Source organism: Bos indicus x Bos taurus, chromosome 10 (genome assembly GCF_003369695.1).
Source record: "Bos indicus x Bos taurus breed Angus x Brahman F1 hybrid chromosome 10, Bos_hybrid_MaternalHap_v2.0, whole genome shotgun sequence".
Lineage (NCBI taxonomy): Eukaryota > Metazoa > Chordata > Mammalia > Artiodactyla > Bovidae > Bos > Bos indicus x Bos taurus.
In genome coordinates, this window is record NC_040085.1 from 21,720,637 (window position 1) to 21,792,725 (window position 72,089).

At 37.7% G+C, this 72,089-nt stretch overlaps 3 protein-coding genes across 3 annotated transcripts; 1 reads left to right on the top strand and 2 right to left on the bottom strand.

The window, feature by feature from the left end:
- Positions 1 to 10,244: 10,244 nt before the first annotated feature.
- Positions 10,245 to 11,177, bottom strand: LOC113899463 (olfactory receptor 4F3/4F16/4F29-like). Its single transcript, XM_027552816.1, has one exon. The coding sequence runs from the start codon at positions 11,175 to 11,177 to the stop codon at positions 10,245 to 10,247; it is 933 nt and encodes a 310-aa protein (XP_027408617.1).
- A 20,061-nt stretch (positions 11,178 to 31,238) lies between these two features.
- Positions 31,239 to 32,174, bottom strand: LOC113899465 (olfactory receptor 4F21-like). Its single transcript, XM_027552817.1, has one exon. The coding sequence runs from the start codon at positions 32,172 to 32,174 to the stop codon at positions 31,239 to 31,241; it is 936 nt and encodes a 311-aa protein (XP_027408618.1).
- A 38,394-nt stretch (positions 32,175 to 70,568) lies between these two features.
- Positions 70,569 to 71,507, top strand: LOC113899467 (olfactory receptor 4F6-like). Its single transcript, XM_027552818.1, has one exon. The coding sequence runs from the start codon at positions 70,569 to 70,571 to the stop codon at positions 71,505 to 71,507; it is 939 nt and encodes a 312-aa protein (XP_027408619.1).
- Positions 71,508 to 72,089: the final 582 nt, after the last annotated feature.

A 72,089-nucleotide genomic window follows, 5' to 3' on the forward strand; every position in this document is an offset into this window, starting at 1 on the left:
AGCTCCAATACTTTGATCACCTGATTCGAAGAGGTGACTCACTAAAAAAGACCTTAATGCTGAAAGATTGAAGTCAGAAGAAGAGGGTAGCAGACAATGGGATGGTTAGATAGCATCACCAACTCAATGGACATGGATTTGAGCAAATTCCAGGAGATAGTAAAGGACAGGGAAGCTTGGTGTGCTGCAGTACATAGGGTGGCAAGAGTCAAACACAACTTAGCAACTGAAAAACAACAACAAAACATTAAAAGTAGGCAAGTTTGGTATTCATTGAGTTAACAGTGAAGCATGCAGTTTGTCTACAGCACAAATGTTGCTTTGGAGAAGAGGAGAAAAATGGTAAAGGTTAGTTTCTGCCCGACACTGAGAACTAATCTATTTAAGAATTATTAAATAAGTATAGAGAGACAATGAAGGATTGGGAGCAAGGAACTGATGATTAGGTCAGTCATTAGGGAAAATACTCCAACCATAACTGGAATAGGTCAATCAAAAGTTAAAAAAAAATGAAGGTAGGGAATCCCTTAAGAAAATGATGAAATAAACAGATCAGGGAGGCCATGGAGAAGCATCAGGACTACACAGTTTTATCTATAAGAATATAAATATAGAAGACAGAAATACTGGGAAGTAAAAACCCAAAGGAATTGGTGACTGATTAAAGTTGATGTGAACATGAGAGAAGTCAAAGATGACACCAAGATGTATGCATGAATAGAATAGTCATGGATTCATTTTTAAAAAGAGGATAGCTGGACATGGAATTTGTGATGATGGAGAAAAGAGATTATCACATTTACATTAAGCAAGTGATAGTGTCACATGGCACACTGACAGTGTGAAAGGAAGCAAAGGAGCCAATGAGTTAGGCAGAACAGTCATGGAGGTAGGAGGACAATTTGCTGTGAGCCAGAGAAGCCAAAACACAACAGTGAATCAAGAATGAAGGATGAAAACAGAACAAAAGGAGGGAGTTGAGAAATGCTATCAGTGAGATATCCAGGTTGAAATATCAGACAGGATACATGGAAAGAAGCATAGATTCAAGACATAACTGCATAGTAATCCATGTAAATGTAATAAATGAATGTATAAGAGTGAGTAAGTTTTCTGAGGGAAAGACTATAGAGGGAAAAAAATAAAAAGGAAATAAAGCAAAGATCCCACCATGTAGAACATGACACTGACAGAGTGAAGGAAGCAAAGGAGCCAATGAGCTAGGCAGAACAGTTATGGAGATAGGAGGACAATTGGCTGTGAACCAGAGAAGCCAAAACACAACAGTGAATCAAGAACAACAAATGAAAACAGAACAAAAGGAGGCAGTAGAGAAATTCTATGACAGTGAAGAAAGGGGGATGATAAAAGGAGAAGTAATATAAGAAAACTGAGATATCATCTGACTTAAGTTTCTACTTTGCAACTGGGTGATTTCAGCCTAGTATTTCATAGGTACACATTATAAACATCAAACAGGTTCATTAAGATATGAATAATATAATAGATGTGATAGAGTTGTTTAAGATAGAGTTAATGAAAGGTCCCCATTAGGGGCTGGATAACAAAGATTGCAGAGAACTTACGAACTACTCTGTTGTAACACACACCAGCAATGCTCAGCAGCTTGAAATCAACCAAAAAAAAAAAAAAAAACCACTTTAACTATTAGGGTGAAAAGGGCTGAGAAATGAAATGGCAAGTGAAGAAGGAGGTTACAAAGGTATAAAAGGTTTCTGGTCATTGGACAGTACAACCAGACAGTCAAGACTGACCATAAGCCACAGGCCAGAAAAAAAAGCACATGAGACCAAAAAAATAAATATTTTAAAATGAGGACAATCACTTGGGAAACTTGTAGTCATACAATACATTGAGTCTTCCGTGGTATTCTTCTACAACTTTATTATCATTCTTTGAAGTATGCATACACGTGAGTCTCCTTCATGAGCCTAATTCCTGATCCATTCTCCTTCTCTCGTGCCAGCCAAAAACTGCCACAGAGAAGGTTACATCACCGCAAGCTGAGGAAAACTCAGTTTTTGCATTCCTGGAACAAGAACCTTGGCTCAGTAATTTTCTCACTATGGACTTTATTTTTGTCCTTCCCACCTACCTGTTTTGTCAAGGGAACTAAGAGAACAGCATCATTAAGAATTCACATAGATATAGTTCTCCTAAAATCAACCAGATCCTATGCAGTATCATTACAGACACATAAACATAGTTATATAAACAGTCAGAGCAACAGCTAATTACAACCCCAGGGGTTAGTGACCAAGTGGTGCTGCAGAGATCTGGGAATTATCACCTATGGTCATTTTGGTTTCCCACTGTAGCCAAGCAGAGAAGCTGTTAATGACGAGAAATGAGACACTCAGGTTTCTTATGACAAACAATTACTGACCATCTTTTAAAGCTATTTTAAATATTTACTTTATGATGATTAAAGTTGATTTCCAGGGTAACATTTTAAATTGTCTTTTAAAATGTTGATTATCACAATAATATTCAACTTAAACACAGAATATATTAAGAAGTATTAAGACTATTACACAGCAATAAAGCCACACAATATTCCATGAAAAAGAAAGAGAAGAGAATATATAAGGAAATGAGATTTAAATTGACTTCAAAAATAATACTTTAATACATATTCTATTGAAGCCCCAGAACCATATTGTGAAGTAGATATAATTGTTACCACATAATCTCAGAAAAATTATTGACATTATATAGATATTATAAGGTTGAGCTATATATGAATTTAGGACTTTCTCAATTTTTTCTTCTCTTTCTTTCTTAAATTATAGAAAAGTCAATATTACCCAACACATTCATGAAGCACAGGATCGTGAATCCAAATTTCAGGCATGCATAACAGATAAAACTGTAGGTCAACCTCAACTATGTAAATAAACTCAGAGTTTCAGTCTAAGATTCCAGTCTTGAGATGCTTCTCCCTCTCTTTCTTTAAATAATGAGATGAAATATAAATGTGAACTCCATTCTTATAAAAACCAGGAAATCTACCTACAATTCCAAGGCATGACATGTAAAGTAAAACTACGTGCCATAAAAATTGAAATAGGACAAGAATGAACACCAAAAGAAAATGCATGCCTCTAAAGATCTTGAATCAGTCAGGAAGTTCAGTAGTTTCAAAAAGAGGTAGCTATGTTGAGAATAAAACCAGTGATCCTCACTTTAAACAGCAATATCAGAATGTGTGAACCCTCACATTAGAAAGTGATGGGGTAATGGAACTTAAAGAGAAAGATACAGATACAGCACCTTTGAAATAGTTAGGCCATGGTATAGCATGGCAAGAAGTGGGGGAAAGCATCCAGACAGCTGACACTTGCCATTATATAATGAGAAGAAACAGACAAATAATAAGATACATGATAAATTTTAACAAATATGACTCCACTCTGAGTCAGTAGTTAGAGCAGCAGCCCAGGCTTGAGTCATACTAATGAATGAGAGGTATTTTGAAAACCACATTCCAAAACTCAACTGCCTTCTATCATATATCACAATCACCCCCACCTCCTCCTCCTTCATGATATCCTTTCAAATATCTAGTGTATTAATAGATAATGATAAAATTATATTTCATAGCATAATGATTCTATTATAAAACAATGATGACCTGTGTGAATATACTTCAATAAGAAAGAAAAGGGAAAATGACATAAGATAAACAGCAAACACATAATAGGTTATGCCATGAAGTAGTGAAAATTATAAGCAAATTTTCAGTGAAAATGTAAAGATATCTTCTTTCTGAAATGACATTTAGAAAATATGAGTCAAATTAAATAAACGACAGAAAATATGAAGTGACAAAAAATAAACTGGAAATTTCAAGAAGTAAATAACAAAATGAAAGAGACAGAAATGAGGATCACTAACAGAAGAAAAAAGTGGAAGCTTAAATATTCTAAAAAGAATGGAGTTTAAAAGAATTAAAGAAAAATATAGATTAAAATAATATCCAACAAATTAAAAATTAGTTTTTCTTAAAGAGAGTTCATAATGTTTAGTATAGAAATTATTCAAAATAAAGAAAAAGGAAACTTCTCCAAAACAAAAGAAGCATTGAATTTACAGACTAAAGAGCTTATCAGAAACCAGGGGTAAAAAAATATAGCATGGGTCACATTAAGGCAAATCCAACTGGTTATCAAACCTCGTGTGCACAAAATAAAGAAACTTAAAAAAAAAAAAAAAGTTTAGGAAACAAAGTTCTCATGAGGCCTTACTGAAGAAAACAGAGAATGAACTTCACTATTCAAAACCTGAACAGATATAACATGGTAATAGTAAATTATGAAGTTTAATATTAAACAGTCCTGGGAATCCTGAGGACTATGGTTAAAGAATAGAATACATGTGTTAAAAACTATAACACTATAAAGAGTAATTAGTTACATGTCAGTTATATATCAATAAAACTGGAAAATATATTTTAAAAAAGAATAATTACATTAGTAAAAAAATTAAAAACAAAAATATTTCTACTGAAATATTATGATTTCTTTATCTTTCACAGTAGGAGGGATTCAAAATTACTTTAAGGGTGATTAATTATTATTTTAAAGTATAGAGGTAATGATTAAAAGAACTAAGAATTAAGTTATCAAATAAAATTGAGTGATGAAGGGGGAAAAGATAGGGGGTGGGTAAAATAAAAAAGGCATGTATACTAATTTCTACTATAGTGAGGAGCCATTTCCTTCTCCATTTCCTTCTTTCCAACCCAGTGATTGAACCTGGGTCTCCGGCATTGCAGGTAGATTCTTTACAATCTGAGCCACAAAAGCCCACAGTGAGGAGTCAATGGGTACTAAATTTGAGGTAACACAAAATTACAGCATTACCTATGTTATATACAATGAGTAATTAAAACTAAGTGTATGGTGTTAGAAAGTGTTCTAGTTTCATTCTTTTACAAGTGGTTGACTGGTTTTCCCACATCACTTGTTAAAGAGATTGTCTTTTCTCCATTGTATATTCTTGCCTCCTTTGTCAAAGATAAGGTGTCCATAGGTGCATGGGCTTATCTCTGGGCTTTCTATTTTGTTCCAGTGGTCTATATTTCTGTCTTTGTGCCAGTACCATACTGTCTTGATGACTGTGGTTTTGTAGTAGAGCCTGAAGTCAGGCAGGTTGATTTCTCCAGTTCCATTCTTCTTTCTCAAGATTGCTTTGGCTATTCGAGGTTTTTTGTATTTCCATACAAATTGTGAAATTATTTGTTCTAGCTCTGTGAAAAATACTGTTGGTAGCTTGAGAGGGATTGCATTGAATCTATAGATTACTTTGGGTAGTATACTCATTTTCACTATATTGATTCTTCTGATCCATGAACATGGTATATTTCTCCATCTATTTTTGTCCTCTTTGATTTCTTTCACCAGTGTTTTATAGTTTTCCATATATAGGTCTTTTGTTTCTTAGGTAGATATATTCCTAAGTATTTTATTCTTTTCATTGCAATTGTGAATGGAATTGTTTCCTTAATTTCTCTATTTTCTCATTAATAGTATATAGGAATGCAAAGTATTTCTGTGTGTTTATTTTATATCCTGCAACTTTACTACATTCATTGATTAGTTTTAGTAATTTTCTGGTGGAGTCTTTAGGGTTTTCTATGTAGAGGATCATGTCATCTGCAAACAGTGAGTTTTACTTCTTCTTTTCAAATTTGGATTCCTTTTATTTCTTTTTCTGCTCTGATTGCTGTGGCCAAAACTTCCAAAACTATGTTGAATAGAAGTGGTGAGAATGGGCACCCTTGTCTTGTTCCTGACTTTAGAGGAAATGCTTTCAATTTTTCACCATTGAGGATAATGTTTGCTGTGGGTTTGTCATATATAGCTTTTATTATGGTGAGAAATGTTCCTTCTATTCCTGCTTTCTGGAGAGTTTATATCATAAATGGATGTTGAATTTTGTCAAAGGCTTTCTCTGTATCTATTGAGATAATAATATGGCTTTTATTTTTCAGTTTGTTAATGTGGTGTATTACATTGATTGATTTGCAGATATTGAAGAATCCTTGCATCCCTGGGATAAAGCCCACTTGGTCATGATGTATGATCTTTTTAATGTGTTGTTGGATTCTGATTGCTAGAATTTTGTTAAGGATTTTTGCATCTATGTTCATCTGTGATATTGGCCTGTAGTTTTTGTGTGTGTGTGTGTGTGTGTGTGTGTATGTGTCATCTTTGTCAGGTTTTCATATTAGGGTGATGGTAGCCTCACAGAATGAGTTTGGAAGTTTAAAATAAACTCAAAATGGATTAAAGATCTAAATTTAAGAGCAGAAACTATAAAATTCCTAGAGGAGAACATAGGCAAAACACTCTCCGACATAAATCACAGCAGGATCCTCTATGACCCACCTCCCAGAATACTGGAAATAAAAGCAAAAATAAACAAATGGGATCTAATTAAAATTAAAAGCTTCTGCACATCAAAGGAAACTATAAGCTAGGTGAAAAGACAGCCTTCAGAATGGGAGAAAATAATAGCAAATGAAGCAACTGACAAACAACTAATCTCAAAAATATACAAGCAACTCCTACAGCTCAATTTCAGAAAAATAAGTGACCCAATCAAAAAATGGGCCAAAGAACTAAACAGACATTTCTCCAAAGAAGACATACAGATGGCTAACAAACACATGAAAAGATGCTCAACATCACCCTCAGAGAAATGCAAATCAAAACCACAATGAGGTACCATTTCACGCCAGTCAGAATGGCTGCGATCCAAAAGTCTACAAGCAATAAATGCTGGAGAGGGTGTGGAGAAAAGGGAACCCTCTTACACTGTTGGTGGGAATGCAAACTAGTACAGCCACTATGGAGAACCGTATGGAGATTCCTTTAAAAACTGGAAACAGAACTGCCTTATGTTCCAGCAATCCCATTACTGGGCATACACACTGAGGAAACCAGAATGGAAAGAGACATGTTCATCACAGCACTGTTTATAATAGCCTGGACATGGAAGCAACCTAGCTGTCCATTAGCAGATGAATAGATAAGAAAGCTGTAGTACATATACACAATGGAGTATTACTCAGCCATTAAAAAGAATACATTTGAATCAGTTCTAATGAGGTGGGTGAAACTGGAGCCTATTATATAGGGTGAAGTAAGCCAGAAAGAAAAACACCAGTACAGTATTCAGTTCAGTTCAGTTCAGTCGCTCAGTCGTGTCCGACTCTGCGACCCCATGAATCGCAGCACCCTAGGCCTCCCTGTCCATCACCAACACCCAGAGTTCACTCAGACTCACATCCATCGAGTCAGTGATGTCATCCAGCCATCTCATCCTCTGTCGTCCCCTTCTACTCCTGCCCCCAATCCCTCCCAGCATCAGAGTCTTTTCCAATGATTCAACTCTTCGCATGAGGTGGCCAAAGTACTGGAGTTTCAGCTTCAGCATCATTCCTTCCAAAGAAATCCCAGGGCTGAAATCCTTTAGAATGGACTGGTTGGATCCCCTTGCAGTCCAAGGGACTCTCAAGAGTCTTCTCCAACACCATAGTTCAAAAGCATAAGTTCTTCTGCGCTCAGCCTTCTTCACAGTCCAACTTTCACATCCATACAGGACCACTGGAAAAACCATAGCCTTGACTAGACAGACCTTTGTTGGCAAAGTAATGTCTCTGCTTTTGAATATGCTATCTAGGTTGGTCATAACTTTCCTTCCAAGGAGTAAGTATCTTTTAATTTCATGGCTGCAGTCACCATCTGCAGTGATTTTGGAGCCCAAAAAAATAAAGTCTGCCACTGTTTCCACTGTTTCCCCATCTATTTCCCATAAAGTGATGGGACCAGATGCCATGATCTTCGTTTTCTGAATGTTGAGCTTTAAGCCAACTTTTTCACTCTCCACTTTCACTTTCATCAGGAGGCTTTTTAGTTCCTCTTCACTTTCTGCCATAAGGGTGGTATACTAACACATATATATGGAATTTAGAAAGATGGTAATGATAACCCTGTATGTGAGACAGCAAAAGAGACAGAGATGTATAGAACAGTCTTTTGGACTCTGTGGGAGAGGGATAGAGTGGGTTGGTTTGGGAGAATGGCATTGAAACATGTATATTATCATATGTGAAACGAATCAGCAGTCCAAGTTGGATGCATGATACAGGATGCTTGGGGATGGTGCACTGGGATGACCAAGAGGGATGGTATGGGGAGGGTGGTGGGAGGGGGGTTCAGGATAGGGAACACGTGTATACCTGTGGCAGATTCATGTTGATGTATGCCAAAACCAATACAATATTGTAAACTAATTAACCTCCAATTAAAATAAATAAATTAAAAAAAAACTATAAACCTTCAAAGTTATTAAAAGAAAACACACACAAAAAGAAATAAAACATCATATAGAGAGAAATTTTAATACATAAAAGTATTACATAAAAGGATGCATAAAATTAATTCATTAAGTTATCTTAATATTTATTGACTACCCCATTGCCAGGAGTGTGCCCAGTGCAATTGATTGATAGTTCTCCCATCTTGAGGTTTTATATACTAGAGGCAGAGGCAGATATTAGTTAAACAACCACAGAAACAAATGCAAAATTGCAAACATGAAAGTTACACTGTCATATTGTAATAGAGGATTTGATGTAAGCAACAAAGTCAGTAAAGATTTCCTGAAGACGCAACTGGAGCTAAAATCTAAATGATAAATAGATGTTGACTAAGAATGGAAGACAAAAGATTCCCTGAAGGGGAAACAATCTGTGCTTCCCCTTGAGGCCAGAGTGGGCACTGGGAGTGAAACCTGGAACTACACTGAGAGAAAATGAGAGGAGATTTATACAGGATGAGGCTGAAATAAGTAGTGGGATACTCTTTCTAGGAGAATGAGAAGGCAAGGAAAACTTAAAATCTTCCTCCAAGGAAGGCAATATGAACAGACTAGATATTTATGACTATCACTTGGATCCCTGTGTACAGAGTAGGTTTGAAGGAATCTGGACTGGATGTTGGGGCTTCCCATGTGGTTCTAGTGGTGAAGAAAGTGTCTGCCAATGCAGGAGACTTAAGGAACGTGGGTTTGATCCCTAGGTCAGGAAGATCCCCTGGAGGAGGGCATGGCAATCCATTCCAGTATTCTTGCCTGAAGAATCCCATGGACAGAGGAGCCTGGCAATCTATACAGTCCATGGGGTCACAAAGAGTTGGGCACAACTGAGTGACTTAGCACACAGCACACAAATGGAAAAAATAGGCTATACTGGACGTATGACACTTTGGCAAGCACTGGAAACTAATGTTGGATTTTTACAGTGCACTACAAAATGTTCTATAAATTTGCATTGAAAATATTTGATTCATATCTCTATCTCCTCCAGGCCATACATCTTGAGGTGCTTCAACGTATTCTTAGAAACAATCCCAGATACAGAATAAATACAATGCCATATATAAAGAGAAATGAATGGTTTTAGGAGACAGATAAAAGAATGAATAATTGGTTCATGAATATACCTATATGTGAACAGTAGGAAACCAGTAGTGTCATTTGTTTAGGCTTTCAAAAATCTTCCCAACAGGGTTTATGTCACCAATAAAAAATATTGGTAATTAAGAGAAAGAGTAGTGAGAAAAGAGGCAGAAAGGCAGAAGACAATGAGGCCAGAGAGACTGGTATTTCCTTAGCCTGGAATCAGATACTTTGTAACTTGTTGAGGGAGAATCTTAACAGAAAATTTTCCTGCTGAAGAAGATATCTATATCATCAAAATTACAAAGAGATAACTGATATAATAAACCTGAAGGACTTGGATGACATGTGAGTATTATCCAACTCACCAAAGGAATGAGAAAAAGACCCATTCTTGGTAAATGTGGAGATTATCAATGGAATAATTAGCATCTTGGTTACTTCAAGATGTAGATTATGAGTAAATATATGGACAAATTGAAACAATTATCAGTTTAAAATTTTGAAAGAAAAGAGAAGTAAAGAAACTAGCTAGAAAGAAATGATTATAATTAGAACATATGTGTGTAATCCCATATAAATAAACATAAATTTTGAATTAAGGTTTTATTTGTCTGAATGTTTATTCTCTTTAGGGAAGAGAAGCAGTCTTATAGAGTGTGGTAACACTCAGAGCTAATGAACTAGAAAGAGCTAATTTCATAATACCAGATACAGGCAACATAATGATCAGGATAAAATCCTTTTAATATCATTTATGAAATCTTAAAACTCACAAATGGTCTGAAAGCTCTCTTCATTGCTACCTTCATCTCTTTGTTCCTGAATGTGTAGATGACTGGATTTAAAAAAGGAGTGAGAACAGCATCAGAAAGAGCAAGAAACTTGTCCATTTGGGAACTGGGGTGTGGCCAAGTATAGATAAACATGATTGGACCAAAGAACAAAATAACCACAGTGATGTGAGCTGACAAAGTGGACAGGGCCTTGGGTGAACCACCTGAGGAGCGTTTCCAAACAGTTAACAGGATGAACATATAGGAGATGAGGAGTATAAAGAAGGAACTAACACAGATAAACCCACTGTTGACAGTGACCATGAACTGAAGTCTGTAAGTATCTGTACAGGCCAGTCTGAGGAGCCGAGGAAGATCACAGTAAAGGCTGTCCAATACATTCGGACCACAGAAGGGCAAATTAACAATAAATGCTAGCTGGAACAGTGAGTGGCTGACACCAAGGGCCCAGGCAGCAGCCAGAAACAAAATGCACATCCTCGGGCTCATGATGCTCAGATAGTGGAGAGGCTTACATATGGCAACATATCTGTCAAAGGCCATGGCTATGAGCAGCACCATCTCCACCCCACCAATGACATGGATGAAGAAGATCTGAGCAATGCAGCCTCCAAAAAAAATGACTTTACGCTTTCTGAAAAGGTCATAGATCATCTTGGGAGAAGTGACAGAGCAGGCTCCCAAGTCAATGAAGGAGAGGCTGGCCAGTAGGAAGTACATGGGGGAATGTAAGTGAGGATCAGTAGTCACAGAAAACACAATGAGGATGTTTCCAGCCATGCTTCCTACATAGAGCACAGAGGAGAACACCAGGAGGAGCAGCTGGATCCCCCAAGAATGAGTGAGTCCCAGAAACACAAACTCAGACACCGAGTGATTCCCTCCATCCATCGATCCAGCCAACAGGGCTGCCACTGAAATACTGATAAATATGAAAATGAAGAGGAAAGTGTGATTATGGAGATGATAATTTCTGATTTCAGTATTCTCATAATGAATGAAAAGTATATAACTATCCAATTCCTCAAATACACATGCAAAAAGACAACAATCAACATAGTATCATCACAATGTTTGAGCTGCAAAGTACTTCAAACCTATCATCACAAATACTCTCACTTCAACATTCTGTTCTTAAATTAAGAGTAGGCAAATACAAAAGATTCCAACGTGTCCATGGAATTCATCAGCTGTTTATATCACTTCTGGGGACTTCCCTAGTGGTCCTCTGGTCAGATGTACACCTTGTCATGCAGGGAACAGGGGTTTGACCCCTGCTTGGGGAACTAAGATCCCACATACCTCGGAGCAACTGAGCCAGTGCTCTGCAGTCACAGCTATAGAGTCTGTGCATCTCAACAAAAGATCCCACATAATGCATCAAAGATCCCACGTGCTGGAACTAAGATCTGACATAGCCAATAAGTAAAGATTTTAAATTTCACCTTTGATATTGACTATTCCTCATCTCCAAAATACTCCATCATGTTTTTATATATATTCTCACAATCCACTTTTCTCACAATTCACTGACAAAAAGTAGTGATGAGAGGAAAACATGATTCACTGGTCGATTGTCACCTGGATTGAAAGTTACATGAGACATGAACTGATAGTCTCCTGTCTTTTATCCCTATCTCAGGATAAGCTGTAGATTGAGACAAAATAAAGAGAATGTGGTATGTAAAACTGGAGGTCCCACAAGTATAGTAAAACAGGGGAAGTATGTGGACTTCAATAAGAAATAAAACAACCACTGTTTCCATGACATTTTATCATGGCCATGGCTATTCTGGGTGCCTCTAGTTTCCACATAATTTTTCATGACTACAAAATCCCTAAACTGGACTCAAAACTCAGTAAGACTTTCATAATGCAGCCTACAGCAGCTAGGTGGGAAAAGCTTTCTCTAGACCTAATAAATGTATATTTGGGGAATTTCTGCAATTTCTGCTAAGGTATATATCTAAAGCAGCCACAGATGATGTAAAATATCTCTGAAAGCATTTTTCTGTTCATACATGTGAAGGTATTGAAGTCAGCACTTGGAATAGTTGAGATATTAAGTAGTAATTCATCGGTGTCTCAGCTTTCCCTTAATGTCATCTCTTATGTTCACTGATACCCCCTTATGCTTTAAAGTATTATCACCTGCATGATAACCTATTCCGATAGCTGATATTATCCTGCTTAATTTTACTTTGAAATCTAGTCAGGTATTTTATCTTCAAGGCAATTTGTATTTTATATTTTTTATTTATAATTATAAAATATGAGGAATATCAAACACTAATAAGTCCCATTATAGGAGGGCAGATGAGATTCCTTCTTGACCTTAAATCATAATATACAAAGTTAGTTAGTTCTTTAATACATATAGTATTTATATGTGAGGTGGAGGGTAAGCAGACAATGGTGTTGTGTTTCTCTGTGTGCAGACACCTGTCTCAACCACTCCTTCTAGAATAGAGCAGTCCCTGAAAATATCTGCTAGAGGTTAATTTATCTAGGACTTAATGAAATGCAGTAGAACAGGTATACTGATATCTTTCATTTTTTAGGTACAACTTCAGACCTTCTCACTCAAAGGGCCATCTGACTGGTGCCCTCTTTCATCACAGACTACACAACTGACTCTGTCATTATATTCTGACTCCAATTCTGGGTCAGCATCATTGGGATGAATGTCTTTCTATTCTCATCTACATATATTGACTACACTATCATCTCCGAATCCAATGGTCCACAGTCTCAACGTGCACACTTTCTGTTACCAGAAACCTGAGGCTTGGAGTAGGGTGCAGGGAGCAACCAATTTCTGCTGCTCATCAAGTTGGAGAGAGTCACCAGGGGATAAGATTTATGGGATAGACATGCAGAGGAAGGTAGTGGAGGCACAGGATGGGGGGAAGACAAGAAACTCAGTAATTACTGAAAAAGGACCAAGGTTTTGGTGACGAAAAGCACATATTCTCAGTATTATGAGATGAAAAGCTATTGTGGAATTATATATGGGCCATTTTGTCCAAGATGGTTATCATTCACATGAAAAACACAAGGCCACATCCAGGTTTACATAACTGGAAGAACTGGAAACCAAAAGCTAGGTCTGTTGATTCTTATTCTAGAAAGATTGACTCTAGAGAAAATGATCAAGTTAACAAAAAAAATAAATAAATAATAATTTTTCTTGGTGAAAATAAAAACTAACCAGAGGTATTCATACACTACCCATTATTAACATTACTGAAACAGAAACTCCCCAGGTCAGTAGGTACCCAATATGCTACTGGAGATCAGTGGAGAAATAACTCAAGAAAGAATGAAGAGATGGAGCCAAAGCAAAAAGAATACCCAGCTGTGGATGTGACTGGTGGTAGAAGCAAGGTCTGATGCTGTAAAGAGCAATATTGCATAGGAACCTGGAATGTCAGGTCCATGAATCAAGGCAAATTGGAAGTGGTCAAACAAAAGATGGCAAGATTGAATGTTGACATTCTAGGAATCAGCGAACTGAAATGGACTGGAATGGGTGAATTTAACTCAGATGACCATTATATCTACTACTGCAGGCAGGAATCCCTCAGAAGAAATGGAGTGGCCCTCATGGTCAACAAAAGAGTCCGAAATGCAGTACTTGGATGCAATCTCCAAAACGACAGAATGATCTCTGTTCGTTTCCAAGGCAAACCATTCAATATCACAGTAATCCAAGTCTATGCCCCAACCAGTAACGCTGAAGAAGCTGAAGTTGAACGGTTCTATGAAGACCTACAAGACCTTTTAGAACTAACACCAAAAAAAAAAGATGTCCTTTTCATTATAGGGGACTGGAATGTAAAAGTAGGAAGGCAAGAAACACCTGGAGTAACAGGCAAATTTGGCCCTGGAATACGGAATGAAGCAGGGCAAAGACTAATAGAGTTTTGCCAAGAAAATGCACTGGTCATAACAAACACCCACTTCCAACAACACAAGAGAAGATTCTATACATGGACATCACCAGATGGTCGACACCGAAATCAGATTGATTATATTCTTTGCAGCCAAAGATGGAGAAGCTCTGTACAGTCTGCAGAAACAAGACACGGAGCTGACTGTGGCTCAGACCATGAACACCTTACTGCCAAATTCAGACTGAAATTTGAGAAAGTGGAGAAAACCACTAGACCATTCAGGTATGACCTAAATCAAATCCCTTAGGACTATACAATGGAAGTGAGAAATAGACTTAAGGGACCTGATCGGATAGACAGAATGCCTGATGAACTATGGATGGAGGTTCGGGACATTGTACAGGAGACAGGGAGCAAGACCATCCCCATGGAAAAGAAATGCAAAAAAGCAATATGCCTGTCTGAAGAGGCCTTACAAATAGCTGTGAAAAGAAGGGAAGCAAAAAGCAAAAGAGAAAAGGAAAGACATACCCATTTAAATGCAGAGTTCCAAAAATAGCAGGGAGAGATAAGAAAGCCTTCCTCAGCGATCAATGCAAATAGAGGAAAACAACAGAATGGGAAAGACTAGAGATCTCTTCAAGAAAATCAGAGATACCAAGGGAACATTTCATGCAGAGATGGGCTAAATAAAGTACAGATATGGTAGGGACATAACAGAAGCAGAAGATATTAAGAAGACATGGCAAGAATACACAGAAGAACTGTACAAAAAAAGATCTTCACGACCCAGATAATCACGATGGTGTGATCACTCACTGAGAGCCAAACATCCTGGAATATGAAATCAAGTGGGGCTTAGGAAGCATCACTACAATCAAAGCTAGTGGAGGTGATGGAATCCCAGTGGAGCTATTTCAAATCCCGAAAGATGATGCTGTGAAAGTGCTGCACTCAATATGCCAGCAAATTTGGAAAACTCAGCAGTGGCCACAGGACTGGAAAAGGTCAGTTTTCATTCCAATCCCAAAGAAAGGCAATGCCAAAGAATGCTCAAACTACCACACAATTGCACTCATCTCACATGCTAGTAAAGTGATGTTTAAAATTCTCCAAGCCATGCTTCAGCAATACCTGAACCATGAACTTCCAGATGTTCAAGCTGGATTTATAAAAGACAGAGGAACCAGAGATCAAATTGTCAACATCTGCTGGTTCATCAAAAAAGCAAGAGAGTTCCAGAAAACCATCTATTTCTGCTTTATTGACTATGCCAAAGCCTTTGACGGTGTGGATCACAATAAACTGTGGGATATTCTGAAAGATATGGGAATACTAGACCACCTGATCTGCCTCTTGAGAAACCTGTATGCAGGCCAGGAAGCAACAGTTAGAATTGGAAGTGGAACAACAGACTGGTTCCAAATAGAAAAAGGAGTTCATCAAGGCTGTATATTGTCATCCTGCTTATTTAACTTATATGCAGAGTACATCATGAGAAATGTTAGGCTGGAAGAAGCACAAGCTGGAATCAAGATTGCAGGGAGAATTATCAATAACCTCAGATATGCAGATGACACCACCCTTATGGCAGAAAGTGAAGAACTAAAAAGCCTCTCAATGAAAGTGAAAGAGGGGAGTGAAAAAGTTGGCTTAAAGCTCAACATTCAGAAAACGAAGATCATGGCATCTGGTCCCATCACTTCATGGGAAATAGATGGGGAAACAGTGGCTGACTTTGTTTTTCTGGGCTCCAAAATCACTACAGATGGTGACTGCAGCCATGAAATTAAAAGACACTTACTCCTCGGAAGGAAAGTTATGACCAACCTAAACAGCATATTATAAAGCAGAGACATTACTTTGTCAACAAAAGACCATCTAGTCAAGGCTATAGTTTTTCCAGTTGTCATGTATGGATGTGAGAGTTGGACTATAAAGAAAGCTGAGTGCCAAAGAATTGATGCTTTTGAACTGTGGTGTTGGAGAAGACTCTTGGACTGCAAGGAGATCCAACCAGTCCATCCTAAAGGATATCAGTCCTGAGTGTTCATTGGAAGTTCTAATGTTGGAGCTGGAACTCCAATACTTTGGCCACGTGATGGGAAGAGCTCTCTCATTGGAAAAGACCCTGATGCTGGGAAAGATTGAAGGCAGGAGAAGAAGGGGACGACAGAGGATAAGATGGCTGGATGGCATCACCGACTCGATGGACGTGAGTTTGAGTGAACTCCAGGAGTTGGTGATGGATAGGGAGGCCTGGCGTGCTGCAATTCATGGGGTAGCAAAGAGTCAGACACGACTGAGTGACTGAACTGAACTGAATGCAGAATACAATATGTCAATTGAATAGTGAGATCTTGATGATTTGGGGTGGGGGCGGGGAAGTGGCGGAAGTGTGTTCTAGAGATTCAAGTATAGAAGATAACTTTTGTCAGCAATACCAGGTGGCTAAGCTGCTCCAAGGGCATAGATACTTATCTGGGTCTAGAAGAATTACTGAAAGCAAGAAGGAAGATATATACAAATTTTGGTAAATATCTTGAATTACATAATATGAAAATGCTCTTTAATATTAACTACCATTATTCACAGGCTACCCAGGTTGCTCAGTGGGTAGAGTCTGCCTGCAATGCATGAGAAACAAGACACAAATTCAGTTCCTGGCTCAAGAATATCCCCTGGAAGAGGGCATGGCAACCCACTCCAGTATTCTTGTCTGGAGAATCCCATGGACAGAGGTGCATGGCATGCTACAGTCCACAGGGTTGCAAAGAGTTGGACAAGACTGAGGTGATTCAGCATACAAACAAGCACCATTATTCACATGTATACAGTTCATGGTATATACCCAGACACATAGAAAATCAAAAGATAGTTCTCGATTGAGAGGTTATGGGTGATTCAGTAGTAAGTATCTGCCTGCCAATGCAGGAGATGCAGGAGACCTGGGTTCTATCCTTGGGTTAGGAAGAGCCTCTGGAAGAGGAAATGACAACCCACTTTAGTATTCTTGCACAGGAAATCCCATGAACAGAGAAGTCTGGCAGGCAAAAGTGCATAGGGTCACAAAGAGTCAGACACGACTGAGCAACTGAGCACACAGGCATTAATAACCCAAGGCTGTATTAAAGTCGTTCCATCTTTATTATTCTTGATTCTCCCCATCATCTTTTTCAATAGTTTAAATACACTTAAGGGAAAGTTTCTTACTTAAAAACTTAGAGTAGATAAGACCATTAGACTTCCAGTGAGAAGACTCCTATAGCTTTACAACACATTTCTCGTTGGGGATTAGCTAGCATTCGTCTCCAAACCAATAGCCAGCACTCAACCTGTTTTCCAAAAGTTTATGGGTGCATAGAAAAATAAAATAGAGAGAAAGAATGAATTTAAAATAAATTCTTAAAGATTAGATAGAGGAGAATTTAAAATAAAATTTTAAACTAAAATAAAATAAAGTTTATTATTAAAATAAATAAAATAAATTTAAAATAAAATTTTAAAATAAAATTTAAAATAAAATCTTAAAGATTTGATAGAGGAGAAATTAGAAAAGATATGCACAATGACAAAAAAAAAAAAGAAGAAGCAAGAGGAGAACAGAGAGAACACATAAGGGTTCAGAGAGTGTGAAATACCATGCCTCTATTTCTGAGAACCCAAGTCAGTTAAGGAGAACATCACCCTCTCACCTTTAATTCATTGATTCAGGGCTACTCCTGACTTTGCAACATTGGGTTGCATTTAAGGAAGGCAGATGGTTCTATTACCTGCCCAGTCAGGCTCACAGAGTTTCTGTGAAAACCACACTTGAAAATGAATGGCAGGTTGCCTTCACTCTGCACAATGATATATACCTTTAATTCACAGTAAAAAAATTCAACTCTTATTATGACTTGAGGAGTCTATCATATACTAAGCAGAAAAAGGTGTACAGGACAATAGACAACAAGCACATAAAATTCTCCCCCATGTATGTTTTCTTTATATTCTACCATCCCAGGAGGGCTCTCTGTCTGGGCAGCATCTGCTATTAGGGTCACAGTATTGTTATTTTCAAAGGTGTGGTTCTTCTATGTGGTGGATTTATCACATGGCTATATGTTCATATTAAAAAGTCCAGAAATCATTTTCAAACATTCATCTCTTAATTTCCTCAGTCCAAAAATGCAAAACTTCACAGATTTCTTTTCATGCATTATAGTGGAATGGTTAATAGCTTGGACTTTGGCATTAGTCTTTTATATTTTAGTTGAAGCTCAGCTGCAAATTTGCTGTGTGAGCATGGAAAAGTTACTTTATCTGAGATTCAGTTTTCTCACTATTTCTCATTGAGATAATAATACCTCCCTTGTAGGTTGTTGTGAGAAATATATGATATGTATGTAAACATATCTACCTCATAACCTAGCACATATGCGTGCGTGGTCAGTTGCTTCTGTCAATTCTGACTCTGAAATCCTATGGACTGCAGCACTCCAGACTCCTCTGTCCATGGGATTCTCCAGGTAAGAATACTGGAATGGGTTGCCATGCCCTCCTCCAAGGGATCTTCCCCACCCAGGGATTGAACCCAAGTCTTTTATGTCTCCTGCATTGACAGGGGGTTCTTTACCACTAGTGCCACCTGGGAAGCCCTAAGTGGTTATTAAGTATAAATAATTATTCCTGATATTCTGAATCCTTCATTATTCTAAATTATTAATATTTAAACTAGACCTTATTTATGCCTACACTTGCACCCAATCAATTAAGAACATTTCCCAAATACTTTTACTTCTCAAGGAATGTATTAACCGGAGAGCCTAAGGTTGCAGGAAGAAGCTTAGTGCTCTCATCAGGTTGTGACCTTTTCACTACTGCCATCCCAATAATCCAAAGCCATAAATTTCAATTTCTCACATTAAAAAAGTTAACTTTTCCCTAACAGTGGATGTTTCTCTTGTCTTTATGGTTAAAAGTGGGGCAAGTAGGAAGAAAGGGCAAGAGCAGGTTCTTCAAGGGATTTCTGAAGGCTGGGTCCATCCAGGAGCAAATATGTATTGATCTGCTGAGACAAGGAAGCCAAAGTATGCAATATCAGCTGCTAAGGAAAATATAATTTTCTCCAAACTGTCTTTTTCATTTGGCATATTAAATTCTTTAGTTATGACTTTCACTTTGACTGTACAAGTGAAAAAAAAGAAGCAGTTTAGGCATATAATAAAGTCAAATGGTTATTCAAGACTGAAGTCTTAATAATGTTCTTTTCCCATTCTTATCTCCTCACTTATTCATTTTGTTAATTTAAAATGAATTTGCTTCTATATACTAGGTCTCGTAAAAGACCAATGTTGTACAAAGTCAATCTTTATCAAACACATATATAAATATACATCAGGCATTGTGTGATGTAGGTCACAGAAGTGGAATAGATCTCTAAAATATGAGAAGAGTGGGAAAAGGTAATTCCAAAGATTAAAAAAGACAGCATAGCAAATATAACACTGTATATACTTTTAAGACATGGTAAATAGTACAATATATGAACATGGGATCTAAAATGTCATTTCAATCAAATGGTAAAATATTAAAAATACATAACTTTGGTATTCACTAGGTTAATGGTGAAGCATGCAGATTGTCTATTTCATAGACATTGTTTCAGAAAAGAGAAGAAAGACTGGTACAGATTAGTTTCTGCCTGACATTGAGAACTAATCTCAGTTATTCAAGACATTAAATAATTACAGGAAGTCAATGACAGAGAGTGTGCAAGGAATTGATGATGAGGCTAGTTATTAAGGCAGATACTCTACCCACTACTGTGATAGGGCAACTGGAGGAAAGAAGCAATGGAAGCAGGGAATCCTCTTAAGAGAATGATGAAATAAAGCAGATCTGGGAGGCCATGCTGCTGACGAGGACTAGATAGTTGATCTGCAACAGTATTGATACAGAAGAGAGAAATATTGAGAAATAAAAACCCAGAGAAACTGGTGATGAATTAAAGTTGATGTGAACATGAAAGACAGAAGTCAAAAGTGACACCAAGATGTGTGGATGAATAGGACAATTGTGGATTCATTTTTTAAAAGAGGGTAGTTGGACATGGAATTTACAAAGGTGGAGAAAATAGATTATCATGTTTATATTAAGCAATTAGAGTTTAAGTTATTAGTGAGATACCAGGTGGAAATATGGGACAGGATATATGGAAAGAAGTATAGATTCAAGACATAATTGTATCATAACTCACGTAAGAGTGATAAATTAATATATAAGAGTGAATTAGTTCTCTGAGAGCAAGAGTACAGAGGGAAAAGACAAGATAAATGAAATAAAGCAAAGATCCCACCATGTAGAACGTTACACTGATAGTGTGAAAGGAAGCAAAGGAGCCAAAGACTTGGGCAGAACAATCCGGGAGACAGGAGGACAATGGGCTGTGAGCCATAGAAGCCAAAAAGTGAATCAAGAAGAGTGAATCAAGAACCAAGCATGAAAACTGAGAACTAATGGAGGGAATAGAGAAATGATGGGACAGTGAAGAGAGTGGGATGATAGAGTAAAGGGAAGAAATAAAATAAATTGAGATACCAGTTGACATATGTTTTCTACTTTGGAAACAGGTGGTTTAGGGCCAGTGTATCATAGGCACACATTATAAATATCAAATGGGTTCATTAAGGAATTAATCATATAATAAATGTGATGAGTTGTCAAAGAATGAATGAATGAATAAAAGGACGCCATTGGGGCTAGAACGAAGAAGGCAATGGCACCCCACTCCAGTACTCTTGCCTGGAAAATCCCATGGACGGAAGAGCCTGGTAGGCTGCAGTCCATGGGGTCACTCAGAGTCGGACACGACTGAGCGACTTCACTTTCACTTTTCACTTTCATGCATTGGAGAAGGAAATGGCAACCCACTCCCGTGTTCTTGCCTGGAGAATCCCAGGGACGGGGAAGACTGGTGGGCTGCCTCTATGGGGTCGCACAGAGTGAGACACGACTGAAGTGACTTAGCAGCAGCAGCAGGGGCTAGAAGACAAAGTTTTCAGAGACTCTACATGCCACTCTATTGTAACACATACCAGCAATGCTCAGCAGCTTGAAATCAACCAAAAAGAACTTTAACTATTAGGATGAAAAGACAGAGAAATAAAATGGCAGGCGAAACAGGAGGTTACAAAGGGCTGAAACATTTCTAGTCACTGTATAGTACAACTATATAGTCAGACTGACAATAAATCACAGGCCAGAAAGAAAAACACATGATACCAAAAAAATTAAAATTTTAACGTAAGGACCAACACTTGAGATACTTAGAAAAGAAGATGAGCGTTCCCTGATATTCTTCTACAGATTTATGCTCATTCTTTGAAGGCTTGTTGTGCACTTCCCCTAACTCATACCTTCAACTGTCCATATACATGACTCCTCTTCATGGGCCTGATCCCTACTCTATCCTCCTTCTCTAATGCGGGCAGAAAACTTCCACAGAAGGTTAACATCACAGCGAGCTACAGAAAAACTCAGTTTTTACATTCCTGGAATACAGAAAACTTGGCTAGTAGTAATTTATTCACTACTGATTTTATTTTTGCCCCACCTACCTGTTTTGTCAAGGGAACTAAGAAAACACCATCATTAAAGATACAGACAGATATAGTTCTCCCAAAATCAACCAGGTCCTATGCAGGATCATTACAGACACACACAAATAGTATAAAACAGTCAAAGCAGCAGCTAATTACAACCCCAGAGGGTAGTGACCAAGTGATGCTGTGGAGATCTGGGACTGCTGAAGTGAAGTCAGTTGGCCTGGGGGATTATCACCTGTGGTCGTTTTGGTTTTCCTACTGTAGCCAGGCAAAGAAGCTGTAAATGAGGAAAAATGAGACATTCAGGTTTCTTATGACAAAGGTACCACTGAACATGTTTTAGAGCTATTTTAATCTTTATGATGATTAAAGGTAAATGCCACAGCAGCATTTTTATTTTATTTTATTTTTTAACTTTACAAATTGTATTGGTTTTGCCATATATCAAAATGAATCCACCACAGGTATACATGTGTTCCCCATCCTGAACCCTCCTCCCTCCTCCCTCCCCATACCATCCCTCTGGGTCGTCCCATTGCACCAGCCCCAAGCATCCAGTATCATGCATCGAACCTGGACTGGTGACTCGTTTCATATATGATATTATACATATTTCAATGCCATTCTCCCAAATCATCCCACCCTCTCCCTCTCCCACAGAGTCCAAAAGACTGTTCTATACATCAGTGTCTCTTTTGCTGTCTCGTATACAGGGTTACTGTTACCATCTTTCTAAATTCCATATATATGCGTTAGTATAATCATCTCATCGTTTCTATGTTGATATTACAATAATATTCAACTTAAACACAAAATATATAATAAGAATAATAGTGAAAGTGTTAGTCACTCAGTCCTGTCTGACACTTTGTGACCCCATGGACTGTGCCTACGAGGCTCCTCTGTCAATGGAATTTTCCAGGCAAGAATACTGGAGTAGGTTGCCATTCCCTTCTCCAGGGGATCTTCTCAACCCAGGGATTGAACCTGGTTCTCCTGCACTGCAGGCAGATTCTTTACCATCTGAGCCAGAAGAGAAGCCCAGTACATGGAGATAAAACCATACAATATTCCATGAAAAAAGGTAGAGAGAATATATAAGGAATTGAGGTTAAATTGACTTCAGAAATAACACTTTCATGCACAGTCTATTAAATCTCCACAACCACACTGTGAAGTAGATGTAGTTACATATTCTTAGACAGATTATCTAAATTACATAGATATCAAAGGGTTGGCCTATATATGAATTTAGAACTTTATCCAATTTTTATTCTCTTTCTTCCTTGAGTTACAGATTTTGTTTGGTAAAGTATCTGTTCAAGCCTTTTGTTACTTTAAATTGCATCTTTTTTTTATTACTGAGAGTTCCCTATAGATTCAAAATACAAGTCATTTTTCAGATATGTGATATGCCAATATACTCATCCCACTTATATGGGTTGTCATTTCATTAACAGAGCAGACATTTTCAATTTTGCTGAAGAACAATTTACTAACTTTTTGTATTTTATGTTTTTGGTTTCATATCTTAGAAATCTTTACTAGCTTCAGGTGACTAAATTTTCTCTAATACTTTCTTCTAGAGGTTTTATTGTTTTAGATTTTGCATTTAGGTCTATGACCATTTTTGAGTTAAAAAGGTGTCAGATATAGGTTGAGCTTTAATTTTCATTATGAATGTTTGTTTGTGTGTGCTCAGTGTTTGACTCTTTCTAACTACATAGCCAGCCAGGCTTCTCTATCCATGGAATTTTCCAGGCAGGAATACTGGAGCAGGTTGCCATTTCCTACTCCAGGGAATCTTCCCAACCCTGGGATCCAACCCACATCTCTTGCATCTCCTGCACTGGCAGGCAGATTCTTCACCACTGTGCCAACTGGGTAGCCCTTATAAATATTTATTTCAGCACGATTTGTTGAAACAACTCCCTGTTCTCCATTGAATTGTGTTTTAACATATTTGTAGGTTTATTTCTTGATTCTTCTTTCTGTTATTTGATCTATGTATACATTTTAAAATTCAATTTTACTTTTTAAAAATTTATTTTGGCTATTATAGTTCCTTCGCATTTCCATAAAGATTTAAAAATCTGTTTGTTGATATCTTTAAAAATCTGATTTTTTTTTTAATGTAACTATATTGTATGGGTTTTGCCATACATCAACATGCATCCGCCATGGGTGTACATGCGTTCCCCATCCTGAACCCCCCTCCCACCTCCCTCCCAATACCATCCCTCTGGGTCATCCCAGTACACCAGCCCCACGCTTCCAGTATCCTGAATCGAACCTGGACTGGCGATTCATTTCTTATATGATATTATACATTTTTTTAATGCCATTCTACCAAATCATCCCCCCCTCCCTCTCCCATAGAATCCAAAAGACTGTTCTATACTTCTGTGTCTTTTTTGCTGTCTCGCATACAGGGTTATCATTACCATCTTTCTAAATTCCATATATATGCATTAGTATACTGTATTGGTGTTTTTCTTCCTGGAAAACTTCACTCTGTATAATCGCTCCAATTTCACCCACTTCATTAGAACTAATTCAAATATATTCTTTTTAATGGCTGAGTAATACTCCATTGTGTATATGTACCACAGCTTTCTTATCCATTCATCTGCTAATGGACATCTAGGTTGCTTCCATGTCCTGGCTATTAAAAACAGTGCTGCGATGAACACTGGGGCACACGTGTACCCCAGTTTTGGTTTCCTCGGTGTGTATGCCCAGCAGTGGGATTGCTGGGTCATATGGCAGTTCTCTTTCCAGTTGTTTAAGGAATCTCCACACTGTTCTCCATAGTGGCTGTACTAGTTTGAATTCTCACCAACAGTGTAAGAGGGTTCCCTTTTCTCCACACCCTCCCCAGCATTTATTGCTTGTAGACTTTTGGATCACAGCCATTGTGCCTGGTGTGAAATGGTACCTCATTGTGGTTTTGATTTGCATTTCTCTGATAATGAGTGATGTTGAGCATCTTTTCATGTGTTTGTTAGCCATCTGTATGTCTTCTTTGGAGAAATGTCTATTTAGTTCTCTGGCCCATTTTTTGATTGGGTCACTTATTTTTCTGGAATTGAGCTGCAGGAGTTGCTTATATATTTTTGGTTTAATTATTTGTCGGTTGCTTCATTTGCTATTATTTTCTCCCATTCTGAAGGCTGTCTTTTCACCTTGCTTATAGTTTCTTTTGTTGTGTAGAAGCTTTTAATTTGAATTAGATCCCGTTTGTTTATTTTTGCTTTTATTTCCAATATTCTGGGAGGTGGGTCATAGAGGATCCTGCTGTGATTTATGTCAGAGAGTGTTGTGCCTATGTTCTCCTCTAGGAGTTTTATAGTTTCTGGTTTTACATTTAGATCTTTAATCCATTTTGAGTTTATTTTTGTGTATGGTGTTAGAAAGTATTGTAGTTTCATTCTTTTATAAGTGGTTGACCAGTTTTCCCAGCACCACTCAATAAAGAGATTGTCTTTTCTCTATTGTATATTCTTGCCTCCTTTGTCAAAGATAAGATATCCATAGGTGCATGGGTTTATTTCTGGGCTTTCTATTTTGTTCCATTGATCTATATTTCTGTTTTTGTGCCAGTACCATACTGTCTTGATGACTGTGGCTTTGTAGTAGAGCCTGAAGTCAGGCAGGTTGATTCCTCCTATTCTATTCTTCTTTCTCAAGATTGCTTTGGCTATTTGAGGATTTTTGTATTTCCATACAAATTGTGAAATTATTTGTTCTAGTTCTGTGAAGAATACCGTTGGTAGCTTGATAAGGATTGCATTGAATCTATAGATTGCTTTGGGTAGTATACTCATTTTCACTATATTGATTCTTCCAATCCATGAACATGGTATATTTCTCCATCTATTAGTGTCCTCTTTGATTTCTTTCACCAGTGTTTTATAGTTTTTTATACATAGATCTTTAGTTTCTTTAGGTAGATATATTCCTAAGTATGTTATTCTTTTCATTGCAATGGTGAATGGAATTGTTTCCTTAATTTCTCTTTATATTTTCTCATTATTAGTGTATAGGAATGCAAGGGATTTCTGTATGTTGATTTTATATCCTGCAACTTTACTATATGCATTGATTAGCTCTAGCAATTTTCTGGTGGAGTCTTTAGGGTTTTTTATGTAGAGGATCATGTCATCTGCAAACAGTGAGAGTTTTACTTCTTCTTTTCCAATTTGGATTCCCTTTATTTCTTTTTCTGCTCTGATTGCTGTGGCCAATGCTTCCAAAATTATGTTGAATAGTAGTGGTGAGAGTGGGCACCCTTGTCTTGTTCCTGACTTTAGGGGAAATGCTTTCAATTTTTCACCATTGAGGATAATGTTTGCTGTGGGTTTGTCATATATGGCTTTTATTATATTGAGGTATGTTCCTTCTATTCCTGCTTTATGGAGAGTTTTTATTATAAATGGATGTTGAATTTTATCAAAGGCTTTTTCTGTATCTATTGAGATAATCATATGGCCTTTATTTTTCAATTTGTTAATGTGGTTAATGTTGTGGATATTTGAAGAATACTTGCATCCCTTGGATAAAGCCCACTTGGTCATGGTGTATGATCTTTTTAATCTGTTGTTGGATTATGATTGCTAGAATTTTGTTAAGGATTTTTGCAACTATGTTCATCAGTGATATTGGCCTGTTTAAACAGTATATAAACTTGAACCCAAAACAATAACGTAAATAGCAATGGGATCATACTTATCAATAATTACCTTAAATGTAAATGGGTTGAATGCCCCAACCAAAAGACAAAGACTGGCTGAATGGATACAAAAACAAGACCCCTATATACGTTGTCTACAAGAGACCCACCTCAAAACAGGGGACACATACAGACTGAAAGTGAAGGGCTGGAAAAAGATTTTCCATGCAAATAGAGACCAAAAGAAAGCAGGAGTAGCAATACTCATATCACATAAAATAGACTTTAAAACAAAGGCTGTAAAAAGAGACAAAGAAGGACACTACATAATGATCAAAGGATCAATACAAGAAGAAGATATAACAATTATAAATATATATGCACCCAACATAGGAGCATCGCAATATGTAAGACAAATGCTAACAAGTATGAAAGGGGAAATTAAATAACACAATAATAGTGGGAGGCTTTAATACCCCACTCACACCTATGGATAGGTCAACTAAACCGAAAATTAACAAAGAAACACAATCTTTAAATGATAAAATAGACCAGTTAGACCTATTTGATATCTATAGGGCATTTCATCCCAAAACAATGAATTTCACCTTTTTCTCAAGCGCACACGGAACATTCTCCAGGATAGATCACATCCTGGGCCATAAAGCTAGCCTTGGTAAATTCAAAAAATTGAAATTATTCCAAGCATCTTTTCTGACCACAGTGCAGTAAGATTAGATGTCAATTACAGGAGAAAACCTTTTAAAAATTCCAACATATGGAGGCTGAACAACACGCTGCTGAATAACCAACAAATCACAGAAGAAATCAAAATATGCATAGAAATGAATGAAAATGAAAACACAACAACCCAAAACCTATAGGACACTGTAAAAGCAGTGCTAAGGGAAAAGTTCATAGCAATACAGGTATACCTCAAGAAACAAGAAAAAAGTCAAATAAATAACCTAACTCTACACCTAAAGCAACTAGAAAAGGAAGAAATGAAGAACCCCAGGGTTAGGAGAAGGAAAGAAATCTTAAAAATTAGGGCAGTAATAAATGCAAAAGAAACAAAGGAGACCATAGCAAAAGTCAACAAAGCCAAAAGCTGGTTCTTTGAAAGGATAAATAAAATTGTCAAACTATTAGCCAGACTCATCAAGAAACAAAGGGAGAAAAATCAAATCAATAAAATTAGAAATGAAAATGGAGAGATCACAACAGACAACACAGATACAAAGGATCATAAGAGACTACTATCAACAATTATATGCCAATAAAATGGACAACGTGGAAGAAACGGACAAATTCTTAGAAAAGTACAACTTCCCAAAACTGAACGAGGAAGAAATAGAAAATCTTAACAGACCCATCACAAGCATGGAAATTGAAACTGTAATCAGAAATCTTCCAGCAAACAAAAGCCCAGGACCAGACGGCTTCACAACTAAATTCTACCAAAAATTTAGAGAAGAGCTGACACCTATCCTACTCAAACTCTTCCAGAAAATTTCAGAGGAAGGTAAACTTCCAAACTCATTCTATGAGGCCACCATCATCCTAATACCAAAACCTGACAATGATGGTGTTTTGACTGGGACTTTGTTGAATCTATGGATGACTTTGGCAAGAATTGACATATGACTAACGTCACATTTCCAATTTATGTTCCAATTTATGTTTTCTGATGTGCTTAGTCACTCTGTTGTGTCCAACTCTTTGTGACACCATGGACTATAGCCCAGAAGGCTCCTCTGTCCATGGAGATTCTCCAGGCAACAATACTGGAGTAGGTTGCCACACCGTCCTCCAGAGAATCTTCCCAACCCAGGGATCGAACCCAGGTCTCCTGCACTGAAGGCAGATGCTTTACCATCTCAGCCACCTTATATCTTTATTGATTTATTGCATCAGTGTTTTGTAATTATCAGCATACACTTGTTATATCTACAGTTAAGTATTCCATGTTTATAAGTGCTATCATAAATGGCATCTTTAAAATAAATATTTTGGTTTCCAACTGTTCATCTCCAGTATGTAGAAATACAACTAAATTTTATATATTACAGAACTCACTTTAGTTTTTGAAGCTTGTTTTACACATTCATTAGAATTTACTATATAGAAAATCTTATCTTTAGTGCATGGAGACAATTTTATTTCTTCCTTTCTAAACTGCATGTCTCTTCTTCTCTTGCCTTATTCCACTGGCTCGGATATCTAGTGTGATTATAAGTAGGAGTGGTTAAGGATGCAGATCTTTGCCTTGTTCCCAGTCTTAGAATGAAATATTCAGTCTTTCACCAATGAGTATAATGTTAGCTGTAAGATTTTGTTGATGGTCTTAGTCAGATTAAGGAAATTCCTTTTTTCCCTTTATTGAGAATTTTTATCATGAATAGTGGTTTAGTTGGTAAGTCGTGTCTGACTCTTGAGACCTCATGGACAGTAGCCCACCAGGTCCCTCTGTCCATGGGATTTCCCAGGCAAGAATACTGGTGTGGATTGCCATTTCCTCCTCCAAGGGATCTTCCTGACCCAGGGAGTGAACTCAGGTCGGCATTGCAGGTGGATTCTTTACTGACTGAGATACTAAGGACGCCCCTAGGTATTTAATTTTGTCCTTTTCTTTTTACATCTATTAAGACAATCATGTAGTTTTCAATCTTTTTTTCTGTCAATTGATACTGAACTGTTCAGCCTGCCTTTCATTCCTTGACTAAACCCCACTTAGTTATGATGTATTTATCACATCTATATATATCCTATCCTGACTGTCAAATACTTTGTTGAGCATTTGGTGTCTCTGTTTATGGTGGATATTAATCTGTATTTTTTTGTTGTTTGTTTTTCTTTGTTTCTTATAGTGTCTTTTTTTTTTTTTTTTTTTTGATATCACAGCAATGTTGATCTCAGAAACTAAGTTGGGAAGTTCCCTCCCTATGATTTTCTGGGAAATTTGTGTAAAATTGATATATCTCTTCCATAAATGTCTGACAGAATTTGCCAGTAAAATTTATCTGGACTTTTAGAGATTTTGGATGAAGGGTTTTAACTAGGAATTCAATTTCCTTAGCTAATATAAAGCTATTCAAGTTGTTTGTTTATACTTAAGTCAACTTGTATATTTCATATTTTTCAAGAATTAAAATATTTCATTAGAATTAAAAGTATGGGCATAAGTTACTTATAATATCTTATGATTATTCTCTTGATGTGTCTAGAGTATAGTGAGATAACATTTTCCCCTTCTAATAATGACATTTTAACCTTCTCAGCAATCTCTTTCAATTGTATTGATATTTCTCAAAAATTTCCTTTTGGTTTCAATGTTATTTCTTTATAGATTTTTCTATTTTCAAGAAGTTTTTTTTTCTATTATCATTATTGTTTTCTTCATTCTCTTTATCCGTATTTAACTTTCTCTTCTCATCCTAAAGTGAAATATTAACCGGTTTAATAATTTCTTTATTTTTTAATATTAGCTTTAAATTGTATAAACTTTTTAAACACTGCTCTAGCCAAATTCCACCAATTTTGATATTGTATTTTCATTTCCATTCAACTCACATACTTTGTAATTTCCCTTATCACTTTCTTTATGACCTATGTATTATGTGAAGTATACTGTTTAATTTCCAATTATTAGGAGAATTTTCAGATATCCTTCCATTTATTTTTAGTTTAATTCTATTATTTTCAGAGAATTTTTTTGTGTAATTTTAATTCTTTTAACTTGGTAAGTCTGCTTTATTGTCCAGAATATGTTCTGTCTTCAAGAATATTTCATGTGCACTTGAGAAAAGAGTATACATTTTGCTGTTGTCAGGTAGGTTTTTCTACAAATGATTCTGGATAAAATTGGTTGATAGCCTTACATAGGTTTCCTGTTTCATAACTGATATAACTGCTCCCATTTTCTTTTTTTTTTTTTTATGTTTTCTTTTCTTTTTTTTTTATTTTTAAACTTTACATAATTGTATTAGTTTTGCCAAATATCCCATTTTCTTTTGATTAGCATTTACATGGTATACTTTCCATTCTTCTACATATAACATATATATATATATATACACACACATATATATAATATTTAAAGTGAGTTTCTTGTACACAGCATATATTTAGGGTTTTTCCCCTAATTTGATGACTTGTCTTCAATTAGTAGGCAGACCTTTATATTTAATGAGATTATTAAAATGGTCATTTAGCTTTACCATTTTATCATTTATTTTCTGTTTCTCCCAGTTTTTGTTCTTTTCTTTACCCCTTGTTGTCTCTTTTTTGGATTATTTATGTATTTTTTATGATTTGACTTAAATGTCTCTATCGACTTTTTCATTATATCTCTTTGTTATTGCTGTTGTTCCTGTTCAGTGAGTCTCAGGAGACTGTAATATGCATATCTATCCTTTCACAGTTTACTTAGATTTAATGGTAATTGAATAATTATCATATAAGTTACCTCAAGAGGCAGATTATGAGTAAATACATGGATATATTGAAATAATAATAAATTTATAATTACAAGAGAAAAGAGAGGCAAAGAAACTACCTAGAAAGAAATGGTTTATAATTATAATTAGTACACATATGTGCAATCCCATATGCATCAACATAAGTTTTGAATTAAAGTTTTATTTGTTTAAATCTTCATCATCTTTAAGGAAGAGGAGCATTCTTAAAGACTGTGGTAACACTCAAATTAATCTCTAATGAACAAAAAAAGCTAATTCTAAAAATTTCAGATACAGGTGACATGATGATCAGGATAAAATCCTTCTATCACTATTTATGAAATCTTCCTAAAAATCACGAATGGTCTGAAAGCTCTCTTCATTGCTACCTTCATCTCTTTATTCCTGAATGTGTAGATGACTGGATTTAAAAAAGGAGTGAGAACAGCATCAGAAAGAGCAAGAAACTTGTCCATTTGGGAATTGGGGTGCGGCCATGTATAGACAAACATGGTTGGACCAAAGAACAAAATAACCACAGTGATGTGAGCTGACAAAGTGGACAGGGCCTTGGGTGAACCACCTGAGGAGCGTTTCCAAACAGTTAACAGGATGAACATATAGGAGATGAGGAGTATAAAGAAGGAACTAACACAGATAAACCCACTGTTGACAGTGACCATGAACTGAAGTCTGTAAGTATCTGTACAGGCCAGTCTGAGGAGCCGAGGAAGATCACAGTAAAAGCTGTCCAATACATTCGGACCACAGAAGGGCAAATTAACAATAAATGCTAGCTGGAACAGTGAGTGGCTGACACCAAGGGCCCAGGCAGCAGCCAGAAACAAAATGCACATCCTCGGGCTCATGATGCTCAGATAGTGGAGAGGCTTACATATGGCAACATATCTGTCAAAGGCCATGGCTATGAGCAGCACCATCTCCACCCCACCAATGACATGGATGAAGAAGATCTGAGCAATGCAGCCTCCAAAAGAAATGACTTTACGCTTTCTGAAAAGGTCATAGATCATCTTGGGAGAAGTGACAGAGCAGGCTCCCAAGTCAATGAAGGAGAGGCTGGCCAGTAGGAAGTACATGGGGGAATGTAAGTGAGGATCAGTAGTCACAGAAAACACAATGAAGATGTTTCCAGTCATGCTTGCCACATAGAACACAGAGGAGAACACCAGGAGGAGCAGCTGGAACTCCCATGAATAAGTGAGTCCCAGAAATACAAACTCAGACACCGAGTGATTCCCTCCATCCATCCATCCAGCCAACAGGGCTGCTGCTGAAATAATGAGAACTAAGAAAATATGAAAGAAGTTATTATTATTAGTGATAAGAGTGGCATTAATTACAAGTATACCTCAGAGATAAGATGGGTTCAGTTGCAGACCACTGCAATAAAATAAATATTACAGAAAATCAAGTCATATGAATCTTTAGTTTCCCAGTGCATATGAAAGCTTTGTTAAAATACATTGTAGTCTATTAAATATGTAATAGCACTTTGTATAAAACAATATATATACCTTAAGTTAAAAATACATGTTTTGCTAAAAAAATCCTAGCTGTCATCTGAGCCTTTAATGAGTCATAGTAGTAACATCACTGATTATAGATCAACCCTGATTATAAATCACCATAACAAATATAATAATAATGAAAATTTTTGAAATATTATGAAAATTACCAAAATGTGACACAGAGACACTAAGTGAGAACATACTGTTGGGAAAATGGCACCAACAGACTTGCCCTATGCATTATTGCCACAATCCTTCACTTTGTGAGAAACACAGTATCTGTGAAGAACAACAAAATGTGGTATGCTTGTACTTATGTGGTACTGTCACATTATGAATGACAAATATTTGATAATATATTCTTCACACTTGCTAAATAATCATGAAAATGATGATGGTGATGATGGTGATGAAGACATACATATAACTCAAGAAACCATATCATCTAACATCCTTTTATGATAAAAAACCTCTCAACAAAGTTTGTATAGAGGAAATATACCTCAAGATAATAAAGGATATATACAACAAACACACCACTAACATAAATACTCAATGATGAAAAACTGAAAGCTTTTGCTCTAAAATTAGGAAGAAGATGATGACTGCCCACCAATGCCACATTAATTCAACATATTATTGGAAATCTAAGCCATAGAAATCAGACAAGATTAAAAAATAATAATAAAATAATAACAAAAGAATAAATAAAACTGCCACTGTTTGCAGGTGGCACGATACTATATACAGAAAACCCTATAGATTTCACACACACAAAAAAATAGAACTAATAAATAAATTCAGTAAGTTTTCAGGATATAGAAATCAATATACATAAATCTGTTGTATTTATATATAGGAAAAACAATCAGGGAGAGAAATTGAGAAAACAATCCCAATTATAATTACATCAAAAAGAACAAAATACCTAGAAATACACATAACCAGTGAAGTGAAAAACCTTTTTATTGAAAACTACATGACATTGATAAAAAATAATTGAAGAAGACACAAATAAATGAAAACATATACTATGCTCATGGATTGGACATATTATTAAAATATTGTTAAAATTGTGCATACTACCCAGCAATCTACAGATTCAATACAATCTTTATCAAAATACTAATAGTATTTTTCACAGACCTAGAACAAACAATTCTAAAATTTATATGGAAACACAAATGACCCCAAATAGCCAAAACATTCTTGTGCAAGAAGAATAAAGCAGGCTGTGTCATGCTCACTGATTTCAAAATATACTCAGTTCAGTTCAGCCACTCAGTCTTGTCCAACTCTTTGCAACCCCATGAACTGCAGCACCCCAGGCCTTCCTGTCTATCACCAACTCCTGGAGTTTACCCAAACTCAGGTCCATTGAGTCGGTGATGCCATCCAACCATCTCATTCTCTGTTGTCCCCTTCTCCCCCTGCCTTCAATTTTTCCCAACATCAGGGTCTTTTCAAATGAGTCAGCTCTTCACATCAGGTGGCCAAAGTACTGGAGTTTCAGCTTTAACATCACTCCTTCCAAAAAACACCCAGGACTGATTTCCCTTAGGATGGACTGGTTGGATCTCCTGCAGTCCAAGGAATTCTCAAGAGTCTTCTCCAACATCACAGTTCAAAAGCATCAGTTTTTCTGCACTCAGCCCTCTTTATAGTCCAACTCTCACATCCATACATGACCACTGGAAAAACAATAGCCTTGACTAGATGGACCTTTGTTGACAAAGTAATGTCTCAGCTTTTTAATAGGCTGTCTATGTTGGTCATAACTTTCCTTCCAAGGAGTAAGCATCTTTTAATTTCATGGCTGCAGTCACCATCTGCAGTGATTTTGGAGCCCCAAAAAATAAAGTCAGCCACTGTTTCCACTGTTTCCCCATCTATTTGCCATGAAGTGATGGGACCAGATACTATACTGCTACTGCTGCTGCTGCTGCTGCTCAGTCGCTCCAGTCGTGTCCAACTCTGTGCAACCCCACAGACGGCAGCCAACCAGGCTCCCCTATCCCTGGGATTCTCCAGGCAAGAACACTGGAGTGGGTTACAATTTCCTTCTCCAATGCATGAAAGTGAAAAGTGAAAGTCAAGCCGCTCAGTCGTGTCCAACTCTTCGCGACCCCATGGACTGCAGCCTACCAGGCTCCTGCGTCCATGGGATTTTCCAGGCAAGAGTACTGGAGTGGGGTGCCATTGCCTTCTCCGATACTTTATTACAAAGCTATAAAAACAAAAAATCTATGGTACTGGCACAAAAAAACAGACACACGAATCTTTGAAACAGAATAGAAAGCCATCCCCCCCCCCCCAAAATAAAACTTACATGGTCAACTAATTTACAATAAAGGAGCCAAGACTATGTAGTGGGGAAAAGACACTCTCTTCAATAAATGGTCCTGGAAAACTGGACAGCTATATGCAAAAGAATAAAACTGGGCCACTTTCTAACACTATATACAAAAATAACCTCAAATGGATAAAATGCTTAATTTAATATCTGAAACCATAAAAACTCCCAGAAGAAAACAGGCAGCACATTCTAAGAATTTGTCTTAGCAATATTTTGGGGTTAGGGAGGTAGATCTGTCTCCTTAAGCAAAGAAAACAAAAGCAAAATAAAAAATTAGAAAAACATCAAACCAGAAAGTTTTTGCACATTGAAGGAAACTATCAGCAAAACAAAAAGGCTGGCTACTGCATGGGAGAAGATATTTGCAGACGATATACTCAATAAGGAGTCTATATCAAACATATACAAGGAATTCATTCAAGATCAAAGAAGGAAACTGATTTTAAAATGGACAGAAGACATGAATAAATATTTTTCTAAAGAATACATACAGATGGCTACAGACATATGAAAAGATGCTCAGCATCACTTAATCATCAGAGAAATACAAATCAAACCACATTATACCACCTCACAACTGCAGAATGCTGATTATCAACAAGACAACATATAACAAGTGTTCAAGAGGATGTGGAGAAAAAGAACCCTCATTGATGGTGGGAATGTAAATTGGTTCAGCAATTATGGAAAATAGTATGGAAGTTCCTTAAAAAATTAAAAATAAACATACATTGTCCCTCTCTCTTTTATGATCATTTTCAATTTCTTCTCTCCATATAATTTATCCTCATAGCGCAATGTTGGAGGGAAACTGCTTAATTGATGGATCATCACCTAGGAGTGAGAGTTTTCTGAAACCTGAGATGGAAATGAATTAAGAAGAAACAAACTATAGAATAGTGGGTTGACTGAGATTAACATAAATAAAGCTGAGGAATATCAAACATCAGATATGGGCAAGAATATTAAAAGAAAGAGTAAATGGGTCTTATTGAAGATATAACTTCATTCTTTTTATCCTGTCAGTCAGACTCACTGCTCTTATGAATCTTGCCATTTTTTTTATTGTGGTTAAGAAACACATAATATAAAATTTACCATATTAATCCTTTTTTTCCTTTTTTTAAATTAATTTCTTTTTTTTTTTTAATTTTATTTTATTTTTAAACTTTACATAATTGTATTAGTTTTGCCAAATATCAAAATGAATCCACCACAGGTATACATGTGTTCCCCATCCTGACCCCTCCTCCCTCCTCCCTCCCCATACCCTCCCTCTGGGTCGTCCCAGTGCACTAGCCCCAAGCATCCAGTATCGTGCATCGAACCTGGACTGGCAACTCGTTTCTTACATGATATTTTACATGTTACAATGTCATTCTCCCAAATCTTCCCACCCTCTCCCTCTCCCACAGAGTCCATAAGACTGTTCTATACATCAGTGTCTCTTTTGCTGTCTCATACACAGGGTTATTGTTACCATCTTTCTAAATTCCATATATATGCGTTAGAATACTGTATTTATGTTTTTCCTTCTGGCTTACTTCACTCTGTATAATAGGCTCCAGTTTCATCCACCTCATTAGAACTGATTCAAATGTATTCTTTTTAATGGCTGAGTAATACTCCATTGTGTATATGTACCACTGCTTTCTTATCCATTCATCTGCTGATGGACATCTAGGTTGCTTCCATGTCTTGGCTATTATAAACAGTGCTGCGATGAACATTGGGGTACACGTGTCTCTTTCCCTTCTGGTTTCCTCAGTGTGTATGCCCAGCAGTGGGATTGCTGGGTCATAAGGCAGTTCTATTTCCAGTTTTTTAAGGAATCTCCACACTGTTCTCCATAGTGGCTGTACTAGTTTGCATTCCCACCAACAGTGTAAGAGGGTTCCCTTTTCTCCACACCCTCTCCAGCATTTATTATTTGTAGACTTTTGGATCGCAGCCATTCTGACTGGTGTGAAATGGTACCTCATAGTGGTTTTGATTTGCATTTCTCTGATAATGAGTGATGTTGAGCATCTTTTCATGTGTTTGTTAGCCATCTGTATGTCTTTTTTGGAGAAATGTCTATTTAGTTCTTTGGCCCATTTTTTGATTGGGTCGTTTATTTTTCTGGAGTTGAGCTGTAGGAGTTGCTTGTATATTTTTGAGATTAGTTGTTTGTCGGTTGCTTCATTTGCTATTCTTTTCTCCCATTCTGAAGGCTGTCTTTTCACCTTGCTAATAGTTTCCTTTGATGTGCAGAAGCTTTTAAGGTTAATTAGGTCCCATTTGTTTATTTTTGCTTTTATTTCCAATATTCTGGGAGGTGGGTCATAGAGGATCCTGCTGTGATGTATGTCGGAGAGTGTTTTGCCTATGTTCTCCTCTAGGAGTTTTATAGTTTCTGGTCTTACGTTTAGATCTTTAATCCATTTTGAGTTTATTTTTGTGTATGGTGTTAGAAAGTGGTCCAGTTTCATTCTTTTACAAGTGGCTGACCAGATTTCCCAGCACCACTTGTTAAAGAGATTGTCTTTAATCCATTGTATATTCTTGCCTCCTTTGTCGAAGATAAGGTGTCCATATGTGCGTGGATTTATCTCTGGGCTTTCTATTTTATTCCATTGATCAATATTTCTGTCTTTGTGCCAGTACCATACTGTCTTGATAACTGTGGCTTTGTAGTAGAGCCTGAAGTCAGGTAGGTTGATTCCTCCAGTTCCATTCTTCTTTCTCAAGATCGCTTTGGCTATTCGAGGTTTTTTGTATTTCCATACAAATTGTGAAATTATTTGTTCTTGCTCTGTGAAGAATACTGTTGGTAGCTTGATAGGGATTGCGTTGAATCTATAAATTGCTTTGGGTAGTATACTCATTTTCACTATATTGATTCTTCCAATCCATGAACATGGTATATTTCTCCATCTATTAGTGTCCTCTTTGATTTCTTTCACCAGTGTTTTATAGTTTTCTATATATAGGTCTTTAGTTTCTTTAGGTAGATATATTCCTAAGTATTTTATTCTTTCTGTTGCAATGGTGAATGGAATTGTTTCCTTAATTTCTCTTTCTGTTTTCTCATTATTAGTGTATAGGAATGCAAGGGATTTCTGTGTGTTGATTTTATATCCTGCAACTTTACTGTAGTCATTGATTATTTCTAGTAATTTTCTGGTGGACTCTTTAGGGTTTTCTATGTAGAGGATCATGTCATCTGCAAATAGTGAGAGTTTTACTTCTTCTTTTCCAATTTGGATTCCTTTTATTTCTTTTTCTGCTCTGATTGCTGTGGCCAAAACTTCCAAAACTATGTTGAATAGTAATGGTGAAAGTGGGCACCCTTGTCTTGTTCCTGACTTTAGAGGAAATGCTTTCAATTTTTCACCATTGAGGATAATGTTTGCAGTGGGTTTGTCATATATAGCTTTTATTATGTTGAGGTATGTTCCTTCTATTCCTGCTTTCTGGAGAGTTTTTATCATAAATGGATGTTGAATTTTGTCAAAGGCTTTCTCTGCATCTATTGAGATAATCATATGGTTTTTATTTTTCAATTTGTTAATGTGGTGTATTACATTGATTGATTTGCGGATATTGAAGAATCCTTGCATCCCTGGGATAAAGCCCACTTGATCATGGTGTATGATCTTTTTAATGTGTTGTTGGATTCTGATTGCTAGAATTTTGTTAAGGATTTTTGCATCTATGTTCATCAGTGATATTGGCCTGTAGTTTTCTTTTTTTGTGGGATCTTTGTCAGGTTTTGGTATTAGGGTGATGGTGGCCTCATAGAATGAGTTTGGAAGTTTACCTTCCTCTGCAATTTTCTGGAAGAGTTTGAGCAGGATAGGTGTTAGCTCTTCTCTAAATTTTTGGTAGAATTCAGCTGTGAAGCCGTCTGGACCGGGGCTTTTGTTTGCTGGAAGATTTTTGATTACAGTTTCAATTTCCATGCTTGTGATGGGTCTGTTAAGATTTTCTATTTCTTCCTGGTCCAGTTTTGGAAAGTTGTACTTTTCTAAGAATTTGTCCATTTCTTCCACGTTGTCCATTTTATTGGCATATAATTGTTGATAGTAGTCTCTTATGATCCTTTGTATTTCTGTGTTGTCTGTTGTGATCTCTCCATTTTCGTTTCTAATTTTGTTGATTTGATTTTTCTCCCTTTGTTTCTTGATGAGTCTGGCTAATGGTTTGTCAATTTTATTTATCCTTTCAAAGAACCAGCTTTTGGTTTGTTGATTTTTGCTATGGTCTCTTTTGTTTCTTTTGCATTTATTTCTGCTCTAATTTTTAAGATTTCTTTCCTTCTACTAACCCTGGGGTTCTTCATTTCTTCCTTTTCTAGTTGCTTTAGGTGTAGAGTTAGGTTATTTATTTGACTTTTTTCTTGTTTCTTGAGGTGTGCCTGTATTGCTATGAACTTTCCCCTTAGGACTGCTTTTACCGTGTCCCACAGGTTTTGGGTTGTTGTGTTTTCATTTTCATTCGTTTCTATGCAAATTTTGATTTCTTTTTTGATTGCTTCTGTGATTTGTTGGTTATTCAGCAGCGTGTTGTTCAGCCTCCATATGTTGGAATTTTTAATAGTTTTTCTCCTGTAATTGAGATCTAATCTTACTGCATTGTGGTCAGAAAAAATGCTTGGAATGATTTCTATCTTTTTGAATTTACCAAGGCTAGCTTTATGGCCCAGGATGTGATCTATCCTGGAGAAGGTTCCATGTGCGCTTGAGAAAAAGGTGAAATTCATTGTTTTGGGATGAAATGACCTATAGATATCAATTAGGTCTAACTGGTCTATTGTATCGTTTAAAGTTTGTGTTTCCTTGTTAATTTTCTGTTTAGTTGATCTATCCATAGGTGTGAGTGGGGTATTAAAGTCTCCCACTATTATTGTGTTATTGTTAATTTCTCCTTTCATACTTGTTAGCATTTGTCTTATGTACTGTGGTGCTCCCGTGTTGGGTGCATATATATTTATAATTGTTATATCTTCTTCTTGGATTGATCCTTTGATCATTATGTAGTGACCTTCTTTGTCTCTTTTCACAGCCTTTGTTTTAAAGTCTATTTTATCTGATATGAGTATTGCTACTCCTGCTTTCTTTTGGTCCCTATTTGCATGGAAAATCTTTTTCCAGCCCTTCACTTTCAGTCTGTATGTGTCTCCTGTTTTGAGGTGGGTCTCTTGTAGACAACATATGTAGGGGTCTTGTTTTTGTATCCATTCAGCCAGTCTTTGTCTTTTGGTTGGGGCATTCAACCCATTTACGTTTAAGGTAATTACTGATAAGTATGTTCCCGTTGCCATTTACTTTATTGTTTTGGGTTCGAGTTTATACACCGTTTTTGTGTTTCCTGTCTAGAGAATATCCTTTAGTATTTGTTGGAGAGCTGGTTTGGTGGTGCAGAATTCTCTCAGCTTTTGCTTGTCTGAAAAGCTTTTGATTTCTCCTTCATACTTGAATGAGATCCTTGCTGGGTACAATAATCTGGGCTGTAGGTTATTTTCTTTCATCATTTTAAGTATGTCTTGCCATTCCCTCCTGGCTTGAAGAGTTTCTATTGAAAGATCAGCTGTTATCCTTATGGGAATTCCCTTGTGTGTTATTTGTTGTTTTCCCCTTGCTGCTTTTAATATTTGTTCTTTGTGTTTGATCTTTGTTAATTTGATTAATATGTGTCTTGGGGTGTTTCTCCTTGGGTTTATCCTGTTTGGTACTCTCTGGGTTTCTTGGACTTGGGTGATTATTTCCTTCCCCATTTTAGGGAAGTTTTCCACTATTATCTCCTCAAGTATTTTCTCATGGTCTTTCTTTTTGTCTTCTTCTTCTGGAACCCCTATGATTCGAATGTTGTAGCGTTTAATATTGTCCTGGAGGTCTCTGAGATTGTCCTCATTTCTTTTAATTCGTTTTTCTTTTATCCTCTCTGATTCATTTATTTCTACCATTCTATCTTCTAATTCACTAATCCTGTCTTCTGCCTCTGTTATTCTACTATTTGTTGCCTCCAGAGTGTTTTTAATTTCACTTATTGCATTATTCATTATATATTGACTCTTTTTTATTTCTTCTAGGTCCTTGTTAAACCTTTCTTGCATCTTCTCAATCCTTGTCTCCAGGCTATTTATCTGTGATTCCATTTTAGTTTCAAGATTTTGGATCAATTTCACTATCATTATTCAGAATTCTTTATCAGGTAGATTCCCTATCTCTTCCTCTTTTGTTTGGTTTGGTGGGCATTTATCCTGTTCCTTTATCTGCTGAGTATTCCTCTGTCTCTTCATCTTGTTTAAATTGCTGAGTTTGGGGTGTCCTTTCTGTATTCTGGCAGTTTGTGGAGTTCTCTTTATTGTGGTGTTTCCTCGCTGTGTGTGGGTTTGTACAGGTGGCTTGTCAAGGTTTCCTGGTTAGGGAAGCTTGTGTCGGTGTTCTGGTGGGTGGAGCTGTATTTCTTCTCTCTGGAGTGCAATGAAATGTCCAGTAATGAGTTATGAGATGTCTATAGTTTTGGGGTGACTTTGGGCAGCCTGTATCTTGAAGCTCAGGGCTGTGTTCCTTTGTTGCTGGAGAATTTGCTTGGTATGTCTTGCCCTGGAACTTATTGGCCCTTGTGTGGTGCTTGGTTTCAGTGTCGGTATGGAGGCATTTGATGAGCTCCTGTGAATGAATGTTCCTTGGAGTCAGGAGTTCCCTGGAGTCAGGGTTTGGACTTAAGTCTCCTGCTTCCGATTATCGGTCTTATTTTTACAGTAGTTTCAAAACTTCTCCTTCTATACAGCACCATTGATAAAACATCTACATTAAAGATGATAAGTTTCTCTACAGTGAGGGTCACTCAGAGAGGTTCACAGGGTTACATGGAGAATTGAAGAGGGAGGAGGGAGTTAGAGGTGACCCAAATGAGATGAGGTGAATCAATAGTGGAGAGAGTGGGCTAGCCAGTAGTCACTTCCTTATGTGCACTCCACAACTGGACCACTCAGAGATGTTCACGGGGTTATACAGAGAAGAGAAGAAGGAGGAAGGTAACAGAGGTGGCCAGAAGGATAAAAGGGGGGAATGAAAAGGAGGGAGACAGATCCAGCCAGTAATCAGTTCCCTAAGTGTTCTCCACCGTCTGGAACACACAGAAATTCACAGAGTTGGGTAGAGTAGAGAGGGGTTAGGGAGGAGACACAGGCGACCTGGTGGAGAAAAAGGAGGGTCCAAAGGGAGAGAGAGCAGTCAAGCCAGTAATCTCACTCCCTAGTGAAAAATGGGTCCTGAAGATTGGGTCCTTAAAGGTACAAAATTGGTAACAAATACATAAAAGCAAAAATTAAAAATCTAGAGTAGAGTTTGGAATTTCAAAAATACGATGTTAAAGAAAAGAAGAAGGAAAAGAGAGAAAGAACGAACAAACAAAAACAAACAAGGTCGCGAAAATTATAAAGAAAGTACAGGTACAAAATTGATAACTAATACCAGAAAGCGAAAATTAAAAATCTAGAGTAGAGTTTGGAATTTCAAAAATACGATGTTAAAGAAAAGAAGAAGGAAAAGAAAGAGAGAAAAAACGAACAAACAAAAACAAACAAGGTCGCGAAAATTATAAAGAAAGTACAGGTACAAAGTTGATAACTAATACCAGAAAGCAAAAATTAAAAATCTAGAGTAGAGTTTGGAATTTCAAAAATACAATGTTAAAAAAAAAAAAAAAAGAAGAAGAAAAATAAAGAGAGAAAACAAACAAACAAATACGAACAATGTCACAAAAATCATAAAGAAAATACAGGTACAAAATTGATATCAAATACCAAAAAGCATAAATTAAAAATCTAGAGTAAAGTTTGGAATTTCAGATATACAATGTTATATAAAAGAAGAAGAGAAAGAAACAGAGAAGAAGAAGAAAAAAAAAAGTCACAGAAATTATATAAAAAAAAAACTATAGGTACAAAATTGATAACATATACCAAAAAGCAAAAATTAAAAATCTAGAGTAGAGTTTGGAATTTCAAAAATACAATGTTAAAGAAAAGAAGAAAAAAACAAAAACAAACAAAAAAAACAAGGTCAAAAAATTATAAAATATATATATATGAAGTTTGCTGAAGAAGAAAAAAATAGGGTCTTTTTTTTTTTTGGCAAAGTAATAGGTTATAAAAGTGAAAATTAAAGGAACAATAGAGGACTTAAAAATTTTTTTTTAATTAAAAAAAAAAAGAAAGAATGATTGTAAAAATAATAAAAATATATCTAGGACTTTTTTTTTTTTTTTTTGTGGGTGAGTGGGTTCAGTTCATTTTTGGCTAGTTCCTTGGTCAGATTTATATTTCTCAAGATCTATAGGCCCCTTCCTATGTAGTCCGTAGTAACCACAGGGTTTTGATCTATTGCCTATAGCTTCCAAGGCGTTTCCCTCTGTTATATCTTCTTCTGTTTGCTAGTCTCTTCAGTATCTGGTTTCCGCCCTGACTCAAAGGGCACGGTGGAGGACACTTTTTTTTTTTTTTTCTAGGCTTACTTGTTCAGTCGCGCTGTGGGGAGGGAGGGAGGGATGCTGCAAACAAATAACACTGGCGTGGGCTCGCAGTGCCTCAGCCACCCTGGGTCTGCCCCTGCTCACGGCGCGTGTAGCCTCCCTGTCCACACTGCTCGGACTCTAGGTTGTTCCGCCGGGAACAATCCGAGGCTGGCCCTGGGCTGCATGCACCTCCCAGGTCCAAGCCGCTCAGGTTCAGGCACTCGGGTAGTCCTCAGAGGCGCAGACTCAGTTGGGCCTGCGTTTTGTGCTCTTCCCTGGTCCGAGCAGCTCAGGTGATGAGGTGTTTGGCGAGCGCCAATGCTGCGACTTATCGCCTCCCCGCCACTCGGTTATCTGGGTGTTAAAACCAGCGCACCTTCTCAGGCAGATGTTGACCGTCCAGACCCCCAAGAAGTTTTAGTTAGCAAAGAAGCCTGCTTACAGTTTTATAGATAATGTCTCTCTGGGGCTGCGATTGCCCCCTTCCGGCTCTGGCTGCCTGTCACCGGAGGGGGAAGATCTGCAGCCGGCTATCTCTGTTCAGTCCTTTGTTCCGTGCGCGGGCCTGGGGGTCTTAGGTTAGGGCTGGCTTTTCGCGTGGTAGATATCCCACAGTCTGGTTTGCTAGCCCAAATTATTTCGCTCAGATAGCGCTCAGGGTATTCAGGCCAGATTCTTACTCTCAGCGATGCAGCCCACGCCGCGCCTCCCTGCCCAGCCCCGGTTTGCTAATGGCGGATGCAGGCGTCTGCGCTGCTTCTCCGCTGGGGGAGTTACCGTAGGGCTCGCAATCTGCGAGTTTTAAATTGTTTATTTATTTTTTCTCCCTGTTATGTTGCCCTCTGTGCTTCCAAAGCTCGGCACAGATTCGGCAGTGAGAAGGTTTCCTGATGTTTGGAAACTTCTCTCTTTTTAAGATTCCCTTCCTGGGACGGAACTCCGTCCCTCCCTCTTTTGTCTCTTTTTTTTTGTTTGTTTTTAATATTTTTTCCTACCTCCTTTCGAAGAGTTGGGTTGCTTTTCTGGGTACCTGATGTCCTCTGCCGGCATTCAGAAGTTGTTTTGTGGAATTTACTCGACGTTTAAATGCTCTTTTGATGAATTTGTGGGGGAGAAAGTGTTCTCCCCGTCCTACTCCTCCGCCATCTTGGCTCCTCCCCCCCCTAAATTAATTTCTTTATTTCAATTGGAGGCTAATTTATTTACAATATTGTAATGGTTTTTGCCATACATTGACATGAATCAGCCATGGGTGTACATGTGTCCCCATTCTGAAACCCCCTCCTTACCTCCCTCCCCATTCCATCCCTCAGGGTCATCCCAGTGCACCAGCCTTGAGGCCCTGTTTATCACTGAACCTGGACTGGTGATCTATTTCACATATGGTAATAAACATGTTTCAGTGCTATTCTCTCAAATCATCCCACCCTCGCCTTCTCCCACAGAGTCCAAAAGTCTGTTATTTACATCTGTGTCTCTTTTGCTGTCTCGTATATAGGGTCATCATTATCATCTTTCTAAATTCCATATATATGTGTTAATATACTGTATTAGTGTTTTTCTTTCTGACTTACTTCCCTCTGTATAATAGGCTCCAGTTTCATCCACCTCATTAGAATGGATTCAAATCCCCATACACTAATGATGAGAAAACAGAAAGAGAAATTAAGGAAACAATTCCATTCACCATTGCAACGAAAAGAATAAAATACTTAGGAATAAATCCACCTAAAGAAACAAAAGACCTATATAAAGAAAACTATAAAACACTGATGAAAGAAATCAAAGATGACACAAATAGATGGAGAAATATACCATGTTCGTGGATTGGAAGAATCAACATAGTGAAAATGAGTATACTACCCAAAGCGATCTATAGACTCAATGCAATCCCTATCAAGCTACCAACATTATTTTTCAGAGTACTAGAACAAATAATTTCACAATTTGTATGAAAATACAAAAACTTCGAATAGCCAAAGCAATCTTGAGAAAGAAGACTGGAACTGGAAGAATCAACCTGCCTGACTTCAGACTATACTACAAAGCTACAGTCATCAAGACAATATGGTACTGGCACAAAGACAGAAATATAGATTAATGGAACAAAATAGATAGCCCAGAGATAAACCCATGCACCTATGGACACCTTATCTTTGACAAAGGAAGCAAGAATATACAATGGAGAAAATCTCTTTAACAAGTAGTGTGAGAAAACTGGTCAACCACTTGTCAAAGAATGAAACTAGAACACTTTCTAACACCGTACATAGAAATAAACTCAAAATGGATTAAAGATCTAAACGTAAGACCAGAAACTATAAAACTCCTAGAGGAAAACATAGGCAAAACCCTCTCTGACATAAATCACAGCAGGATACTCTATGGCCCACCTCCCAGAGTAATGGAAATAAAAGCAAAAATAAATAAATGGGACCTAATTAAACTTAAAAGCTTTTGCACAACAAAGGAAACTCTAAGCAAGGTGAAAAGACAGCCTTCAGAATGGGAGAAAATAATAGCAAACGAAGCAACCAACAAAGAATTGATCTCAAAAATATGCAAGCAGCTCCTGCAGCTCAATTCCAGAAAAATAAATGACCCAATCAAAAAATGGGCCAAAGAACTAAACAGACATTTCTCCAAAGAAGACATACAGATGACTAACAAACACATGAAAAGATGCTCAGCATCACTCATTATCAGAGAAATGCAAATCAAAACCACAATGAGGTACCATTTCACGCCAGTCAGAATGCTTGCTATCCGAAAGTCTACAAGTAATAAATGCTGGAGAGGGTGTGGAGAAAAGGGAACCCTCTTACACTGTTGGTGGGAATGCAAACCAGTACAGCCACTTTGGAGAACAGTGTGGAGATTCCTTTAAAAACTGGAAATAGAAATGCCTTATGACCCAGCAATCCCACTGCTGGGCATACACACCAAGGAAACCAGAACTGAAAGAGACACATGTACCCCAATGTTCATCACAGCACTGTTTACAATAGCTAGGACATGGAAGCAACCTAGATGTCCATCAGCAGATGAATGCATAAGAACGCTGTGGTACATATACACAATGGACTATTACTCAACTATTAAAAAGAATGAACATTAATCCTTTTTAAGAGAATAGCTCCCTGGTGGCTCAGAGGTTAAAGTGTCTGCCTGTAATGCAGGAGACCTGAGTTCAATCCCTGAGTTGGGAAGATCCCCTGGAGAAGGAAATGGCAACCCACTCCAATATTTATGCCTGGAGAATCCCATGGACGGAGGAGCCTGGTGGGCTACAGTCCATGGGGTCGCAAAGAGTCAGACATGCCTGAGTGACTTCACTTTCACTTTCAGTAATATTAAGCATACTCACACTGTTGTGTAACTGGTCTTCAGAACTTTTTCATCTTGAAAATCTGAAACTCTAAACCAATGAAACAACAACTCCTTTTCCCCCTTCCTCCAGCCCCTCTGGTAACCACATTCTACTTTGTTTATATAAATTTGACTACTTTACATACTTCGTGCAAGAGGAACAATACAGTATTTATCTTTTTCTGACTGGTTTATCTCATTTAGCATAATATCTTCAAGGTAAATCTCCCCATCTTTTAAAAGTTTTATCAAAATCACACAGAGCTCTCTACTGGCCATACTACTCAATAAAGTTTCCTCTAGAGCCTACACCTGGCCCTGCAAGACTTTAATTCAGGCCTAAGACATGTACAAATATTTGGGATTTCACCCTCATTTCTGCTAAACCATATGCCTATATCACGGCAGGTGACGTGAAATACTCCTGCAAATAGTCTCTATTAGTCCACACATATTAAGGTGTTCATTGCCAGCAATTGGAAATATTGAAATATCACATTTTTCCTCATCAGTGTCTCAGCTTCACCTACCCACTCTCTTTCCCTGCTCTGTGGTATCTCTATCCTCTTAAAGTATTCGATATTTTCCTTTATTGTACCTGCTTTGATATTTGATATCATCATGATTACTGTGTCTGAAATCCATGCAGGTGTGTTATATCTCCAAGATCATTTACACTTTTACATTTTTAGCTTATTTCTGAAATGAGAAGAATGTCAAAACCTTAGTAACATTATAGGAGGGCACCAGAGTCATCTCTTTGGCTTGAGCACATACACCCAAGTGTGATACTAAAGAGTTAGTGCTTTTTAAGCTTTAAGTATGTTTGTGTGTTTGGGGGAGAGGACATGGAGGGGGGAGAGAAGAGTCCATTGCTCTGTGTCCAAATACCCACCATAATGAATTTCTGGTAGAAGGTGAGCCTTGAAAACAGTTCGTGAGCTTTTGCTCCTTTAGAAGATGCTGGGATGCAGAAGAAAAGATTTAATAACATTCTTCTTTTGTATACACAGCTCCAGAAATTTAAAGAATATTCTCAAAAAAAAAATGTGCATGTCAAGTTGATGTTCTCATGATCTTAAAATATCCCTCTCCCCCAAAACTTGCAGAAGCTCTCACTGTGATATGACCCCAATTCTGACTCACCACTACAGAACTCAGTCTCTCTACAGTCAATTAAACCAAATGACTTTGCCATCACTTCCTGATCCTACAGTCTATAATCTCAAGGTACCCACTTTCTATAGTATCAATCTTTTCAGGCATCAGAAATCTGAGTCTGGGCCAGGGAACTGACAACAACATAGCCTGTTCATTATGGGAAAGAAATGGAATGAAAAGGGCCAGTGAGGTAAAAATTTGTGAAAGAATGACTGAAATACTGGGGAAAGAGCCAGAAATATTCAGCAACTGATGAAAAACCATGAAGACTTCTGTGTGGTGAGGCTTAAGAAAACCAGTGGATTCTTCCCAATATTTCGATCTAAGACATGGTCCAGTCCAGATTTACCATTATTCAGATGAAAAACCTAAGACTCAAAAATAAAAACTGTGTATATGTTTGGCAGAAACCAACACAGTACTGTAAAGCAACTATCCTTCAATAAAAATAAGTAAATTTTTTAAAATGAAAAATGAATTGTTCAGTTCACAGAACTGCAGACAAGAACCCAGGCATCTGGATTCCTGATCCAGAAATTATTGATCCTGTAGAAGACAGCCTAAGAAAAAAGGCAAAAAATCAAAATTAAAAATGTAATTTCTTTGACTTAAAACTGACAACACCAGTATTTACAAAACACCCTATGATAGGCAATAAATTATTTTGCATAACCATAATAACTAAATACCAAAAAGGTGACCCATTGAATGTTAGAAATAAACTGTATACAAAAATAGGATTATTCATTACTGCCAGACTGTGTGCTCACTCTTCTTATTTTGTGGCTTATTTGAAATGACACAACAATAACAAAATATTTAAAAGAATATTTACTATCACACTATCATATCTGCCTCTCTATGTTTATTCTCCTCAAAAGTTAATAAAAGTTTTAATTATTTCATAAAGTTTTTTTGACAGTTACAGGCCATAAATGGTCTGGGTGTTTTTTCCTAGCTTCTGTAAGTCACAAACTCTATAAATCCATTGGAAAGACATAAATTGCACACATAATAGCTACAATATAAGTAAATATACAATATGTGCCATACAAACAGTAGAGAAAAATGTTTTTTGAATGTGTGAAGGGAAAAGAACAATAGAAATTCAAAGGAGGGACTAGTATCATCTACAGGGAAAGGATTTCAGGAAGAAGATGGATGTGATGTCTTTTTAAATATGAATGCTAACACTTTGGTGTGTAACCTGTGGATCTATTGCTATTAACCATAATTCTTTAAAATTTTCAATTGCATATCACCCAAAGTTTATAACTAGGTGTGAAAGTGAGTGTATTGTTTCAGAATGAGAGGTTGGTTAGTAACCCCTACACACTCCAGAAGCCATTACTCTGCTGTTCTCCTCTCTCCATCATCTTTTCAAATAAATTCCAAATGCAAAGAATGTTTCTCATCTCAAAATAGAGAGCATGTGTATACCTGTGGCAGATTCATTTTGATGTATGGCAAAACTAATACAATATTGTAAAGTTAAAAAATAAAATAAAATTTTAAAAAATTTTTAAAAAAATAGAGAGCAACCACAACTAACAGTCTCCATCTAGAGGCACCCACACTCTATAACATATCTTGCTTTGGAATAGGAGGAAACTTTTCTCTGAATTTACAACACTCAATTTCATGAAATTTGGCAATAATCTGAGAGGTGGAGAGGAATAGAGAACAGAGAAAATAGGAAAAAAAATGAAAGAGAGAAAGACACAGAAAGGGAGAAATTAGGAGAGATATGCAATATGATGATAAAAGGAAGAGTTAAAAAACAGGAGAGTATAAAAGGAGAGAGTGAGTGAGTGAAAGTCACTCAGTCATGTCCAACTCTTTTGAGCCCATGGACTGTAGCCAATCGGGCTCTTCTGTCCACGGAATTATTCAGGCAAGAATACTGGAGTGGATTGTCATTTCCCTCTCCAGGGGATCTTCACAACCCAGAAATCGAACCCGCATCTCTCATGTCTACTGCATTGGCAAGCAGGTTCTTCACCGCGAGTACCAGAGTTGAGATAAAAGTAAATATCTGGCTCCCACCACTAAGCAAGTGATTCAGTTTGAAAAGGCAAACTCCTTCAGTGCTTGCCTAGCCAGGCTCACACAATTTCTGTGAATATCACATGTGATAATGAATAGAAAGATCATGTTTTACAATGCAACACAAATGTGAATTACAACTGCTATCCTGATTTGAAGATGACTACAGTACAGCTGTGAGTAGCTTGGGTTTCTATCAGGACTGGTTTTAAATCCAGATTACACTACTCACTTGCTATGTGAGCATGGAAAAGTTACTTAACCTCTCCGACCCTGTTTCCTCACAATATCTACCTTGTAGGGCATGGTGGGAACTAGTTGATATGATATGCATAAAATATATGTAATGCAGTACCTACCATAGTGGGAGCACAATAAGGGGTAGTAAAACATGATGCTGTGAAACTGCTGCACTCAATATGCCAGCAAATCTGGAAACTCAGCAGTGGCCACAGGACTGGAAAAGGTCAGTTTCCAGTCCAATCCCAAAGAAAGGCAATGTCAAAGAATGTTCAAACTGCCACACAATTGCACTCATCTCACATGCTAGTGAAGTAATGCTCAAAATTCTCCAAGACAGGCTTCAACAGTAGGTGAACCATGAACTTCCAGATGTTCAAGCTGGATTTAGAAAAGGCAGAGGAACCAGAGGTCAAATTACCAACATCCACTGGACCATCAAAAAAGCAAGAGAGTTCCAGAAAAACATCTATTTCTGCTTTATTGACTATATCAAAGCCTTTGACTGTGTGGATCACACTGAACTGTGGAAAATTCTTAAAGAGATGGTAAAACCAGACCACATGACCACCTCCTGAGAAATCTGTATGCAGGTCAGGAATCAACAGTTAGAATTGAACATGGAACAATAGACTGGTTCCAAATAGGAAAAGGAGTAAGGCTATATATTGTCACCCTGCTTATTTAACTTATATGCCAAGTACATCATGAGAAATGCTGGACTGGATTAAGCACAAGCTGGAATCAAGATTGCTGGGAGAAATATCAATACCTTAGATATGCAGATGACACTACCCTTATGGCAGAAAGTGAAGAAAAACTAAAGAGTCTCTTGATGAAAGTGAAAGAGGAGAGTGAAAAACTTGGCTAAAACTCAACATTCAGAAAACTAAGATCGTGGCATCTGGTCCCATCACTTCATGGGAAATAGATGGGGTAACAGTGGAAACAGTGGCTGACTTTATTTTTCTGGGCTCCAAAAGCACTGCAGATGGTGACTGAAGCCAAGAAATTAAAAGACACTTGCTCCTTGGAATAAAAGTTATGACCAACCTAGACAACATACTAAAAAGCAGAGACATTACTTTGCCAGCAAAGGTCCATGTAGTCAAAGCTATGGTTTTTCCAGCAGTCATGTATGGATGTGAGAGTTGGACTATGAAGAAAGCTGAGTGCCAAAGAATTGATGGTTTGAACTGTGGTGTTGGAGAAGACTCTTGAGAGTCCCTTGGACTGCAAGGAGATCCAACCAGTCCATCCTAAAGGAAATCAGTCCTGGGTGTTTATTGGAAGGACGAATGTTGAAGCTGAAACTCCAGTACTTTGGCCACCTGATGTGAAGAACTGACTCATTTGGAAAAAACCCTGATGCTGGGAAAGATTGAAGGTGGAAGGAAAAAGGGACGACAGAGGATGAGATGGTAGGATGGCATCACCGACTCAATGGACATGAGTATGAGTAAACTCTGGGAGTTGGTGATGGACAGGGAGGCCTGGGACACTTCAGTCCATGGGGTCGCAAAGAGTTGGACACAACTGAGCGACTGAACTGAACTGAACCGAATACAATATAAGGACCATCTAGCTATATGTCCCAATTCTAAGTTCCAAGTATTCAAGTGAAAGTCACTCAGTCATGTCTGACTCTTTGGACCCCAGAGACTGTACAATCCATGGAATTCTCCAGGCCAGAATATTGGAGTGGGTAGCCATTCCCTTCTCCAGGGGATCTTCCCAACCCAGGGATTAAATTCAGGTCTCCCACATTGCAGGCAGATTCTTTACCAGCTAACTTTTCCAAATATTAAAAAAAAAAAAAAACAACCTTTACTTCTGAGTTTGTTAGTGTAAGATGATTAAGTAGAGCCAGTGTCAAGTCAGGTTTTCATGTCTATACTGGTCTCCTGTAGCTTTAAAGGTTCTATGAGGATTATTTCCCAAGAACTCCTAAGTGAAAACAAAGGGCTTGTTTTGTAAGAAGTTTATGCTCTGAGACATAATGTCAGACTGTACATTTCCCCAACACTCCTCTCCTTACAGCCAAAACTATTAATAAATTCTCATAAAAACTATTTTGAAGCCTTTTCTGACCACCTCAGACAACACTGGTTCATTTGCATCTATAGGGGGGAGGGGATGCTTCTTGGAATTTTTCAAAGGTTGTGTTCGATCATATAAAAATTCACATAGATTTGCTTAGAAGGAAGAAGCAAACCCACAAATAAGTGCCCCTCAGGAAATAAGAATTTTGCTGCTAAACTACCATCTTTTTCAACATTCACTTGACATCATTTAGCCATAGCTGTTGGCAACCCTGTACAAGCGGAAAATACAAAGACAGTTTATATGCATATCAAGCAATGTTATGGATCCAGATGGCAACTCAAACTAATGTAATCCTAGATCTCTTAATTCCTGTTCTACCATCCCTTCTTATTTATATGTTTACTGACCATCCTGTGTTATTTGTTTAGAAAGACAATGCCTATCTAACATTTTACATAAATCTATTAGGCCCAGTAAGAGACTGTTACAGACTTAGAAATACCTGAGTAAAGTGGAAGGAGAAAACCACAGTAATGGTGATCAGAGAAGACAAAGTGGGAAATAGGGCACTGAAGAGTTTTTATGACTAGTAAATATTATGATACATGAAGATAGAGTTTGAACAATCATTTCAAGCAGATACTACACTATGAGAAATGACAAGTTCAAGGTGCTCTGGGATACCGGTGAAGAATGCAAGTTGTTTGGTGAATGGAAATTAAGAGAACAGTGGAAAATAAGAAAGTTGAGACTAGTTTTACCTGACCTTGAGTTTGAACTTAAGATCGTGGAGTATAGTTAATGGAGATGAGCAAAGACTTAGAAGCAAGGAATTAATGATGAGACCAGAAATCAAAAAAAAATGATTGATTTGTCATATGACAGATAAACTGGAATGAAGGGACAAAAAGAGAAGCCCAATGAAGAGGCTGCTGTAATAAAGCAGATCTGACTTGAGAACATTTTAATCACATCACCAAAATCATCTAAATTTAGAACATAGGAAACTTTGCTCTCTGACTTTCATACTATTTAAATAACCCTCACCTACCTGTTTTGCCAAAGGAACCAAGAAATCTGCTAAAGATTCAGATATCTCTATGCAAAAATCAACCAGATCATACTCAGGATAATTATAGACACAAATACTTCTGTGTATAAAATGATGTCACAGTAAGAGTGGAAGCTAATTACAGCCCCAGAGGGCAGTGACCAAGTGATGCTACTGAGACTGAAATCACTTGACCTGGGGAGTTATCACCTATGATGTTTTTCCTAGTATAGTTCAAGCAAAGAAGCTGTTAATGAAAGGAAATAAGAGGTTTATCATTTTCTTATGACAAAGAGAATTTCTGTCATACTCTAGAACTATTTTGAATCTTTATTTTATGGTGACTGAATATGCATTGCACAGCAAAATTTAAAGTGATCTTTCCATTTTTAATTATTTTATGATAATTTCAGTAGTACATATTCATCTTAAGAATTTGAAAAACACAGAAAAATATTCTTAAAGACTTGAGAACAAAATTTTTGAGCATTCTCTTAAAAAGTAACATTTTGATATATGGCAAAACCAATACAATATTGTAAAGTTAAATAAAATAAAATTTAACAAATAAATAAAATATGAAAATAAAGTGACTTTGGAAACCAGTCCTTTTGTATATTATTTTATTGAGTCCTCATAACAGCACGGCAGAGTAAGGTTTTCATAGCATAATTTCAATCTATGTATTAAGCCAAATTATACAGTCAATAAAGCTTAGCTTCATCTTTAAAACGATAACCAAAAACATTCTTTCTTATTCTTCTCTATAGCATACCTTCTCCAACAGAATAAAGGTACAATGATGCACGTTGTTTTATAAAGCAAAATCAAATTATCAGGCAAAAGCAACAACTATAACAAAGAAAATTAGCTGCCACACCACTTCTGAAAATAGATACAGGATTGCAGCTTAGGACGGCAAATGATAAGTTTCTTCTCTTCTTTCTAAGCCAAGGGAATTAGGATCTAACCAAACTCTACTTCACTCAATACAACCCTTCCCTCTTGTGCATACAAGAACTACTCCAGCTTTTCCATCTCTCTTCACTATCACCCATGTTTCCCTCTTTACTGTATCCCCATGGCTTTTACCATGTGCTACAGCTGCTGTCTTACTAAAATTTTTGATATGACTTTCCTTTCTGCTACTTCCATTTCTCTAAAAACCTTTACAGTAAAATTCTTCAAAAGAGTTGTCTCTGCTGTCTTTGTCTAATTCTTCTTTTGCATTCTCTCAAATAATCCATTTCAATGAAAAATTCCCCCTAACACTTGTTTTTCTGCTATCTCATTATCTCCATATTTAAATCTAATGATTTACTCTTAGTCCCATTTTTAAACCTAGGTATTTATTCCAATCTTCACATTTTCTTTATTTGGTTTCCCAGGCACTGCACAATCCTGGTTTTTCTTCTATGAATCCAGTAGCTCAACAAAAACAAGACCAGGAGCTGACTATGGCTCAGATCATGAACTCCTTATTACCAAATTCAGACTTAAATTGAAGAAAGTAGGGGAAACCACTAGACCATTCAGGTATGACCTAAATCAAATCCCTTATGGATTATACAGTGGAAGTGTGAAATAGATTTAAGGGCCTAGATCTGATAGATAGAGTGCCTGATGAACTATGGAATGAGGTTCATGACATTCTACAGGAGACAGGGATCAAGACCATCCCCATGGAAAAGAAATGCAAAAAAGCAAATGGCTGTCTGGGGAGGCCTTACAAATAGCTGTGAAAAGAAGAGAAGCAAAAAGCAAAGGAGAAAAGGAAAGATATAAGCATCTGAATGCAGAGTTCCAAAGAATAGCAAGAAGAGATAAGAAAGCCTTCCTTAGCAATCAATGCAAAGAAATAGAGGAAAACAACAGAATGGGAATGACTAGAGATCTCTTCAAGAAAATCAGAGATACCAAGGGAACATTTCCTGCAAAGATGGGCTCGATAAAGGACAGAAATGGTATGGACCTAACAGAAGAAGAAGATATCAAGAAGAGGTGGCAAGAATACACAAAAGAACTGTACAAAAAAGATTTTCATGTCCCAGATAATCACAATGGTGTGATCACTGACCTAGAGCCAGACATCCTGGAATGTGAAGTCAAGTGGGCCTTAGAAAGCATCACTACAAACAAAGCTAGTGGAGGTGATGGAATTCCAGTGGAGCTATTTCAAATCCTGAAAGATGATGCTGTGATAGTGCTGCAGTCAATATGCCAGCAAATTTGGAAAACTCAGCATTGGACACAGGACTGGAAAAGGTCAGTTTTCATTCCAATCTCAAAGAAAGGCAATGCCAAAGAATGCTCAAACTACCACACAACTGCACTCATCTCACACGCTAGTAAAGTAATGCTCAAAATTCTCCAAGCCAGGCTTCAGCAATATGTGAACGGTGAACTTCCTGATGTGCAAGCTGGTTTTAGAAAAGGCAGAGGAACCAGAGATCAATTGCCAACATCTGCTGGATCATGGAAAAAGCAAGACAGTTCCAGAAAAACATCTATCTGCTTTATTGACTATGCCAAAGCCTTTGACTGTGTGGATCACAATAAACTGTGGAAAATTCTGAAAGACATGGGAATACCAGACCACCTGACCTGCCTCTTGAGAAATCTGTCTGCAGGTCAGGAAGCAAAAGTTAGAACTGGACATGGAACAACAGACTGCTTCCAAATAGGAAAAGGAGTATGTCAAGGCTGTATATTGTCACCCTACTTATTTAACTTATACGCAGAGTACATCATGAGAAACGCTGGACTGGAAGAAGCTCAAGCTGGAATCAAGACTGCTGGGAGAAATATCAATAACCTCAGATATGCAGATGACACCATCCTTATGGCAGAAAGTGAAGAGAAACTAAAAAGTCTCTTGATGAAAGTGAAAGAGGAGAGTGAAAAAGTTGGCTTAAAGCTCAACATTCAGAAAACGAAGATCATGGCATCTGGTCCTATCACTTCATGGGAAATAGATGGGGAAACAGTGGAAACAGTGTCAGATTTTATTCTTTGGGGCTTCAAAATCACTGCAGATGGTGACTGCAGCCATGAAATTAAAAGACGCTTACTCCTTGGAAGGAAAGTTATGTCCAACCTAGATAGCATATTCAAAAGCAGAGACATTACTTTGCCAACAAAGGTCTGTCTAGTCAAGGCAATGGTTTTTCCTGTGGTCATGTATAGATGTGAGAGTTGGACTGTGAAGAAAGCTGAGCGCGGAAGAATTGATGCTTTTGAACTGTGGTGTTGGAGAAGACTCTTGAGAGTCCCTTGGACTGCAAGGAGATCCAACCGTTCCATTCTGAAGATCAGCCCTGGGATTTCTTTGGACGGAATGATGCTAAAGCTGAAACTCCAGTACTTTGGCCACCTCATGCGAAGGGTTGACTCATTGGAAAAGACTCTGATGCTGGGAGGGATTGGGGGCAGGAGCAGAAGGGGACGACAGAGGATGAGATGGCTGGATGGCATCACTGACTCAATGGACGTGAGTCTGAGTGAACTCTGGGAGTTGGTGATGGACAGGGAGGCCTGGTGTGCTGCGATTCATGGGGTCGCAAAGAGTCGGACACGACTGAGTGACTGAACTGAACTGAACTGGACCCAATAGCTCCTTCTTTGTCTTATTAATTATTACTCATGTTTTCTCTGAACTCTTAATGTTAGAGGATATCAGGGCTCATGTCTTTAACTTCATGTCTTTTCTAACTATATTCATGCTCTAGGTTATCTCACCTAGTATCACATCTTTAAATAACATTTGTGTGTTAGTCTCTTGCTCTCTACTAGGTAATTGAGATTTGTTTATTCAGATGCCTACTTTACATTTGCACTTGCACATACCATAAATATATTAGATGCAAAGAGTACTAAATTGAGCTTCTGCTCTTACCTACCCCTTCATCTTAAATGATGACAAATTCATCCTTGCAGTTGCTTAAGTCAAAAAACTTGGAATCATTTCTCTTACATCCACTATTCCTTCAGTTAAAAAATCCTATTTGTTAACTCTTCAAAGGGACTTACCTTTGAAGTGGTGGCTCAGTAGCAAATAATCCACCTGCCAATGTAGCAGATCCTGGGGTTCGATCCTGGGGTGGGGAAGATCCCCTGGAGAAGGAAATGACAACGTTCTCCACTCTTCTTGCCTAAGAAATCCTTGGACAGATGACTATGGTGGGCTACAGCCCATGGGGTCACAAATGAGTTGGACACGACTTATTGACTAAACACCAATCCTTCAAAATATCACCACTAGCATCTTAGCATCTGTACTGCTACCCAAGCCACCATCTCTCTCGTCCCTTAAATTCTGCAATAGACTCCTAACATCACTGCTGACACCACTGCACCACCTTTCCCTAAGCTATTCTCAGCAGGACAACCGGACATAAAAATAATTGTAAATGTAAGTGATATCATATCACCTCTCTTCTCAAAACCCTCCAGAGGCCCCCCTCTTCCTTACAGTAAAAGCCAAATTCTTTACAGTGGTCTACAGAACCCCCCCTAAATTTGCTTCCCTTTGCCTCCTTGAATAGTTTACTATTCTCCTACTTTTTTATACTAACAAAGACACAGTAAACATCTTGATCTTTCCTAAGAACACCAGCCTTTTACTGGCTATATCTCTGATGGGGTGGGTGCCTTTTCCTGCATTACTAACTCACTCATCTGTATCAAGCCTTTGCTCAATGACACCTCCCAATGATCCCTACCTAATCCACCCTTCTAAGAAATGCAACTCTCTCCCCAGTCTGATGTCTCAGATTCATCTTAGCCTACACTATTATATTACTACTGTACTTATTTCTTCTCAACTTACTACAAAATTTGTTTTGCTTATTACTTATTGTCTGGATAGCTCCACTAGAATATAACTTCACAAGAAAACAAATTGTTAAATTATTTACTGATTCATCCCCAAAGCCTACATAACACCTAGCACTTAGTAGGCACAAGATGTTTGCTTCATGAGTAACAAATTAAGAGAAAAAGAGAGAAAGAATGGAAGAGGGAGAGGAAGAAGGTGAGAGTGAAAGAATCACTCCTGGGTTTCTTATTTTTAAGACTGAATAGATGATATTGGAGGACATGGTCTTCAGTGATGATAATGAATACTGTTTTGAGTTTGTTCAGTCAAAAGACATATGAAGCATCCAAGAGAAAATGTCCAAAGACGTGTTACATGTGGGTCTGAGAGACAAAGACTATATTTTATATAATAATGTAGTATAAATTGCTACAAACCAGAAAGGAAATGATTATTCACTGAATGGTGCTTAAAACATTAATAAGCAAATCTGAAAAATTTAGATCCTCTCCTATTATATTTCAGGTGGATAAATATTTCAGAAATACATGTTCATAAATATTCATTATGTATTGGAATGGAAAAGGACTTCCTGAAAATAAAACTATGAAGTCACAATTTAAAAGCTCAATGGAGTTAGAATCATGAAAAGTACAACTTTAATGTTGAAAAATATAATAAGCAAAATTAAAAAGAAAATAACAAATTAGGGAAGCATTTTGAACACAAATATGATATAGGAGTTGATGTCTTTAACATGTGTGAGGGACTGGTAAATCAATATTTTAGAACTAGTAATTTACCTGTGAGGATGGGGAGGAAGAACACCACAGCAGTGGTTATTAACTTCTATTTCAAATTAAAAAAGTGATATGTGAAAACTTTTTGGCTGCCCTAAATCACTTCTCTCTTTCCACTGATAGCTTTACCCCACATTCCATGTTTGGGAAATGTTCCTCCTCAAATTCACATAGTTCTCTGAAGGTTGTGAACAAGATAACCTTGGCCTTTGCAGCTAGGGTGGGCGTGTGCCCAGACTTAGCCCATGAGTGCCCTGGCATGGAGCCAAAACAATGAAATTAAGATTCTCTCAGTGTATTTCATTATAGATGCTAGGAAAGAATAATTTTCCCTTTTCTACAGGGTCACTCTGCTAGAATGACTTAAACTTTGAGTTATTTGCAGCCTCTCCTTTCTCTCCACACCATGCACAAAAAAGTCCATGTGCAGCAGAGGAAAATAAGATCAATGTAAAGAGATAAATGGGCTTCCCAGGTGGCACTAATGGTAAAGAACCCACCTATCAATATAGGAGACATAGGACATGTGGGTTCAATTCCTAGGTCAGGAAGATCCCCTGGAGGAGGCAATGCAACCCACGGCAGTATTCTTGCCTGGAAAATCCATGGACAGAGGAGCCTGGCAGGTTACAGTCCACATAGCTGCAAAGAGTAGGACACAACTGAAGCGACTTAGCATCCTCGCAAAGAGATAGTCAATAGAGAAGGAAGAGAAGATCTAAACATAAGACCAGAAACTATAAAACTCCTAGAGGAGAACATAGGCAAAACACTCTCTGACATACATCACAGCAGGATCCTCTATGACCCACCTCCCAGAATATCGGAAATAAAAGCAAAAATAAACAAATGGGACCTAATTAACCTTAAAAGCTTCTGCACATCAAAGGAAACTATCAGCAAGGTGAAAAGACAGCCTTCAGAATGGGAGAAAATAATAGCAAATGAAGCAACTGACAAACAACTAATCTCAAAAATATACAAGCAACTCCTCCAACTCAACTCCAGAAAAATAAATGACCCAATCAAAAAATGGGCCAAAGAACTAAATAGACATTTCTCCAAAGAAGACATACAGATGGCTAACAAACACATGAAAAGATGCTCAACATCACTCGTTATCAGAGAAATGCAAATCAAGACCACTATGAGGTACCATTTCACACCAGTCAGAATGGCTGCGATCCAAAAGTCTACAAATAATAAATGTTGGAGAGGGTGTGGAGGAAAGGGAACCCTCTTACACTGTTGGTGGGAATGCAAACTAGTACAGCCACTATGGAGAACAGTGTGGAGATTCCTTAAAAAACTGGAAAGAGAACTGCCTTATGATCCAGCAATCCCACTGCTGGGCATACACACTGAGGAAACCAGAAGGGAAAGAGACACGTGTACCCCAATGTTCATCGCAGCACTGTTTATAATAGCCAGGACATGGAAGCAACCTAGATGTCCATCAGCAGATGAATGGATAAGAAAGCAGTGGTACATATACACAATGGAGTATTACTCAGCCATTAAAAAGAATACATTTGAATCAGTTCTAATGAGGTGGATGAAACTGGAGCCTATTATACAGAGTGAAGTAAGCCAGAAGGAAAAACACCAATACAGTATACTAATGCATATATATGGAATTTAGAAAGATGATAACAATAACCCTGTGTACGAGACAGCAAAAGTGACGCTGATGTATGGAACAGTCTTATGGACTCTGTTGGAGAGGGAGAGGGTGGGAAGATTTGGGAGAATGGCATTGAAACATGTAAAATATCATGTATGAAACGAGATGCCAGTCCAGGTTCAATGCACGATACTGGATGCTTGGGGCTAGTGCACTGGGACGACCCAGAGGGATGGTATGGGGAGGGAGAAGGGAGGAGGGTTCAGGATGGGGAGCACATGTATACCTGTGATGGATTCACTTTGATATTTGGCAAAACTAATACAATTATGTAAAGTTTAAAAATAAAATAAAATTTAAAAAAAAAAAAAGGAGAAAGGAACAAGAGAAATGGAGTAAATGACAGAGCAAAATCTAAAAGTGTGCAAGTTAGTGACTCCCTGGAGTCCCCGAGGCTGGCTCCACTACTGGACATCCCAATAAGCTGAGTCAATAAGTTCCTTTTTAAATATATGTTTAAAATTTTAATTGTGTTTAAAAAACATAAAATTTACCACCTCAGCCATTTTTAACAATGCAGTTCAATATATCAAGTATATTCATATATATATATACACACACACAAAAGATTTTTAAATCTTTTCCTCATAAATATGAAACTCTACATTTCTTTTTTTCTAGGTTATTTAGGTTTGCTTTTATTGAATTCTGATGCATGTAATTCAAAGAGTTCAGATCACAACATTTGAAAAGGTACAAGTGTAAGAATTTAAAAAAAAATTTAATAATATTTTATCTTTTTTAATTTATAAAGATTTTATTAAATGATTGAATTCAGTCTTTTTGTTTTAAAGTCTATTTTGTCTTATATAAGTATTGCTACTCCAGCTTTTTTTTAATTTCAATTCTCATGGAATATATTTTTCCACTCCCTCACTTTTTGTCTGTATATGTCCCTAGGTCTGAGATGGGTCTCCAGTAGACAGCAGAGATACAGGTCTTGTTTTTGTACCCATTCAGTCAGCCTGTCTTGGTTGGAACATTTAATCCATTTACATTTAAGGTGATTATCAATATGTATGTTTCTTTTACCATTTTCTTAATTATTTTGGGTTTGTTTTTGGAGGTCTTTTTCTTCTCTTGCGTTTCCCACCTAGAGAAGTTCCTTTAGCATTTGTTGTAAAGCTGGTAAAACTTTTTCTGATCTCTTTTTCTTCCCTTTTGTGACTAACCTATACCTTCCTCTGCTGGTGTGTCAGGATTCTGGGTGACAACTCCCTTGATCAAATGAACTCGTATTGGCAGTCCAAAGTCTCTGCAGTATTATTTGGTCAGACTCTCCTGTGTGCTAATTAGTCACATCTTTCATAACAATAGCATTGTACAGCTATTTGAACACGAAGCAATGCTAGTTTTAACCAAGGAAAGTTGAAGGTGGTTAACTCTTTGGTAACAGAGTTGGGTCTTGTTAGGTCTTTATATGAGTAGGTTGGTGACAAATATAGAACTAGCTTGAGGATACTGGCGTACCATGTTGAAGTCCCCAGAGGCCAGAACTGAAAAGACATTTTTGGTGACAGGATCATTTTGTAAAGACATTAATCGCTACCTTGTACAAGCAGCTTCAGTTGAGCTTAATGAGCAAGAATTAATACAAATGATAGGAAAGAGCATATGCAGTCAGAAACTGAAGTTACTTTTTTTTTCTTTTTATTCATTGTTATCCAAGATTGAGATTCAAGAAAGGGAATTAGAAAAGGCAGGAGGCAGTTTTGTAAGTGGGAATAGAATTTGACTCAGTGTAATTCGGGGCTTTATTTCTTAATGTGGACACTGAGCAGCTTTGTTTTCTCTGTTAATGAGAGTGCACATATGAGCAGAGTCTCCTCTATGGGAAACTAAAAGAGTTCATGTGGATGAGAACTGCAGTCTGGGAACTCAACCAGGAGCTCTGAGATGCAGGTATTACACAGATTTGCCTTTTTCTACAATGGTTATTTCAATAACCATGATGAATTTATGAATGTGTTTGAAACAGCTTAAGAAACTCAAATGCTTGTAAATACTTAAGGACAAAGCTTCCATCTCTCTCACTGGGGATCTGCCTAGGATGCTAAGAGTAAAATACAAGGTATCCAGAAAGGGAGTAAGGTATGTTAAATAATCAGAAAATCATGAGAATAGTATTGGTTGAGAGGAAGACTAGGGAATTAATACTAGTTCCACCACTTACTGTACTAACCTATGGCTTTCTCCTTTGTGGTCTCAATTTCCTTCACTGTGAAAAGGAGTTGATAGTAACTTTTATGGTTTTTGTGAATATCAAACAAGATAGTGTCTGTAAAGATGTGATTGTTATATCTTACCCATGGTAGCTACTGTTTTTACTTTATTTCTGCTTGTTATCATTATTTTTGTAGCTAGCTTATTAAACAATGCCTCAGACTGGGAGATAGTCTCTGATCACGTCTCAGTAATTTTTTTAAGAGGCAGATATGAATTTATATATTAAAATAAATTATATCCAATCTTAAACTGCATCACAGATATTGATTTCTTTCTGAAGACAGCCCTGATCACTCCAACTCATAGGTATCATTTATGCCTCAAAAATTCTATGCTCATGCCACTTATTTGACATTTTTATGTAAGAATTTTTATTGTTTATATTTTTAGTATGTGAAAATATGTAAATGCCTTAAGGGTTCAGTTCGGTTCAGTTCAGTTCAGTTGTCAGTCATGTCCTACTCTTTGCAACCCCATGAATAGCAGCATGCCAGGCCTCCCTGGCCGGAGAAGGCAATGGCACCCCACTCCAGTACTCTTGCTTGGAAAATCCCATGGACGGAGGAGCCTGTTAGGCTGCAATCCATGCGGTCGCTAAGACTCGGACACGAATGAGCAACTTCACTTTCACTTTTCACTTTCATGCATTGGAGAAGGAAATGGCAGCCCATTACAGTGTTCTTGCCTGGAGAATTCCAGGGATGGGGGAGCCTGGTGGGCTGCCATCTATGGGGTCCCACAGAGTCAGACACGACTGAAGTGACTTAGCATAGGCCTCCCTGGCATCACCAACTCCCGGAGTTCACTAAAACTCATGTCCATCCAGTCAGTGATGTCATCAGCCATCTCATCCTCTGTTGTCCCCTTCTCCGCCTGCCCTCAATCTTTCCCAGCATCAGAGTCTTTTCCAATGAGTCAACTCTTCGCATGAGGTGGCCAAACTACTGGAGTTTCAGCTTTAGCATCAGTCCTTCTAAAGAAATCCCAGGGCTGATCTCCTTCAGAATGGACTGGTTGGATCTCCTTGCAGTCCCAGGGACTCTCAAGAGTCTTCTCCAACACCACAGTTCAAAAGCATCAATTCTTCGGCGCTCAGCTTTCTTCACAGTCCAACTCTCACATCCATACACGACCACTGGATAAACCGTAGCCTTGACTAGATGGACCTTGTTGGCAAGGTAATATATCTGCTTTTCAATATGCTATCTAGATTGGTCATAACTTTCCTTCCAAGGAGTAAGCATCTTTTAATTTCATGGCTGCAATCACCATCTGCAGTGATTTTGGAGCCCAAAAAATAAAGTCTGACACTGTTTCCACTGTTTCCCCATCTATTTCCCATGAAGTGATGGGACCAGATGCCATGATCTTCGTTTTCTGAATGTTGAGCTTTAAGCCAACTTTTTCACTCTCCTCTTTCACTTTCATCAAGAGACTTTTTAGTTCCTCTTCACTTTCTGCCATAAGGGTGGTGTCATCTGCATATCTGAAGTTATTGATATTTCTCCCTGCAATCTTGATTCCAGCTTGTGCTTCTTCCAGCCCAGCATTTCTCATGATGTACTCTGCGTATAAGTTAAATAAGTAGGGTGACAATATACAGCCTTGATGTACTCCTTTTCCTATTTGGAACCAGTCTGTTGTTCCATGTCCAGTTCTAACTATTGCTTGTTGACCTGCATATAGGTTTCTCAAGAGGCAGGTCAGGTGGTCTGCTATTCCCATCTCTTTCAGAATTTTCCACAGTTTATTGTGGTCCACACAGTCAAAGGCTTTGGCATAGTCAATAAAGCAGAAATAGATGTTTTTCTGGAACTCTCTTGCTTTTTCCATGATCCAGGGGATGTTGGCAATTTGATCTCTGGTTCCTCTGCCTTTTCTAAAACCAGCTTGAACATCTGGAAGTTCATTGTTCATGTATTGCTGAAGCCTGGCTTGGAGAATTTTGAGCATGACTTTACTAGCATGTGAGATGAGTGCAATTGTGTGGTAGTTTGAGCATTCTTTGGCATTGCCTTTCTTTGAGATTGGAATGAAAACTGACCTTTTCCAGTCCTGTGTCCAATGCTGAGTTTTCCAAATTTGCTGGCATATTGAGTGCAGCACTTTCACAACATCATCTTTCAGGATTTGAAATAGCTCCACTGGAATTCCATCACCTCCACTAATTTTGTTCATACTGATGCTTTCTAAGGCCCACTTGACTTCATATTCCAGGATGTCTGGCTCTAGGTGAGTGATCGCACCATCATGATTATCTTGGTCATGATGCTCTTTTTTGTACAGTTTTTCTGTGTATACTTGCCACCTCTTCTTAATATCTTCTGCTTCTGTTAGGTCCATACAATTTCTGTCCTTTATTGAGCCCATCTTTGCATGAAATGTTTCCTTGGTATCTCTAATTTTCTGTAAGAGATCTCTAGCCTTTCCCATTCTATTGTTTTCCTCTATTTCTTTGCAGTGATCGCTGAGGAAGGCTTTCTTATCTCTCCTTGCTATTCTTTGGGACTCTACATTCAGATGCTTTTATCTTTCCTTTTCTCCTTTGCTTTTCGCTTCTCTTCTTTTCACAGCTGTTTGGAAGGCCTCCTGAGACAGCCATTTCGCTTTTTTGCATTTTTTTCCCATGGGGATGATCTTGATCCCTGTCTCCTGTACAGTGTCACCAACCTCCGTCCATAGTTCATCAGGCACTCTGTCTATCAGATCTAGTCCCTTAATCTATTTCTCACTTCTACTGTGTAATCATAAGGGATTTGATTTAGGTTATACCTGAATGGTCTAGTGGTTTTCCCTACTTTCTTCAATTTAAGTCTGAATTTGGCAATAAGGAGTTCATGATCTGAGCCCCAGTCAGCTCCTGATCTTGTTTTTGCTGACTTCTCCATCTTTGGCTGCAAAGAATATAATAATTGATGGAATCCTTAATGTCCTAGAACAATACCTTGTGCTTAGTATTTATCTAGAAAATGCTTATTGATTGATTACAGATAGTTATGATAAAGGGCAAAATAAATGACATAGAGGATTTACAATAATATGCTAAATAATCCTGTAAGAGTGACGAAAGTAACTAGAGAAGAGGAAGACTAATATAATACAAAGGGATGGCTTTTTGTGGGATACGGGATTTATAATCAACTGAAGATGAGGGAAAAGAAGTGAATATGGTAGGACTCAGCACAGAGAATACCATCGTTACAGTCAGGTTCATTAGGTACTGGACTGGCATTGTGCTATAAGGTCATAGAAATGTTAGACTTGAAAGGATGCTTTAGTGTCACCTGCTCAGTTCCTTTATTTTCTAGATGGTGAAACTAAGTTCAAGGAGTTATTGTTGCTAAAACTTATAAAACTGAGTTCTTAAGATCTGTGCATTTTATTGTGTGTAAATTATGCCTCATTTTAGAAAAACAGATTGACAGGGAGGCCTGGCATGCTTCAGTCCACAGGGTCTCAAAGAATCGGACACAACTGACTGAACTGAACTGAACTGACAGTTATTCAATTTCCCCATGCAATATTGTTGCCCAATAATTATACTGGGTTTTTCAAGAGATGCTGATGAACAATGTTGCACTGTAATAACTGCCTTTTGTATTGCAACTATTTGCAATTTTATGAAATCTTCATAAATATGAGTAGCAACCATAAAGTTATGAAACGCTTTTTAAAAAGTGAGTTGAGTGTGGAAGGGATGAGAGAAAGGACTTACTCCAACTTCCCATAAACTTAGGGCTAAGAATTGATCACAAGTCTTCTGTTTTCAAATGCAGTGTTCTTTCTGACATCCCAAGAACCATTAAGTGAACATGGCATGGACAATGATTTACTAATATCACATAGAATTTTGTTTGCTACATTGCATTAGCTCATCCATGTTTAGAGTCTGCCTCACAGATCTCTTTCTGGCTTGTCCTAACTCTGCTATTTGCTCTCATAGCGCAAGCTTTGTGATCATTCACACTCCCTGAGCTGAGCTACAAAAGCTAGATAGTTTTATTAGGGCTTGAGGAAAAGGTGACTATGATTTGATAAAACTGCAACAGTCAGGCTAAACATAAGAGAGTATTAATGAAACATAGCATTGCATATAGGAGATAATCGGGGGTAAGGAAAATGAAGGTCTCAGAATTGTCAGGTTTGGGGAAATCCACGGGCCATCGTGGTACATGGTACACTGGAAACAAAACATGGTACACTGGAAAAGGGAGTGGCAAACCATTTCAGTATTATTGTCTTGAGAACCCCTATTTGCCTTTGAAAAGGCAAATAGATATGAAACTAGAAGATGAGCCCCCCAGGTCAGTAGGTGTCCAATATGCTACTGGGGAAGAGTGGGGATAAATATCTCCAGAAAGAATGAAGAGGCTGAACAAAAGTAGAGGCTGAATCAAAGTGAAAATGATGGCCAGCTGTGGATGTGTCCGGTAGTGAAAGTAAAATCCAATGTTGTAAAGAACAATACTGCATAGGAAACTGGAATGTTAGGTCCATGTATCAAGGTAAATTGGAAGTGGTCAAACAGGAGATGGCAAGAGTGAAAATTGACATTTTAGGAATTAGTGAATTAAAATGGATGAGAATGGGCAAATTTAATTCAGATGACCATTATATCTACTACTGTGGGCAAGAATCCCTTAGAAGAAATGGAGTAGCCCTCATAGTCAACAAAGATTCTGAAATGCAGTACTTTGGTGCAATCTCAAAAATGACAGAATGATCTCTATTCCTTTCCAAGGCAAACCATTCAATATCAGAGTAATACGAGTCTATGCCCCAACCGCTAATGCCAAAGAAGCTGAAGTTGAATGGTTCTAAGAAGACCTACAAGACCTGCTAGAACTAAAACCAAAAAAGATGTTCTTTTCATCATAGAGGATTCAAATGCAATAGTAGGAAGTCAAGAGATAACTGGAGTAACAGACAAGTTTGGCCTTGGAGTACAAAATGAAGCAGAGCAAAGGCTAACAGAGTTTTGATAAGAGAATACACCAGTCATAGCAAAAACCCTCTTCCAGCAACACAAGAGATGACTCTACACATGGACATCACCAGATGGTCAATATTGAAATCAGATTGATTATATACTTTGCATCCAAAGATGGAGAAGCTTGATGCAGTGAGTAAAACCAAGATCTGGAGCTGACTTGGGCTCAGATCATGAACTCCTTATTGCAAAATTCAGACTTAAATTGAAGGAAGTAGGGAAAACCACTAGATCATTCAGGTATGACCTAAATCAATTCCCTTATGACTATACAGTGGGAGAGACAAAGAGATTTAAGAAATTAGATCTGATAGAGTGCCTGAAGAACTATGGATGGAGGTTCACAACACTGCACAGGAGGTGGTGACCAAAACTATACAAAGAAGGCAAAATGGTTGTCTGAGGAATCCTTACAAAAAGCTGAGAAAAGGAGACAATCAAAAGGCAAAGGAAAAGGGAAAGATACGCAGAGTTCCAAATGAATGCAGAGTTCCAAAGAATAGCAAAGAGAGATAAGAAAGCCTTCTTAAGTGAACAAATGCAAAGAGAGGAAAACAACAGAATGAGAAAAGCTAAAAATCTTATCAAGAAAATTAAAGATTCTCAGGGAACAGTTCATGCAAAGATTGGCACATACAGTAGAAATGGTAAGGACTTAACATAAGCAGATGATATTAAGAGGTTGCAAGAGTACACAGAAGGACTGTATGAAAAAGGTCTTTATGATTCAGATAAGCACGATGGTGTGGTCACTCACCTAGAGCCAGAGTGTGAAGTGTGAAGTGTGAAGTCAAGTGGGCATTAGGAAGCATTACTCTGAACAAAGCTAGCAGAAGTGATGGAATTTCAGCTGAGCTACTTCAAATCCTAAAAGATTATGTTATTAAAGTGCTGCATTTGATATACCATCAAATTTGGGAACTCGGCAATGGCCACAGGACTGGAAAGGCTGGTCTTCGTTCCAATCCCAAAGAAGGGCAATGCCACAGAATGTTCAAACCATTGCACAATTGCAGTCATTTCATATACTAGCAAAGTAATACTCAAAATCCTTCAAGCAAGGCTTCAACAATATGTGCACTGAGAACTTCCAGATGCACAAGCTGGATTTAGAAATGGTAGAGGAACAGAGCTCAAATTGCCAACGTCCACTGGATAATAGTAAAAGCAACGGAATTCTAGAAAAACATCTAATTCCACTTTATTGCCTATGCTAAAGCCTTTGATTGTGCGGTTCACAATAAACTGTGGAAAATTCTTAAACAGCTGGGAATACCAGATCACCTTACCTGCCTCCTGAAAAACCTGTATCCAGGTCAAAGGAGCAACAGTTAGAACTGGACATGGAGCAACAGACTGTTTCAAAATTGGGAAAGGAGTACATCAAGGCTGTATGTTGTCACCCTGTTTATTTAACATATATGCAGAGTACATCATGTGAAATGCCAGGCAGGATGACTCATAAGCTGGATTCAAGACTGCCCAGAGAAATATCAATAACCTCAGATATGCAGATGATACTACCCTAATGGCAGAAAGTGAATAGGAACTGAAGGAAAGTGAAATAGGAGAGTGAAAAAGCTGGCTTAAACTCAACATTCAAAAAACTAAAATCATGGCATCCGTTCCCATCAAATCATGCAAATAGATGGGGGAGGGGGAATGGAAACAATGGAAGAATTTATTTTCTTGGGCTCCAAAATCACTGCAGACTGTGACTGAAGCCATAAAATTAAAAGATGCTTGCTCTTTGGAAGAAGTAGGAGTGTTAGTCACTCAGTCATGTCCAACTCTTTGCGACCCCACATACTGTAGCCCACCAGATTCCTCTGTCTATGGGATTCTCCAGGCAAGAATACTGGAGAGGACTGTCATGCCCTTCTCCAGAGGATTTTCCCAACCCAAGGATCGAACCCTGGTCTCCTGAATTGCAGGCAGATTCCTTAGAAAGTAAGTTCTTGGTAGAAAAGTTATGACAAACCTAGACAGTGCATTAAAAACCAGAGACATCTCTTTGCCCACAAAGATCTGTAGAGTCAAAGCTATGGTTTTTTCAATAGTCATGTGTGGATGTGAGAATTGGATCATAAAGAAAGTTGAGCACCGAAGAATTGATGCTTTCAAATTTTGGTGTTGGAGAAGACTCTTGAGTCCCTTGGACAGCAAGAAGCTCTAACCAGTCAATCCTAAAGGAAATCAACCCTAAATATTCATTGAAAGGACTGATGCTAAAGCTGAAACTCCAATACTTTGGCCACCTGATGCAAAGAGTTGACTCATTGGAAAAGACCCTGATGCTGGGAAAGATTGAGGGCAGGAGGAAAAGTGGACGACAGAGGCTGAGATGGTTGGATGATATCATTGACTCAATGGGCATGAGTTTGAGCAAACTCCAAGAGATAGTGAAGGACAGGGAAGGTAGGCACTCTGCAGTCCATGAGGTCATGAGAAGTCAGACATGACTTAGCCATGAACAACAAACAACAACAATGGGCATGAGTAACAGACTGTGACAGCAAAATCAATAAGTTCATTTGTATTTCCTCTCTTTCCTCCCTTCATGGTATTCCAGGGCACTCCTATCCTTCCTCTCATAACCCTTTTGATTCGGCAGAATATTTTAATTCTTTTATCAAAACCTAGGGAGGCAGGGGAGTAAGAAGCAGTGCTTTGTGGCAAATAATTACTGCATATTTTCTGCAACTACAGTTTAAGGGGTTATATTATAGGTGTTTTGGTTCTGTGAATTAAGGCAGTATTTTCATGTGATCACTGACTCTCAAATTTGATTTCTTTTCTACTCTTTTTTAAGTAAAATTGAGTCACCTCTGTTTGCAGAGACAATGGGTGGAGCCAACTGCTCTGTGGTGTCTGAGTTTGTGTTCCTGGGACTCTCCGATTCCTGGGAGATCCAGCTTCTTCTTTTCCTTTTCTTCTCTGTGTTCTACATGGCAAGCCTGATGGGAAACCTCCTTGTTGTGTTATCTGTGAGTGCTGACACTAGCTTGCACTCCCCCATGTATTTCCTGCTGGCCAACCTCTCCTTTCTTGACATGGGGTTTTGCTCTACTACTGCTCCCAAAATGATTTATGACCTTTTCAGAAAACGCAAAGCCATCTCTTTTGGAGGTTGCCTAACTCAGATCTTCTTTATTCATGACATTGGGGGCACAGAAATGGTGCTGCTCATTGCCATGGCCTTTGACAGATATGTGGCCATATGCAAGCCTCTCCACTACCTGACCATTATGAGCCCACGAATGTGTGTTTTGATTTTGGCTGCTGCCTGGGTCCTTGGCCTCATCCACTCAGTGGCCCAACTGGCTTTTGTCATAGAGTTGCCGTTCTGTGGTCCTAATGTACTGGACAGCTTTTATTGTGACCTCCCCCGATTCATTAAACTTGCTTGCACAGAGACCTATAGACTAGAGTTCATGGTCACTGCCAGCAGTGGACTCATCTCTGTGGGCTCCTTCTTCATATTGATTATTTCCTATATCTTCATTCTGGTCACTGTTTGGAAACACTCCTCAGGTAGTGTATCCAAGGCCCTCTCCACCTTGTCAGCTCACGTCACTGTGGTGGTCTTATTTTTTGGGCCATTAATCTTCTTCTACACCTGGCCCTTCCCTTCATCACACTTGGACAAGTTCCTTGCTATCTTTGATGCAGTGCTCACTCCTTTTCTGAATCCAGTCATCTATACATTCAGGAACAAGGAGATGAAAGCAGCAATGAAGAAACTCTGCCATCAGCTTGTGAGTTACAGCAAGATGTCCTAAATACTCTAAAGATAAAAGATATTTAGCTCTACCCTTAATGACAACAGAAAAAATGTCATTTCAGGCCTCTATTAATTTTATGTACTAGGTAATATTTAGGCATTTTTCATGTTGCTATATATCAAATAAATAAGGAGAAAAAGAGCTAACATCGCAGTTTCTATTTTTCCAACTTCTGTTTGATTTTTATATAAATTATTTTATTTAATATTTATGATAACTCTGGGTGGTTTTTATTTTTTATTTTTTTAATAATTAAGAAATGCTTGACTCATTCTCTGTATAATTACTATGCAAAATACCTCAAACAAAAGTTGATTATCATCTTAATCCTCCACTTCCAATTTTCTTATCCATCAAAATGTGCCAAGCAGAGAATAACAATCAGTGTTGGAAAGTAATATATTATTCCTCAGAATGGAAGGAAATATTAATATTTGCAAATGATGAGACCAGCAAGGGATTTGTCTCCAAAATTTATGAATGGTTCATATGGCTCAATATCCAAAAAACAATCTAATCAAAAAATGGGTGGAAGATCTAAATAGATGTACAGATGCCAAGAGGCACACAAAAGATGCT

Excerpts from the sequence above, each read along its gene's own strand:
- LOC113899467 (XM_027552818.1), top strand. The coding sequence starts at position 70,569 with ATGGGTGGAGCCAACTGCTCTGTGGTGTCTGAGTTTGTGTTCCTGGGA.
- LOC113899463 (XM_027552816.1), bottom strand. The coding sequence starts at position 11,177 with ATGGATGGAGGGAATCACTCGGTGTCTGAGTTTGTGTTTCTGGGACTC.
- LOC113899465 (XM_027552817.1), bottom strand. The coding sequence starts at position 32,174 with ATGGATGGAGGGAATCACTCGGTGTCTGAGTTTGTATTTCTGGGACTC.